General features: G+C 48.7%; 1 protein-coding gene and 2 long non-coding RNA genes across 3 annotated transcripts; 2 read left to right on the top strand and 1 right to left on the bottom strand.

The window, feature by feature from the left end:
• Positions 1 to 25,839: 25,839 nt before the first annotated feature.
• Positions 25,840 to 30,833, top strand: LOC127382848 (uncharacterized). The gene is made up of 2 exons (XR_007889062.1): positions 25,840 to 26,034; positions 30,471 to 30,833. It is a non-coding gene; the product is annotated as an uncharacterized LOC127382848 (long non-coding RNA).
• A 13,453-nt stretch (positions 30,834 to 44,286) lies between these two features.
• On the bottom strand, positions 44,287 to 49,363 carry IRF2BP2 (interferon regulatory factor 2 binding protein 2). Its single transcript, XM_051614974.1, has 2 exons — positions 48,255 to 49,363; positions 44,287 to 47,974 (listed from the first exon to the last, which is right to left on the bottom strand). Exons 1-2 carry the CDS (start codon positions 49,267 to 49,269, stop codon positions 47,259 to 47,261), a joined length of 1,731 nt encoding a protein of 576 aa, XP_051470934.1. The 5' UTR covers positions 49,270 to 49,363; the 3' UTR covers positions 44,287 to 47,258.
• Positions 49,364 to 54,999: 5,636 nt separating this feature from the next.
• Positions 55,000 to 57,997, top strand: LOC127382832 (uncharacterized). Its single transcript, XR_007889059.1, has 3 exons — positions 55,000 to 55,215; positions 56,019 to 56,199; positions 57,804 to 57,997. It is a non-coding gene; the product is annotated as an uncharacterized LOC127382832 (long non-coding RNA).
• Positions 57,998 to 58,261: the final 264 nt, after the last annotated feature.

Here is a 58,261-nt window from a genome sequence, read left to right as displayed (position 1 = left end):
CCAGTCTCTGCCAGAAGAACCTGCTGGAATTAATGAAATAATTTGGAAATGTATTACTGTATTGAAGGAAACCCCAGAATGGAAAGGTAGAATTGCAATAACATGCATGGAAGGAATTATCATCAGGATCCCCTTAAAAACTCTCAGTTCAGGGTGGGGGATAGGGGGCATCTTCTTTTCCATTGACAATTGTAATACCAGGGACCACAAAAAAAGGACAGTTATCAATTATTAGGAACTTCTGAATTTTTCACAAAACCCAAGTAAAAAGGAAATGGAAATATCTATTCAGACAACTCCTGCATTCATTCCCACAGGGCTCTGTGAAGGCAAGTATTGGTAAGTCTGATTCCTAGTGCATTCCCAGTGCCAGAGGTCTGATGTGCAGAAAACAGGGAAGTGGCAGTGGCAGATGCCTGCTGGCACAGGTCTCCACTACAACCTTCCACCTACACCAGGATGGCCGTGTTAACCAGCCTGTCTCCCTGCAGCAGATACCTATTTCAGTCCGTAGCCACCAGTGGCCTGTGAACTCTGCTGAAGTCTAGCCCTGGGTTTAGTTACATCTACCCAAGATTTCTACGGTATTCTTATTTACCTGCTTTGGTTCGTATCAGCAGCCATGTGCTGCTCATATTTGTCCTGAGCAAGTTGGTTGAAAGATTTCATGAGGATCAGCTCACATCATGAAAACGACCCCCAGCACACACTGTGGTTTTCCAGTGAAATCAATTAGAAACATTACCTTGCTTGGGATACATTCATTGCCCACAATACAATTTTCTTGACCTGTCAGGGCATATTCATAGACATCCTTTGTGGATGTCCTTTGTGTTCACAAATCTCCCTGCCTCCTGTTCCCGTCCATGCCCTCAAGAGCACTCATTTAGCGTCAGAGGTGTCCAAAAATACAGTGCACACTTCTCACGAGGCGCGTACTAGCCAGGAATAACTAGTGTTTCCATTCAGCATGACTATCTACCCTTTGGTCTTCCAAGCATTCACTGTACCCATATTCTGTAGCTATGCAAGGGAACATTCATTTGCTCCTTTTCCTGGCCCGGGTCTCCAGCAAAAGATTTCCTAAGTTAGGGCACAGGAGGACAAGCTGGGTTTCTGCAGCTGACAGATGGAGTCATAGTACTGTTGATATCCATTAGTTAGTATAGGCCTACAAAACATCCAGGACAAACATGACTTTTGGTTTACAACAAGCAGAAAAAGATTTTTGTGACATTGATAGAATATTAAAGATTGTTTTATTTTTACAAAGACAATTTGAAACATCTGGAATCTCAAATAAATCTCTGTACGCATTGTTGTAACCCAAGTTCCTTGACATTCATGGAATTTCCCCTGCACTTCACTCTGAGTGGAGCTGATTGGCTGAAGTGAACCAGGCTTCTTTCCTGTGTTAGGAGAAACAGCTGGACACAGATCGTCAGCTTTGAGTGGACAAACACAGTTATTAGCTGACGAGTCATTTTTTAATGGAAACATCTGGCTGAGCAGCCAGGCCCAAAACCAGGCCTGAGTTTCTAAATCCTCTGGCATTACAAAAGGATGTGTGATAACCTTCTTCATGGACCAGGCATAGCTCTCCTACACTATTGTAGCACCTGTCACCCTCTTCCTGCAAGATATGAGTTGACTCACCTGTGATGACTCATTTCAGACTATACTCTAAAAACAAAAGGCAATGAATTCAGTGCTGGATCTCTAGAAATAATAGCTGCTGTCAGTGCTATCACTTTATTTTCCATGAGAAAGGGAGGCAGGTGAAACTGAGGCAATGATGAATCATAGGATCACAGAATGGTTTGGGTTAGAAGGAAACTTAAAGATCACCTAGTTCCAACTCCCCTGCCATGGGCAGAGACACCTTTAGATTGCAACCTGGGGACCTGTGCTAACAATGATCAGAAAGCCACACCATCCTAACCCAGTATTTCTTTGGGCTTCCTCTGACTTTTTCTGCTTACAGCAGCAGGAAGTTGCACCATATGACACTTGCCCAGAGTATTGAGTATTTGGCTTAAAAAGCACAAAGTAATGGGGAAACGATGGCTAATAGTAAGTCACTGTGGAATCCAGTCCCCTGAGGAGCACCTGCAGACAGCCTAGCAAATTGGTATGAATGTATATTAGCTTGCCAGACTTGCCTTCAGTACTAATTTAGTGGAGTATTGCTGGAGCACAAATAGAGGCAGGGATATTGCCTAGCTTCAGTGAGCTGTTTCAGAACATCCTGGTCCTAAACTACTCCAGTTAAGCAGGCATGCTTAGGTCAGGTGAAAGAACATGATGTGACAAATCTGTGCCAACCTCTGAGGATCGCTTGCTTCAGCCATTTAAAAGCTGGACAGCATAGCCTCTGCAGCCTTTCATCATGCATGGAAAGAGGACACTAGAGGTACAATTTATATAGGGCTTTGTAGACTGCTGTCAGTGTTGTGAGGGTACTCCTACACCCTTTGAGGTTGGTGGCAAGGTTCCCATTGCCCCTCTGGGTGCATGGGCAGGGAGTGTTGAACTGCACCCAGAGTTGGGGAGGAAGCACACTTGGAAAGCTGATAGGATGTGCAGAGCTCAAGGGCAAGCTGGCACCTACCTCCTACAGCTGTAGCTACTTGGTGACTGTAAGCAGTACTCTTGTGTGACAGAAGTTCCAGGGGCTCAGATATCACTGAGATTTTCAAAGCCTGGCTCTCAGCAGTACAAAAGATCTCAACTTGCAGCTTTCTGGGACTAGGAGACAGTTCATTCACAGCACCATAAAAATTCAAGCCTATTCAAGAGCTGACCTTCACTTGACTATCTATTTGAATAATGAGACAAGCAGTCAGGATAGAGCAATTGTGCTTTCAAGGCTCTGCTTCTGAAGATTTTGCCATGTATTTAACTTTACCTCAGAAAACGCCCTTTGCAGCAGACAGGAGTCTTGTGTTATATATAGAAGTGCATGATAGCAATAGACAGAGAGGAGCCACAGGGCTGACAACAGGGAAGGGTCAGGACTTTGAAGGAAGATTTGGGGCTCATCTCACTTGGTGGGAAAGCCGGGGTCTATGGCAGGCGAATGGAGGGAAGGAGAAGATCCTGGGAGGGATGAATTACAAGCTGTGTCTCACAGGAGGATCTTTTTCACTCCTCCTTGCTCTTCCCACACCACTGGCCCTGGTGTGGGGGCTGCTTCTCCCTCAGGGAGACCCGGAGCACAGAGGCAATCTCCCTCATGAAGGCAACACCAGCCCTGTGCTAGCCTCTGCAGCAGCCAAGAAGAAACAGCAGCTACAGCTGGAGTCAGTCCTGCCTCTGGCATTTGTGTCCACAGCATCAAGACCAGCTTCTCAGCTGGAGTCTTGCCCCTCTCTTACAGCCAGATGTTTCTTGATTTGGAAGTCGGTACTCTCCTCCCACCTCTAGCATATCACCCAGTCCCAGTTTTGGGTTACTCCCCTGAATCACATTTTTTTCCACCTCCCTCTTCCAGCCTCCGCACCAGGGCAGCAGCATGAGGACAAGGGTAGAACTACCACCCATCATTATCTGGCTCTGACCCCAGTGAGCAGCAGGCTTTTGGGGAAGCTGGGGTGCTGACAGCCGAGCAATCCTTATCTCTCTGTAGGATTCAAGTGTTGTACGGCTCAAGGGAAAGCCAGTTCTCCCACCACTCGGAGACAGTGGAGGACAAGGTTACTGCTCCCTAGGGCTGCCTGCCTCTGGCCTCAGCCTTACGGTGGGTGCCCCACATTCTCCTACTGAACTGAGTCACCGCTTGAGAGTAATGCTGGCCATGCCAGTTGGAAAGCAGCCAGGTGACAACCGTAAGCACCAGCCGGCACAAGGCTTAGGCAGCAGTATCAGTCCCCCATGCAAATGTACCTTCATGGACATAAGAAAAAGCTTAACCTGAAGGGCACAGTGGTTTCTTTGCTGCTAACACAGGTTGCCAAATCAGGGTGCTCAGGAGTCCCTCACCTGCCCCACAGGGCTGGCCTAGCTGTGGGCCAGGAGCTCCTGCCTCCACTTGGACCACCACAAGCAGCTCCCTCCCCAGCACTGCCTGCCTGCCTGTGTCAGGCATAGGGATACCTTCTGCTGCTTGAGGAAACAACTCTCTGCAGGGTGCTACGCGGGAGGCAAATTCCACTGCTGGGTCAAATTCCTCAAGCAAGGAATCTGGATGTCCTTCAGTACTGGATAAAGACTGCAGAATAACAGAGCTCACAGTCCCCTTGGCTGCTTTCTTCTCTGGACATCGTGGTCAGCGGATTCTGTGAAATGTGTACAAAGTGATAAATTATTGTGAACGATAAGTGATGCCCCTTCACCAAAAGTAAGTTACTCACAAAGTGATTTCTTAGAAGGACTTATTTGCTTGCTCTTCCTGAACTATTAAATTGCAAGTCTGTGATTAATTACTACAGCAAATGCACAGCAAACTTAAAACTGTCACCTAAGAACAAAAGGTCTTTTAGATAGGGCATGTTTACTTTCAGCAGAAAGGGCACATGCTCAGATTTGGTCAAGTGTACCTTACTTGCATTTTAATTCAAGTTGAAAATAGCAGCTGGCTGCATGGAGAAGCAGAAAGGTGAAAATGTCATTGGATAAAACCTCCGACTATTTCTCACAACTGGCACTAACAAATGGTTTCCGGAAGCTAGAGGTCACTGCACACACAGTCCTACAGCTTCCAGGCATTAACCTGAAGTTATTGTATGTAACTGGAATACCCAAAGCAAGGTTAGATAGTTTATCCCAAATGTTAGGAAATTCCATCAACTAATCTAACACAGACACTTCCATTCCCTCCAGTGCGATGCTTCAGAGGCAAAGGAGGGGTGCTTTGGAACAGAGCTGTTGCTTCCTCTGTGCACACAAACAGAAATCACACTGCAGAGGGGCTTTTTGCTTCACCCAGATCTGACTGTAACTGCTTTGACCCTCCCTCAAAAGGTATTAAGCCTGGTGTACATAGGTATATAATTTTTTAATGCACAGGGCAGCAGGACACACTAGCTACTCTGTCACCTAAGTGTTTTTGGAAGAGGAAAAAGAGCTATTCAGCATTAAAGATTCAGGAATGTCTGTTGACATATTAAGGAAACAACCTCGGGGGACAGCTGAAACGGCTCCAAGAAGCATCACCAAGGGAACAGTGACGCAAATGTCTTCCATTTTTACAGGCTGGCAGCTCGCCAGGTTCCCTCGCCTGACGGCTGATGTAATGCTAATCCCTATCTGGGTTAGTGCTCAGATATCAACCACAGCAGCTCACTCTGCTGCAATCAATATAGCACACTTTTTATAGAAGAGCCTATGAAAAAAAAAAAATAAATCTGCTCTAATCTACTAGGAATATGTTCAGTAGAGTAATAGCAGGGGAAATCTAATGGCTAGCCTGGAGCTCACCCAGCGTGTGCTTCTGCAAGCGTGCACGTGTGTGCACAGGCTTGTGCACAAACCCATCTACACCTCAGATGGCAAGTCCAGGCGAGGGCTGCACGTTGAGGAAGGGCTGGCTCTTCATCACGTACAAGAAGAGCCTTCCAGTTCTTGTATTAAGTGACGTACCAGCAGGGGAAAGCAAGCACAATGGGACTGGAAAATAGAATGGGCTATCAGCTAGAGCATGGAATAAAATCATTTTTTATGTAATAATAAGAAAATTTTGTGCTTCTATGAGTACCAGAAGGCTCTGTGGGGATAATCAAAGCCTCACAGCAGCTCTACCGGGTAGATAGCACCTGGGCATGTTGATGGACTCGCAGCAAGTCACTAGAAGTCAAAATTGGTCATCCCTACAGTCAGTGTGTCAGTTCCACAGCAGACACCCACACTAGTAGCTTAAGACAAGAGCAGGAAAGGAATCCAGGGATCCTGAATTGTCATGGAATTATCTGAGCAGTAATTTGACTTGCTCATAAGAGAGCAACTTTGAAATCCTGAGTAACCTTCAGTGAATACACCTTTGCTTTACACCTTCTACCATGGAAAGCCCTTCCAGTGCTTAACTGCACCCTAAAACCAGTCCAGAACACTACGTGGATCATCACCCTACTTCCTGAAAGCAATAATCCCACACCAGTTTATTTCAGGATATTGGTATCATAACTGTGAAAATTTCTCTATGTGTTTTTGCACCAGATGAAATTTTGAGATAAACTCTGTAGGTAACAAAGTAGATTAATCCCAGCCTGCATCCAACAGCTAGTGTGATGAAGACCTTTGCAAGCCAATGCATTATTTACTTCTAGTCCTTCTTTATCAGATAAAATTTTAGGGGAATTTTTTGAAAACAGTACTTTAAAATAGAAGCTGATGTTCCAGTAATATTAGTTCTTGGATTAACTCCCAGCAGAAGTGATAAGAATATTAACGACGTCATTCAGGGTTTCCAGGGGGGTCAGCTTCACAGAAAAGCCTGAGAGCTAGGTTGATATTTTGGGAAAATCCAGTTACATGGCCTGTGGAGATTAAAAAGGCAACACTCTCAGCAATGTCTTTTCCCAGGCCACGCTCGAGGCACCCTTTCCACAGCAGCTGGTGTGGATTGAACAGAGTAACTGCCTCTCCCTTTCCCTGGCACTAAAAATGAAGGAAATCGGTGTCTGTCCATGTTAGCCCATACCTACTCTAGCAGTCACATGGCATAGAGCTCCCCTGAGATGCTCAGCAGGACCCAGCTGCAACCTCACACATCCATCAGGCTTTTCCTTGCATTTCTTCCTCCTTTTTGCCAGGAGCTGCTGTGGTACGATGCTGTTTCTGGCCACCCCTCCCTCCTCTACTCTTCATTCCCTGCCAGCTGGGTCCTGGCCAGAGCAGCAGTAGCTGCAGGCAGGGCTGCCTGCGGGAGTCATGGGGGAATGTGGGCTGCAGGGAGGGTTTTCAAGGTCCCTCCAGCAGGCACAAAGGCTCAAGGAACAAAAGAGGGAAGGCAGGAGCAGGGCAGGGAGTACCAAAAAGGGCAGGGCAAGTGTGTGGAGATGACAGCAGGGAGAGGACAGCATTTGGCTTCATAACTTCCTTGTTTTCTACACCTTTGGTCCCCAGGAGCTGTGGCCCCTTTGCATCCACCTGCCCCACTGTTGCCTGGCCTGACATTGGCTCCTCTGCCTTTAGTTTCCAAAAAGAATATATGGATGGTCTTGGGACAACAGCCTCATAAAACAGACCCGTTGACAGCATTAATGTAATTATGTTACTCTCTTTCTGATTTGTGAAGAGATGGAATGTTTGATGACCAGAGAGCCTCCCTTCTCCAACAAAGGATTTAGGTGGGTTTGCTCACTTCAAAATAAGGGAGAAGAGAGTGCATTTCCCTTTCAAAATAAGTAAGGAGGAGGCAAATTTCTTGAGTGAAGATACATTTTAGCACACTATATATGTCAGTGGTCCAGACATGCCCTCCCTTTGCAGCACATACACACGTAACAGGGAGGGAACTGTGAGCCCAGCCCCCTCACCAGCAGTTGGGTATGACTTAATGGAATTACAATGCAATCCCAATGTTGAAGGAAAATCCAGGTCCTTCCTATGTAATCCATAGGATGTTTGCACAGTTTTTAACATCTGTGTTTATATCTCCTTAATATTTAATGAAATGCTTAAAAAACAAAACAAAACATGTTCTAAAAATGTTGATGGAATTATGGTTTGTTGTGCTTGAATTCTGAATGGAGAACAGTCTCCATTATTTTTTCCACATGTTCATACTACATTTATATTCAAAACATATTCTACTCAGTAAGACTTGTTGTGTGCTTTACAAACATTCTGCACAGTTGGAGACATTAATGTTTAGCAAAAATCCCACTGCCATCAAATGCAATGTGGAGAACCTCCTTTGCAGCAAATGGACTACACTTGTCATCATGGGAGGTGAACACCAGTGGTCATGTATAAAGGGCCTGGCCAAAGGGACTTATTATGCATCTGCATGCAGCTCACCTGGGCTTCTCAGGGTCCAGCATTGCTGAGTGGAGGTCTCGCCTCTCCAGAGGACACAAACCTGAGTGAGAAGACTCCAGACAAGCTAATACTCTGGTCTAGGTGGAGTTTGTATTCTTGTATTTTAAAATAGAAGAGACAGATCACTTAGCATCAATGCCTTGCAAAATTCATTGCCTCCCCAGCCTCTCTCACACTTATGGTGTGGTCCAGTAATCTTTGACAATCCAATTAATGTGTCTCAGGGGTTACCGCACACTCTTCCTTACTCTAATCACCCTACTTCATTGAGGTACTCCTAGAATTAGTCAGAGAACTCCAAAAAGATCATTGTAGTTTGGTTTGTTGGGGTTTTTTTAATTGTTTGTGCAAGGCTGGTCTTCATAATCTCTAGAGACCAATTAGTAAAACTAGGTGGTTTTCAGGGCAAAAACCTTAGACAAAATTCACAGGAGTGAGGAATTGTCAGCTTTTCATTCTCAGAGCAAGCATGGTGCAGTGTTTTCAGTGCAAGAATCATCATTACCCACACTACTTCATGCAGCAGCTGGGGATTTCCACATTTTTCCTATGCATAAACAAAACAAACCTGGGGTGTGGATCAGTCCCTGGTTCCAAACCCTCTGATTCCTTTCCAAAATGAAGGCCCAATTGAGTGCAAAATAGACTCCACTTCCCAACTGGAATAATATGTGTGCTTTGTGCAAAGCCAGAGTCAGTGGGTAGGTGGATGGATTTGTGCTGGTACCATGTTAATGGAAGGGTCAGGAAGAAAACGTTAGCCATCAAGAGCATTTTACAGACCTTCCCTTTATAATATGTCATCCTACACCACATAAATATACATCGGCAGCTTGAGAGAGATACAAGCCAGTACTTAACGCTTTAGTGCCTGATGGCATCTTGATGTGACAACAACATGGTTTAACAACATACAGGAAATGCTGCTGATGGAAATAGGCATTTAGCAGAGAAAAACAAGCACTTTTTTTACTTGAAGAACACAGAAATGGGAGCATTATTTCCTGAACTCATGAAAATGCATTTCCTTTTAATCAGGATAACAACTCCATGGCAGTTGGTGATAGTTTTCCTCATAGTTTCCATGTTATACTCTCTCTTTCAGCATGTGGTTCTCTGTCCCAGACACACACTGGTCAGGGGGCAAGGTTGAGACCTGTGAATCCTCCCAGCAGCCCTGCTGAAAGCAGGACCTGTGCTCCCAGTCGAATGACGTGGTCACAGTCTGTGCAGGCTTCCCACTCCCTCAGCCATGTCCTTCAGAGCAGGTCTGTATCCATCCCTGCATGTTCTGCTGGATGGACATCCAAATGTGTGAGGACCACAAAACACAACAGACCTATTCCTAAAACTAGTGAAGAAGCTGCTTTAGCCTAGGGCACTGGGGTCTAGGCTTCTCTTCACACTCCTGCACAACCACGGAGTAGCTAGGGAAGGACTCACCTGTCTGTTTACAACAAGCTTCACACAAAAGCAGAGGAACACTAACCTTGGTCTTAACAGCAACATCTGCCTCTGAAAGTGTATTTCTTACAGTGAAAACACCCATCAAGGCAAGCACTTGGCCTTATGCCTTAAAATTCAGACACAGTTTGCTGGAGAGCTGAGCTGGGACCTGGCAAACATTGCCCAACAGTGTGTTTGAGGAAGCTGAAGAGAACGATACTTCTTTATCCTACCCATTAGGCATTCAGGCTCTGTCCAGCTGCATGTGACTGTGGCACTGAGTCTCTGACCATCAGAGGAGCCATGCTTGGATCTCAGTAGTTGGAATCACTCTGCCCCTGGGTCATGACGATATTCAATTATGGCTCTGTACTTACGTGACACAATAGATACAGGAATTGAAAGCACAAAAATGCTAACCTCTGATCCTGTCTCTACAACAGAATCCCTTGGTGGCTTTAGGCAACATACTTAACATCTCTGCCTTGGTTTTCCCATTTGCAGAAGGGGTCTAATAATACTCAGCCACCTACTCCACAGGGGAGTCCTAGGGATTCATTACTTAACGTAAAGTGGCTAGAAGATGAAAACCTGCATGTAAGTGCCAATCGCTATTACAGTTACCCAGGTTTAGCTTCAATTTTTGAGGCTTGCTTTCTCTTTGAAATGAGAAGTATTCTTTTTAGTTGACCAATATTAGTGTTCTGCACTGCATCTCCTACAGAAGGAGGAAGGAGCCTTGGGAGTATGAAAGAAAAAGAGAAAAATGTGTCCCCTTGGTTCCTAATCTACCTTTCACATCCTCTCAGGAAATTGTTTTGAAAGTGCCCAGCACTTGGTGCAATGTGCTGCAGTCACAAGGCAAAAATCTTACTCTTTCAAAAATGTTTTATGAGCCCCAGGAATAAATCATCTCTAGCAGGCATGGTTAAGCAAAATGTTGAGAGTCTGATTTTCCCCAGAGAGAGACAAATCATTCCAAGCTTTTCTTCAACTTGGTCATGAAACTTTAACAAGAAAATACTGAGGACTGTTCTGGCATGTTGCTGGGTTACATACATTAAGACAAACGAAGGGGAGTGTTCTGATTGACCAACTGGTTTCCTTCAATCTCAAATGAGTTAAATGTTTGATTTTAAGCCACAGTTGTGATATGGCAAACTACTTAAATGGCAATGCAGTCAACATTATGCTTGGTCAGCATCTTTAGGCAGATAGGCATGACTGCGTTTGACAATATGGCAGTGGTGGAGGGCAGGGGAACTGGTCATCCTAACACAAGATGCACTCGACTCCAATCTGCAATAAATGAATGCAACAAACAAAAGGACCAGTTCAGTATTTGCAAATGCTAAGATTATTGGAAACAAAGGAAATAATTCTGTCACCCCAGAAAAAAAAAAAAATCGCCTTTTGATTGTTCTGAAAAAGCCCCCTGCCATGAACTTCTGCCACTCCTAAGAATTCAGAGCATGCAGCTAATGCACATGGCTCTGCTTCCAGCTTCATTAATATGAGATTCTGGCACTGCAGGAGCACCTCCTTGTGTGTACTGGACCTGGATCTGGCCTAAGCACACAATTATGTTTCTGTAGAATTAGTCAGAGCACACAATGCGGTGTTTATGCCAGCTTATGCTGACTGGAGAACAGACGTTACCTGATTTGGCGCAGTGTCTGCCAGAATTTGTCAAACATATCTGAACCAGCATAATAACTTTGTGCTTGTTCAGTGCTTGGCAGCAGACAGCTGTGATGTCCTGGTCCAGCACAGTGCACTTTTTATGCCAGATTTTCTATCCCATGAAACTGTGATTTAAGATGTATAATGCAGTTACATGCTGTGCTTATATTAACTAAGCTGCCCTGCCCCTCTACTGTAAGGTGTTGTTTAATTTCCATAATTCCAGGGAAAAGACTCTCCTTTGATGTTTACTACAGGACTTCAGGTTTCTTAGTGATGTTGGGTCCATCTTCCTCCTGCATGTAAAATGTTTACCTTCAATAAGTAAATACAAGGCACCAAGTCAATATGAGCAAAGAATGGAGAGAAAAGGATTGTCAGATCAGAAGAGAAATCTCATATCCACTCCTGTTTTTCTGACTTCTCATTGAGTGGGGTTTAGAACCAAGCCACCCTGCATTCCAAGTTGCTCCACTTCCAACAAATATGGTCAAATACTGCAGGATCAGAGCCAGCTTTGGGATTTTGAGCTGTGCTGTCAAGAGGATTCTGCTGGGATCCTCCCTTCCTCATCATCCCTCCCAAGCAGAACAGAGTCATTTGCAGCAAAGTGGGTGGGGAGGATTCAGAAATCTTTAAGCCTCACCAACTTGCCCCAGCAACATAGAGGCCAGCCACATGTACACTGGGGATGTCAGCATTTTGGCTATTTTCTAGAAACAATTCCCTCTGAAGGGAGCAGTCCTTCAGACAAAGTCTCTGACACATCCGGGTGATTTTTAGGCTGTTTTCTCTTCCTTTTCTTCTAATTACTTAGTCACAGAACCCAGAATAATCAGCCATAAGTGGTCAAAAGAGCCACAGAAACAAAATGCCTCCTGGGACATTGCAACACAATACTGAACTAGTAAAAAGGAACTTCTATAACCTAAGAACAGTGGGGGTCTCTTTGTTTCACCTGCTTTCTCCCATGTCTCTATCTTATTTTCATCCTTCCACCTCTGATTTTTTCTGTCTTCTCCACATCATTCTCTCCTGTCTTGGTTGCATTCCTTCTTCTAAAAATACTTTCCATCTCTTGCTCACTGTGTCACTCTTTTTCACAGTGGTTTTACCTACTTCTCTCTTTTTTCTCTGGTCATTCCCATTTACTCTCGGACACCATCTTCCTCAGTTTCTTTTCTCCACCCGGTCAGTTGTCCCTGTTCTTCTCTCCACCCCAGTTCTCCCTGTCTGATGTTTTCTCATCTTTAATCTTTGCCTCCCTGGGGAAATTAAGTTCTCTCACCCCAAGTCCTACAACTTCTTATTCCCCATTCATGCAGTCCTTCCTTTCACTCTGGGTTTCTCATTCCCTAGCACCTCACTCTCCTGCAAATTGTCTGTTGTCCTTATGCATTAGCTACCCACACAAGTATCTTTCACAAGGAGCCACAGGAGCCACAGTCATGGGACTGATGTTTACAGAGACAAGACTGGGCTGAAAAGAAGCTCTGCTTGTGTACAAGTTAACTCTTGGGGAGGCTATTAGTTCAGCTTATCAAAGGGTGGGTGAGAAGACAGGAAAATCCCAAGCTTATCTGTTTCTCCTCTGGACAGTTATGCCTGTTTTGTCACTGTTACTAATCCTTTCCAGCTTTCCCAATGAGTGTTGTCAGTGCTGCAAGGATGAAGGGCTCTGCTGGTTGCTCCTTCCCTTGCCCCTCTTGGAGGTGGGGATGGTTGCTGTGGTAGAAGGCGTGCAGTAGCAGAGCCAGATCCCCTCTTCCACTTATGCTGGTATGCATCTGAGAGCCGAGTCAGCTTTTTGGATGAGATGCTCTTTCCTGTGGCTGGAAGTTGCATCAGAAGTTCACTGCAGAGGACAGCTGAGCCACCAGGCAGCAGCCAGCCAGTGCCTGGCAGGGTGCTTTTGGACTCTTTTCATGGGCTTTACCCAGGTAGTTCCCTGCTGTCCTGTGAGCTGATCCACAGAAAGGACAGCCACACACAACCCAAGTGCTGGAGCTGGTCACTGGCCATACAAAAATTGTGCACAGTGTGCTTTTAGGTTGCTGTGATGAATCCCCTCTGCTCATGGCCAGCCTCCATGCTGAATGCTCTCTTCACAGTGAAAGAGTCTAGAAAATACCCAGACTAACTCCTTCCCAAGGGCAACAAAGTTGTGGTATAAATGCGTGTGTCCCATTGTTAGGGGTGGGAGAGCCAAAACTGACGAGGGTTTGTCAGGAACACCCACAAAGATCTCTAGACACAGAACAACTGAGTTTAAAGCTCCAAAGGCCAGCGCCTTGCAACAGCAGGAGCAAAGCACGGTCAGGAAACACATGAACATTTGCTTTTCTGCTTCATATCCCTCCCATCCCTTTCCCTAAGAAACAGAGAATTAACAATTTTGGACGCAGAGCCTGAGTTCACACAAATGCTTATGAAAGCGTCAAACAATACTCCCATTAAATGCATGGAGCAGCTCAAAGGCTGAAACAACTCACCTCCAAGAACTTCACCCAAGTCCCACAGGAAGGCTACAGTGGAGCCAAAAATAGAGCCCAGACCTCCTGACTCCGAGCCCTGGGCCCTAACAAAAACACCGGCTTCCCTCCACCATCCCTCTCTTCATACACTACATTGACCAGGCTGGAAAAGGCATTCAAAATAAATAAAACCCACTTCTCACGCCAAGTTTTAAAAAACATTTTCTTGTCACAGCTGGTTGTTTTTCTCCAGCTAGACATTAGGCAGTCTCCACTGAGGGAGACAGCTCTTCTTTCTTCTCCAGGAAACACAGTTGTCTCCCACATGTTGCGCTCAATGTAGCTCTAACAAATGTTTTAGGAAATTCCCCCTAATTTGGTGAAATTGTTAGCTTGGCAGTGGTGTGCTGGAAAAAGGACTGAAAGATCGCCTTGGAATTTTATTTTATTTTATTTTTTTTCCTTTTTAAAGTGTACAGGAGAGCTCAGGCTTCAGACAGGCTGCTGCGGAAGACAGGAACTCATGTTACATATAAAGGATTTGGCAGGCCCGAACACAGAAATTTCCAGAAGTGTTTGCGTGGCAACAGCTCTGTGCCAATCCACATTTTTTAGCTATTCTGGCCAGCTGCCCAGACGACAATAAAGTCTTGTATCTCCACGCAGTTCACTGGCTTCCCTGAGGAGTTTCCATACTGCATGGCAACATTGGATAATCTCATTTGCGCGCCAGAAAAACTCCTGCTACTTACGCTGTTACTAAATACCAGATGTGCTTAATAAAGAGTAAGTGGAGCCAAACCTAGGGTAATCACATAACCTATCATTAACATTTTCTAAAAACAAAAAAATGCCGTTGGAACAGCAGATTACTGTTTTGCTTTGTTTGCTTTACGCCCTGTTACGGGAACCCCTGGGGTGCTGGGAAGGGAGTGCGGCAGGAGCAGACAGCTCTGGCACGGCCGATGACATTGTTTACAATCACACCCCTGCACATCTGAAACATGTGTGAGAAAGTAAAGGCTAAGCAGATTTCCTCTGTACTGGCGAGGGAGGGGAGGATTGCAGCAGGAAGTCTACGCCACTGAGAAAGTGCTGGAGTCATGTTTCTTCATCCCGGGGAGGTGGCTGGGGAGGGGGAGATGCAGCAGCAGTGGTGTGAGTCTGGTCCTTCACGACATGCACATCCCCAAGTCCCTGGTGCACAGGAATGTGGGAGTGCGCCTCATTGCTCGAGATTTAATGATGGCCCAAATCCTCCAAGCCCATTTAAAACATGTTTTTGTGTGAGCCAGGGGCCCAGTGACTGCACAAAATGTGTGTGCACATTTATTATGGATTTAAATGGATGTTGCACATGTGCATATCTGATGCAGACCAGACCCTTGAGGAAAATAGCTAAGTCACAGTGATGGCAAGTGAATTCCACTGCAACAGGCTGTTAAGAGAAAGAGGGAGAAAAACACATGGTGACATTAGCAGTCCCTGTGCAACCCTCGTAGCAGAGACTTGGTACAGCTCAGCCCAGAGCCTGGGAGAGCTGAGGCATCTGGGTGAGAGCAGGACATCCCTCCCCAAAATGCGATGTGGTTAAAAACCTGGTTTCTCCCACAGCTGTTTCTGTGGTTGACATAGCGTAATCATCATCATAGAATCATAGAATGGTTTGAGTTGGAAGGGACCTTGAAAGTCATCTAGTTCCAACCCTCCTGCAAGGGCAGGGAACCTCCCACTAGGCCAGGTTGCTCCAAGCCCCATCAAACCTAGTGTTGAATGCTTCCAGGGATGTGGCTTCCACAATTTCCCTGGGCAAACTGTTCCAGTGCCTCACCACTCTCACACTAAAGAATTTCATCCTAATGTCTAACCTAAATCTCCCCTCTTCCAGTTTTGATCCGCTAATGGAGAAAAAGAGGGTTTGTTTTTATTTTGGTGTCCACTGCTACCCCAGTGGAAGAGAAGCCTGGCAAACACATGGTGACTGGGTCCTCCTAGGGATGGCCATCCCTCACAGGTGTGCTTTTTCTAGCTTAGTGGAATCCAAAACAAGGGGATGAGAGCAGGGGCAAGTCTGGGCCTTGCTTGCTGTGTACATGAAGGCGGGGAGCAGTGAGTCACCCTCATCACACAACAGCCCAGAGCAGTGCCATGGCTCTAGTCCCCTGGGCAAAACTCTGACCCATGTCAGTGGGAGTTGCTGCTATGCCAAGCCAGGATATCTCATGCCAGGAGCTGTGCCAAGGCCACAGGGTGAGGAGGTCACAGCAGGTGTCAGCCTGCCACAGCTCAGGAGCAGGAAGGTGGCCACCGCCCAGTGCTTGCATGGCTCCTAATGTGGCTGAACCCCAGCATTTTCCAAAGGCTGGCCACATGAAAAAAGCAGCCAGCAGACCAGGCAAATTCAGCAGTCTTGATCATGCAAGCCCTCCCTGCTCAGCCTCATTCACTGCACCAGCTGTGTGAGGTTGGGTCCGGACTCCATTCACCCCACAAATTTAGCAGCATTGGTGTTAAAGGCGCAGTGTCAGTGAGTGTCACTGCTGCCTGTGTCACTCCAGGTCAAACAGATGGTACAGTCCTGCACTTCTGGCACTGGAGCCAGCCACACAGTGGGAGCAATGGAGCAACTGGTCCTGCTTGGGCCAGTCTTTTTGCTTGATTTTATTGCCACGCTGGCCCTTAGCCACAGGCTTAGGGCAGCAGATGACTCAAGGCACCAAAACAGCTGTGTCCCCACTACCGATTCTGCCTGCACCGCAGGCCTGGAGAGCTGGGCTTGCTGCCACCACAGCTTAGAGGTTGAGCTGAGGAGGATGTGGCTAATCTGTTGCAGGGTGAAACCCTAGGTCACTTGGGACTTGCCCCACATCTCCTTCTTCCAGCTCCGCCCTTCCCCTTGTCCCTTGGCTGGAGACAACCTGGCTGGTCAGCCTTCAGCTGGCAAGACTCAGTTTTGCCTGTGCTGCTGAGGAGGCCCAAGGAGTGTCTAAACATCCTCCAGTGTGCCAGTCTTGTTGCCACCATAATGTCCTGGGCACTGCTAGAGGGCGAGGGGTGCTGTGTGTGACCTGGCAGCCAGAGCAGGAGACAAGAAGCCTCCTCCACCCATAGTGCAAGCACAGAGTGACCAGCTTTCCCAAACTAAAAACCTGGGGAGTAGCCAGCAGCCCACTCCCTCTCTGTCCACTCCCTGTCAGCCAGAAGATTCGGTATCAGTGGAGCAGCGGGTTTGGGGAAGCCTCACCCCACCAACTGTGGGCAGTGTGCAGGAGAGCCAGGAGAAAATTACGTAGTGGCTGCCCAACACTGCATCACTGTTTCCACTTCAGGCTTTAAGCATCCTCTTAAAGAGTCAGGAAACAGCAGAGAGGAACAGCTAATTGCTCTATGAAGGCACTCCTTCCCTCACCGCCGCCCACGACACCCAGCCCCTTGCCCACCCAACCCTGCTGGATGCTTTTGGTCAGCTGCCTCCCTCTCAGCCTTCTCCTGGGACACTGAGAGGACATTAGGGCAAGGCCTGTTGACGGCAAGGATCCAGGTGCCTAGATCTGCCCTTTCCTCGTTGCATTGTATAGGCTACTTACTTCTGTTTATAGGTGAACCAACAAAAAGATTTTTTCCAACAGCCAATTCCAGGAGTTCAGCAACTGTACCGCTCTTTGGAGTTTGGTTTCTTTGTTGTGTTGTGACGGGGAATGTTCTGGTTTGTTTTGGTGGGCTTTTTGCTAGCCGGGGAAGGGCCACAGGAGTGGCTCTGGTAAGAAGCTGTCCAAAAACCCAGCCAAAGAGCCATTAGAGGGAAAACAGATGTGCTTTGGAAGCCTTGGAAGACCCCGGCGCCAGGGGAGTTTGTTCCCAAAGCACCCCTGACTCTGTGGGAAGCCCAGGCTGGAGCAGCTCCAGACCTTGTGGGAAGGACTCATGAAGGAGAGGTTCATGGAGGACTCTCTCCCATGGGAGGGACCCCGTGGGGAAGCAGGGAAGGACTGTAAGGAATCCTTCCTCCTGAGAAGGAAGAAGCGGCAGGAACCACCAGCCTGTGAAGTGACTCCAAACCCCATCCCCTGTCCCCCTGTGCCGCTGGGAGGAAGGAGGGAGAGAAACTGGGAACAAAGGGATTTGGGCCCAGGAAGAAGGGAGGGGTGGGGTAACATATGCAAGCCCTGTTCTGTGTGTTGTCTGTGTCCTGTGTGTGTTTGATTACTGAAGTTAAATTATTATTTTTTTCCCAAATTGAGTCTATTTTGCCTGGGACCTTAATCAGTGAAGAACCCTCCTTGTCCTTTGTCTCAACCCATGAGCTTTGTCCTCATCCCAGAGTGGGGGGGGGGGGGGAGGGGGCATGGGGGGAGGCAAAATTGAGTGAGTGGCCATGTGGCCAGTTCTTTGCTGTGTTGTTGGGCCCAAACCACGACGGGGAACCCATGAGATGGTCCTGAAAATGAACACCTAACCCCATCCCCAGTTGGCAGCGGGAAAGAGAGGCTCCTGCCAAGCAGTCATAAGGCACACCACAAACAGCTTGCTCACCTCTCAGCCAAGGAACAAAGTGCATTGCCATTAGGAGATTTTAGCCTGCAAAGCAAAGATATTTGCCCTGGCTCCAGCTCCCATAGGTCAGACTCATAAAAGACCAAGCCCAGCTGCTCAGGATTTTGATGAAGGCCTTATTTCTTGCATTTAGACCCTCTCTCTCCTGAAAGGCAAGCCTTTTTAACTTACTGTTGATGCACTTACTGCCCCTGTGACCTCTTCTTTGCGAGCTTCATGCCCAGTCCTGTCACTCTAGAGATACAGGACTCCATGAGTGAAACAGGACTGGCCCATGAGACAAGACCAGCCCACTTTGTCAAATAAAGTATTGATAGAGGGCTTGCTGCTCTTCAGCTTTATGGTAGATTGGGATGCACGTGGGGTTTCTCTGTTCTGTGTCAGTGTGCAGGGGCTTAGCAGAGCTGGGTCTGCACTTGGCAAGGTATCAAAGGAGGCTGGGGCAGTCCTTGATCTGAAAAGCTATCTCTAGAGACACACAGCTATAGAAGGGATTGAACAAGGAAGCAGAGGTGACATAAATTGAGTTTACAAATAGCACTGTAGTGCCACGATCAATTTGAAAATTGATGGGTTTTGAGGTCTTTATGCAGAGAGAGCTAAGAAAGAGACAAGAAAAGGACAAGGGCATGAAAAAGCAGGGAGAACAGATGACATAAGGCTGGGAGGAAGGGGAAGGGGAAGGGGAAAGGGAAGATGACCCTGACAGGCCCCACTATACTTTCTTCTGTTCCCCAAGAAACAGTGCAAAGGTGACAAAATGGTTCCTTACATGAGCAGTAAAGATGCAGGGGGTGACTTTGGTCCATCACTTCGGTTCTTACACTGATGAGCCTAAGTTGACCCTGTCTTTTCACATGTCATGAGGCTACTGTATTTGTACAAACAACTTCTGCTAGCATCCATCAATCAGAGCCAAAGTTGGGCAAGTGGGCAACACAATGTCAGGGAACAACTACAGCTTAATGCACACAGAAAAGATCTGCTAGAACTCTCCAACACGTTTTATCTTATCTGTTGCCAGGAGGGACAAAGAGCTAGAGGGACAGTGAAGGTCAGTCAGGCACTTAGGAGAGCTCAGAACAAGGGAATAACTGATTGCACTGAAGGGCATCACATTTGCAATTAAGACTGAACTCCAAAAGTATGGGGGAAGTAAGCTATTTCTGTTCACCAGCCCAGCACAAGAAAGGTTCCCAACCAGTCATACCAACAACTGTGTGGAAGTGCCTTTTCCTCTGTGAGTCCCCACCATGTCCTGAATGAGGAAGGACGAGCAATAAGCCTGTAAGTATTTACAAGAAAAAGGCTTAGCACAAAGTGCTTCTGGGCACAGCTCTGTTGCCAGTAAAAAGCATGATGAAAAGCATACTTTCTTTGATGAAGCCTCATTCAAGTGGTTTATGGGTAAAGGTGAATCTAGTATATATCATATTTGTCTGATGGCAAACAGAAACCACTTGTGAAATCCATCTGACTACATGTTCTGAGAAAAATCTTCACGAAACATCTGCAAGCTTTGAATCACTCCATTGTTGTCAGGGTTTCAGCTGGAAATTGTTCTGAATGTGAGAGAATGGTAGGTCACTTTATGGCTTATTTCTTTTTAAATGCTTTGGGTTTAGGGACTTTGAGCATACACAGATATTTTTCTCATTTACAGATTCACATGAACCAAAATACTGGGTCAAGATTAATAATCAGAGCAACTTGCCTTTTGCTTGAGTAGTAAAGACCCAGGTTATTGCTGTGTTAAGTAAATACATGAAAATACGTGAAAACGGCATTTTTGCCCTCTAGGATGGAACAGCTCTGCCACAGACCCAGGTTAACAGGCTTAGAGAGGTAGCTACCCTGGGCCAGAGGAAGGTATGTGCTGTGATGTTGCTGTTGTTGGAGAGAGACTTGGTGTAACCTCCTGGGTCTGTCATTGACATCCTATTGTCTTACCTATCTCTCTTGCTTTAGTACAGCAATTTGAGAACACCAGAACTAATTTTTTGTTTGTGTTTTCAGAGTTAGATACTCTGCTGGATGGCCTTTAAATGCTCTAGTAAAAAATGGCAAGTGTAAGATGCCCCTCCTGCCAGCTTCAGCCCAGAGAGAGCAGTTTCATGGTCCAGAAGACTGCTCAGAAGATTCATCTGCTGGACACTGTCTCCATCACCTCTGCTCGCAAGCAAAGCTCTGCAGGTTATCTCTTAGGTTTCACTGGAGGATAAAAAAAAAAAAAAGTAATCACAGCTTTCCTTATTCAGTTCTCCCTTGGTGGACTTCCCACTGCTTAGGGCCACCCACTGGTGTCCTTGCTAGCCCAGCCCACTGTCAATTCAGCCTTCTCTCACTTCATTTCCTCAGCTGTTAAATGATGCTGAAGACACAGTCAGGACTTTATAGCTGCAGTGAAACGGGGGGCTGCTGCACTAAAATGAGAACCTCCATGGAAACATCTCTGAAAATAATGAAAAGTGTGAAATAAAACTGGCTTAGGTGTTTGAGCACACATCTGTGTGTCACAGAGTCTTGATGCTGGCCTACAGCCGGCAGTAGGAAATTAGCCAGTGTAATCTTGGCTAGGTCAGGTCCAGACCTCTTCATGACAACTCCCATCACTCCAGGTGCCTGTTAAAGCACTGCACCCCTGCCTGCACGCCAGGCACTGACTTGTCTTTTCCCTTGCATGCACAACCTTTTAGATGACCAGGAGCAAGCTGGGAGAGCCCACAGCCATTGCCCTCACCCCCTGACCCCACGGCTCAGCCACACACACCACCCTACACTCACAGTGGCTGAGGGCTGATCACGGTGGGGATTTTGGGTGTTACACATTAAAAAGCCTCTTATCAGGCTCATCTGGGGTTTGCTGTGGCTGTTTGTTTTTTTTTTTTCCCCTGCCATCTGCCCTGCCTGCAGCTAGGACTGCACTGGCTGGGGCTCCCTGGGATGGCTGCTAGTGCTTGGGGGGGCACAACAGGCACAGGTCCTCACCTGGCCACATCCTTTCGACACCCAGCTGGGAGGGCTCAAGAACCTCATCCTTCTTTCCCACCAGTGAGGCTTGCCTTTCCCACATCCGTGCCACAGTCTCTCAGTTATAAAACTGCTGCAAAACAATGGTGCCCAGGCACCAGCGAGACAAGCTCCTTGCAGCTCACCAGAATAGTAACAGTGAGGGATGATTCTGCAGGATTTGGCCCGGGTGTGGACAGTCATTCTTGGTGGCCACATAGCTATGGCTGAAGCCCAGGCAGAGGGCAGGGCACCTGCCACTGAGCAGGCTGGTGTAGGCATGGTGAGAGATCACCCCAGCCCTCAGTGTTTAACATGCAAAGATCATGACCTTGGGGTAAAGGAAGAAGTGATTTTCCGGTATAACTCAAAGAAAAGAAGGCAGATGGTTATGGGGATCTCCCAGTTTCACAGAGAAATTACATGTACAGGAACAAACCCAGGTTTTCTAATTCCCAGTCCCACGGCAGCCATTGTACTGATTCCTGCTAGTACAGGCCATCAGGATCCATTCAGCATTTTGAAATGGCAGCTAGCTATTTATGGCTGCTGCCTATATGCTGCTCCAAGGAGCAGCATCTTTCTTTATTTTACAAACTCACTCCAAGTTTCCTTGGGTACCCCACTGACACAGGGTGAATTTCTGAGAGTAAGCTTTCCTCCTTTTTCCCAGAACAGCAAACATCTGGGACTACTGAGATATCATCTTGTGGCATCGGCTGACTTTTTTCTTTAACGAGTTTCTGTGTAACAACTTCATGATGTTTTTCCTGGGAGGACAACAGTCTCTCATCTAAAATCTCATCTTGCATATTCCTTTATAGCAGGATGTTTTATGCTAAAGCTCTTGAAAGAATTTCCTTTCGTGCTCCATCCCCACCTTTCTTTGCTTAATTCCTCCCAAATGTCTCTCTGATGCTTAACCTGCAGGTCGCCCTGTTCACTAAAAACAAAGCAAAATGCTGGTTTGAATAAGCTCAGGATACATGGATGTCATTTCTGAACATTAGCAGGCCACATGATACTACCAACTTTATTTGATCCCATTTGCTAGAGCAGGCTGAATTTCTCAGGGGCAGTTTTTTTTTAATCCTAGTTCATTATTGTTCAAACCCATCAAGCAAATGGCTGTGGAGCGGAAGCTTGAATGGGCTTGTTTAATAAACAGGCAAAGTCATTCATCTGCAGCATAGCAGCTCTGCAGCAAGGCTGTATTTTCCCCCTCCTGTTTCTTGCTGGGTCTGCAGCGGCAGCAGTTATGTTAAACCCTGGTAGGAAAATGCTAGGGAAATCTTTGGCTTCACACTAACTGCTTTTGCCCACTGCAAGAAATCCTAGATGAAACAAATGGTCTGATTGTTTCTGTGGGTCAATCACATACTTTAAATTTATTCCTCACATCTCACTTGGCACTGCTAAGGACACTGACCCCATGGCAGGTTGTGTTCTTTATCTGGGTGAGTGATGGCCAAAGCAGCAACCCACTCAGGTCCCAAACTGTAGCCTTGGGATCTGTTGATGGAACATTTGCAGCTCTCTACAGGTCTTATCATCACTGCCATGGAGATCTGAGATAGCCTGCAAAACCATGGCACCTGCCAGCTCCAGAAAACTATCCCTAAGCTGTTGGGATGAGCACGCCCCTGTGAGCTAGGAGCTGCACTGAGCTTCTTGACCCTCCTGACTACCCCATGTTTGCATTAAGGATGAGATCCTCAGCTGGTGTGAACTGGTGCACATAAATTGGGTGGAGCCTTGCCAGGTAACAGCAGCTGAAGATCTGGCACACAAATCTATTTTTTATACATACAACTTGCTATTTTTGCATGGCTTTTGGTTTTGCAGCAATGCCAAAAAAGCCCCCCTATGAAGCATGAATGTAAGATTTTGTCACTGGACACTTGCACCAAAAACACATTCAAGACAGATAGCTGCTAATATCCATCATGGTGCCATTTCTGTGCCAAGCAAAGCGCGTGGGAGCCCTCCATGTCCCCCCTGCTCCCTGCCTGCCAAAACCCAACTGAAACTCATTACATACCAGGAATACCAGCGTCCCCACAAAGCCTGTGCTCCCTCACTCTCCTTTTTCCCTTCCGCCCTGCTTGGCTAGGTCTTTGGCAGAGCCCCAGGACTTGGGAGGGGGGGAATGAAGGGGGGCTTGGGAGGGCAGCCACTTCCCGAGCACACCCATGGCCTCATTTTGATCCTGCAGTACTGCCTGCTCATTTCCACTTCACAGATGCTGCTGAGCTCTGCCACCGAGAGACAAATCCCAGAAGAGGAAGGGAGCATGGTGGGGAAGGAAGAGATGAAAGCAGAAGAGAGCCGCATTTGTTAAGCTGTTTTTCTTTCAGTGAAAAGAAGCATTTATCAGTGATTTCATATATCATGTGAGATGTGGCTCCCTGCCAATTTCTAAGGATGCAAACAAGCCACTGACATCATACACTGAATATAGAGCAGCTCCTGCTTTAGGTGAATAAATAATGCAGATACAAAAACCCTGGTTTTCAGTTACACATTCATTACCATGTGCCTGTCAGGTTCTCATCATGAGGAGAATAACGTCTGACTCCAGCAAGGAGTGACAGGTGAAGAATGCAAAACAACTGCAGACAATAGGTGATTAAGCAGAATTTCCTTGTTCTCTGCTTTTTTCTTACAGCTACATTTCATTTTGGCAGTAATCCACAGAGCAGCTTTCTGAGCACAGCTCTGCCACCTCCCTGCCTTTCCCTTCAAGCCAAGCTGGAGCAACAAGCCTGGGTGTGGAGAGCCTGAACAATGAACATGGCCAAAATGTGGAAAGTTCCCTAGGCACTTAGTGGGGGGGGGGGGAGGCGGGAAAGAAGCAAGAAACAGGAAAAAAAAAAAAAAAGGCTCTGATTGGACTGTGCAAGCAATAAAGCATCGGCATCCCCCTATGCAACAGAAGTTTTCCATGTGCTGTCAGAGACAGGTTTTAATTAGGGTCTTCTAATGCTGATCACTCTTGATACCTCTTGTGGTTTTATTTAAGGCACCCATGTTAACAACCACACAAGCAAGACTGTAGCTGGCTCCATGACATATTATTTTAGCTCTCAGAAAGCACCCCAAGAAGGATTAGGATTGACAATAAAACCCAATCGATACTTTCCCTCTTCTCCTTCAGATCAAAGGCACTGAATAGGAGGCAGCAACCCAGCCCATCCTTACTGGGGGAGAACAGAGACAGGAGAGCACGAAACAAGAAGACAATGCGCCATCAGAGCTGCTGCAAGGTGTTGGATCAATGACAACATCTGCATGAGGGTCTGGGCTACAATAGTAGCTGTTGCCATGGCAACAGGCGCAAAAGCATCAGGCTGGAGGGAGCAGGCAATGATGAAAGGTGGGAAAGCAGGAGAGAGTATTTTTAGATCACTTAGGAGGAACGCTACACAATGACATCATCCTATCTCATTATTTGCACCAGTGCTGTATAATGCATTGTGGCATCTGCCCCAGGCTGTTAAATGGGAAAATGTTATTATGGATGTGAATTATAAATACTGCGGTGAAACGTGAGCTCAGGAATTATTAGACATCACTATTCTGTAATAGAGGAGAGCATTTAATACACTGCTCTATACAGATTGGCTGTACAGTGCAAGAAGCATTGTGTCTAGGATTTTAATATTCTCAGAAAGCAATTATGAGTCATCCTTTTATCGTTATTAAGAAGCATAGTGCAAATAATTTTACACATTGGATATCCCACACATCAACAAGCCTTTTGCACTGGAGAAACATGGCCTAATTTTCCAGAGTGCTGTGTGCCAATGTGCTCCGAGTGAATGTGGTAGTAGTCATAGGTGCTTAGCACTGCCAAAAATCCAGCCAACCATGTCACATGTGAAAGAAGCCACATTAATCTCAAAAATACAAAGTATACCTTTCACTGCCTGTGTCCAGATCCTTAGGCAGGGCCAGACTCCTTTAACGGCTAAGGGCCCAGTAGATACCATGAATATAACCCTCAGCTGGAGGAAAAAACATTCTGCTCCTCAGACACCACTCCCAACTGACAAGCAGAGGGCAAAGCCTCCAGCCTGGAGAGGTGAAATCAGCCAGGACTTGTCTGCCTTGCACCAGGACGCAGGTGCTTGGAGCCTGCTGCGCTGGAGAGGCTGGAATCACTATTCTCATCATGCTGCCAGCGGCAAAGTTAGAAGGAGAAACCCAGAGGAATGTGTTTCTTGTGACTGCAAAACTCTGAGCTTGCTCTCTGCCCTGTAATAACCATCAGTAAATGACACACTCAGCCAGAGTGTGTCTGAGGCCGCTGGAGCCTGTCACTGGAAATGGGCAGGGACTGAAATTCCCAACTTATGCTGATACCCACTGACGCTGCCAAAATACCACCGGGTGAGTGACAGGGCTTGCTCTAGCTTTTGTCCTGTGCAAAGTGAAGCACGTGGGTCCTCAGCCATTTGTTTTTGCACTTTGGACTAACCCCTGTGCCAGTGGGCGAGCACAGGAGGGGGGTAACCAGTGCCAGGGCAGCGGGCATGGGGCTGGCAGCAGAGCATGGCCTGGCCAGCAGCAAGGAATGAGCTTGGCTGATGTCACAGCACAGCACTCCTCCAGGTGAGCTAAATATATCCTCCCTCACCCACCCCCTTTCCCGCTCCCCACCACAGTGCCCCCTGTCCCAAAGGCACCAGCAGGCACGGGTGGGCCAGGGGTGAGCGGCTGCAGCCCTGGCCTGCCCTGCCGTAAAAGGCACTGGTGCACAGCCCAGCCAACTGGGGAAACAGAGCAAGAAATAGCACAGGGACGATGGCGGATGAGCAGAAATAGAAGGAAGGCAGGGACTTACCAGCTGGCTGTAGGCAGAAGTTGCTTACAGCAAGGACAACAGGTAACAAAACCTGGTTTTCTTTTTTTTTTTTCACCACGCAATCATGATGCGTAACTCTTCTCTGTGTTTAAGCTCTTCTTCATCACAGAACATCTAACTCTTTAAAGATATAGTAAATAGTGAGATGTTCTGATGCATGTGAGCTACTTTAGGGGGAAAAGATGAGCATTACCCAACACTGCACAGATCAGACTGCCAAGGGCACGTCTATGAAGATGTGAGTGAAAAGGTGAGTGAATTTAGCTGAGCCTGAAATAACACCTGAAGACATTTTCTTTCCTAGTCTAAATGCAGCCTTCTAGCTCCAATATCCCTGAGTCTGTTTTACTTAAATCTCCTGACTTAACCAGAGCATACCTGAAACAGCAGCATTTTTTATAGTATCATTAGCTAATGTGACCTATTCTGCACATCAGCTTCATTCAGCTCAACCTCACCCCCCTTTCTTGGTTAAGATAACGCCCAGTACAATGCTGAATAGCTTTTGTTTTCTTCCTAGCAGGTCATTCTTGGCACTTTTCATTTTATTTTATTTTTGAGGAAGGAGATTAAGGGTTCTGCATCTTACAATATTAGTGCTGTATATAGGTTAAACAATATTTCATACAACTTATCATTTAATTTGTATGATATGTTAGCTTTGGCAGTGCAGGCATTGTAGTCATGCCAGTAGAGGAACTTTGATCTGAATAAATGTAAGACTCAGACAGGCTTTAAGTATGGTTGCAGAAAATAATTTCAAATACTAAAAACCTGGCCTATGCTTTTGGGGACACAGGTACTGTTGATGCCCTAAGTATCCCATTTTATAAGAGGCATGACCTCTCTGCAAAAATCAAGGACCATTTTAGGACAACACACAACCTGGGACAAGGAATCACTCTGGACATGTGTGGAATTCACCAGACATATTTTGGGCACTGCCCCAACCTGAATCACACCAGTTGTGGACATGTATGGCTCGAGGGACCTCCAGAGATCATCCAGCCCCTCTTGCCTCCTCCCCTTCCCTCTCTTCCTCTCTGATATCCCCGACTGATACTTGTTTAACCTTTTAAAAATATCTTCAGTGATGGGGTAAGCCCTCTACCATGGCTCACCTCTCCTGCTGTTTGCAGCATGGTTTTCCTTTAGCTCTAACCCAGCTCAGTCTCACTGAGAAACAGCTCGCCTTCTCCTGTGCCTACTTGAAGACTAGTTGGTCTAATGGCAGTTCTTATATATTTGACACATTGCCACATTTGCTGTCGCCCTCCACTCTTCTAGCCTGGACAAACCAGTTCTTTCAGCCTTTCCCTGTAAGCCACATCCTCCAGGCTACCACAATGCCCCTCTCCCTTCCTTGTTCACCTGCATCTCCATCCCCGGAGCAACAGGATGCCATCCTCCACCCCACTCTGCTCCAAAGAGGGAGGAATGGTGATTTCCTCAGCCCCACATCTGGTGTGACCACTGGTACCTCCCAGTTGTCCCCTTCCCCATCCTAGACCACCAGCTGCTGCCTTGCCTCCTGCCTGGACTTTCCTTGCTTTGCTGCTGCCAGCCCAGCCCTTCCCTATGGCATCGTTATCCACTTAAGTCCTCGTTCTGTGTGCTGTGCACTCCCTGTATTGAATTTTGTTTTATTGATCTCAGACCATTTCTCCCATTTGTCAAGACTGCTTTGATTTCTAGCCCTCCAAAGTGCTTGCAAAGTGTGCTTCCCCACATGAAGGTACCCACAGATTAAAAAGTATTATTTCCATCCCATTACCCTTCTCACTCATGATATAAATAATAGCAGCATGATCCACTGCTGCCTGCTTGCTTCCCTTCCCCCCAACCTCTCCCAGTATCTGGGAAGTGAGCACCCTTCCCTGGGAGATGCAGGAGTGACATCAGCTTGCCACAAGTGATTGCAACCCCCTGAATACAGGGGGTAAAGCACATTGTCCCATGCTCAGCAGCATGCTGCTGCCAGCCTAAGGCAGTACAGCCTCATGTCTGACATAGGCATGCCTCCATCCAAAGTTAAAAAGCTGCTCCTGTGCATGTGTGGGTGCATGGGGATGTTAAACCTCTAGCTTGTAGCCAGAAGATAAGCTGGGCTCAGTTTGACTTGACAGGGACCACTGAAGCTCGAGCTACCAGGAACGTTTACTGAGGGAGTTTGTACAGCTTCAGCCCAGGCTTGCCAGGGACCCAGCTGAACAATTAAAGGAAATAGCAGTTCAGTCGCAGGTTGCAGCACACTCATAGCCCTGCCTTCAATGAATAAAATTAATCATTCTCACTGAGTCTCTAATCAACCCAATCCTCAGAGGTGTAAATTATGCTGGCAGATGTATAATCAAGGAAGTTTTCCAAATTAACCTAAAAAAACCCCAAGAACCCACTGAGTCTCTCAGCACTGGTTGAGATGAGCAAAGGCTGTCTAAAGTGCAACACAGAACTGGGCAGCAGCAACCATGCCTTGCAAAAGCTGATGGAAAAACAAGCATCCTGGAAGGAAGGTCTTGTATTCAAGATGGAGATGGCTCACGCCTGGGCCGTCCTCTTCCCGCTGACACTGTCCAGATTTTTGGGACATGTCTCCAAGCACTTGTTTGAGTAGCATTCCCATCAGGATCCTACACTACAACAGGTGCAGGAGCACCTCAGGAAAGGTCCCAGTTGCTTGGCTTGGCATGGGTAGGCATGGCTGGGAATAAAACACAGAGTATGGGGGTATGGCCATCAACTGATGTTAGCCTCTGCTAAATGCACACCTGCCAGAAGGCTCGAGAGATGGAGGGACACATCAGCTTGACAGCTTCAGGGTGGTCTCGTCATCTTCTCACTGCTTCTGTGGTGGGAAATACTAGTGGTCCTTGGAGAAGTGGAGGTGGCTGCTGCGTGACAGTTCCCAGCAGACAGCCTGTGTGAAACAGTTGTACATACACTCGCCTGGGTCTGCAAAGGATGTTGGGCCACTTTATTTATTCTCTGTAGAGATGTGGATTGAAATAATCATGCTGGTGTGTACTGAGTAACAAAAAAGAGGAGATGTCAGAATTTTAAATGCAGCCTTGGAGCCTTTAGAGGAAAACAGTGAAACAAAGCAGCAAAACCTGAGTCACAAGTGTATTGCCTGTGCGACCTGGGGCACAAAAAGAGTTTGGATGGGGCCTATCCTGCTGCTTTATGTACCCACTGTTTTATTATGTAAAATAAAAATAAAATCGATTCCAGCAAATAAGGGTAAATATTTGATGACATAATTATGCCTTATTAATGCAATGTTCTTTCTTTTGCAAATTAAGTTTTCACAGGAATTCATCACCCATTTCATTTTTATTGTTTAGGCCATGAGTATGTCACAGTTGTTTGCTATGTACTTTCATAACCATTTGATTAATATTAAATGTTTAAAATAAAAAACTCCATTTATATTTTAGTTATAATGGCTCCACAAAAATATTATGAATAAGAGTCAGTATTTATGGCCCACATTAGTTTTTAGTACTACTTTTGATATTTTTATTACTCTACAGAACATGCGCAGCTCATTACATATGAAAAATAGTTTAATTTTCAGGAGCTTGGTAACAATGCGTAAACCAGAGAGTTTTATTTGCCATGCCACACAAACCCTCTCTGTCCTCCCATTCCCACCTTTTTTATGCTGAAGAAGGCAGGTCTGAGGGAGGGTCAAACCTTATTTGTGCCTAGAAGAGCAGATTTCTTAAAAGGAATGAATGCAGCAGTACAAGCTTTGAAAATCCTGACAACACAGCTCCTGTCCACCCAAGTGTACAGATCTGGACCATGGCTGGGCAGGAGCTGGGGAGACTGTTAAGTAGCAGGAATTATCTCACAGGTCTCTAAGGCATGTTTCATGCTTCTTGAAAGTGGAAACAAACTGAACCGTGTAAGTCTGACTATTACCCCATACAGAAAATCTCCTTGTGGCCACTGCAGGGATTGGCTACAGCCAGCACCCTACTGCCATGGGTTTCAGGCTTGGAAGATGCCTGGGAAGGACAGGCTCCCTTGCAGCACCAGCAGCAGCATTAGGTTTTCTGCTGCAGGAGCTCAGTCAGTTTCAAGTGCTTCAGGTTTTTTGGAGGGGTTTTTTTTGCAGTACTACAGGGAAGTGCTGTGGCTTCTATTAAAAAAAAAAAAAAAGCCAACAAAAAAAACCCCAAAAACAAACGAACAAAAGAACAACAACAAAAAAAAACATCCTGAGCACTCTCCGGGCTCTCTGTCAACCCACTGTGAATCAACCAATGCCATTAAATGTTTTTAGGTGGATCAAACCCACAAAAGTCATTACAGTGCATGTGTAGGATACTAGTCCTAAGCCAGATACCCACAAAGGCCTTACTTTTCTTTTGCTACCCCAGCTTGATGCTGTCAGCTTTGACAACATCCTTACAGACTGTAAACATCACTATGTCTCCTACTACCTGCAGGCTGAGCACACAGAGCATCTTCTTCCCAGCTCCAGTTATGTTGGATTTCATCAGCATGCTCACGCATCTACTGCAGGAGGAAAATTGGATCCCAGGATTTTTGCTAAACAACCTAATGGACAGCAGGAGACACGGGGCTGCAGATGACAGCAGTCACCACAACCACCACTTCAACTGCTGGAAAATTACACGTCCCAGCTCCCTCAGAGTGCCAGGGCACAGCTAGGCTTTCCTTGCCCAGCTTCCTCTTAGCACCTTGGAAGAAGCATGACTCCTTCCAGTTTTGATGGGCTTTTATGAGATATGGTGGACTTCTGCCACACACTTCATGCTCAATTAAACTAGTGCAAAGCAAATACAAAACCTCTCCTTTCTGTCCTGATGATGTCCTATCCACCTTGCTCTACTATGCCTGACTTGCTGAGGAGAACAGCTGCAAGGGTGGGTCTGTAAAGCAGCAGTAAAGAACAGGCCTCACCTGTGTGAGGCCAACTAATGGTGCTGGACTTTAGCAAGCTGAACATTGCGTATAAATATGCTCCACTCCAAGCCTGGTCCTCTGTTTCTGAAGCCCTTCCACCTTTTCTGGTGGCTAATATTCCCCACAATTCAGAGTTTGCTAGGCAGAGCGAGCAGGCACAGCCAGCAACAAAAGGCTTGTATTCTCTTCCACAGCTGCTGAAGTGACAGTTCAAACAAGCAAAGAAGATGTTCCTGAAGGTATAGAGATTTAAACACCAGAGGTAAAAGCAGCTGCCTTCCCCTGCACCACCAGTGCTTCCTCTCAAGAGTTCATCCTGATTTTCATTTTGGTTCCCCAGGCTCCAGAGGTGTGTCAGTCATGGCTTTCCACTGAAATGAAACCTCTTGTTTCAGGTGATACTTAGCAAAAGATTTTCTTTCTGAGGGTGATTTAGGAACTTTAGGGCCATGAGAGGACAAGCAGAGTGTATACAGGCCTGCACATGCTTTTTTTATGCCTTCCCTCTCTCAAACACTTGCACACACATGCTGCCTCCACCCATGAAGGCCACTGAGGAAGCACAGACTGTGCACGGCCACGAACTTTTCACTGCAGCCTGCTGTGGACTGCTAGGTCTGAAGAAATGAATATATACCTCAGGTTGCAGAGGCAGGGGAGCCAGGATCCCATTTCTAAGTGCTGTTGAAGCCCCTATCAAGCAAGTGGGCCCTTCGTACTGTCAGAACAGGCTGTGCTTTATTTCCTTCCAGCGCTACCATCTTGGAAAGCAGCAAGGACCCAATGCCTGGCCCCTCTGTGGGCGGCTGGTGGCTGTGTCTGGGCTGACATGGCAGGGCAGCAGCACCTGGAAGGGGTTTTGTGCCCCCTGGCCCCCTATGCTGCCCTCCACTCACTAGGCTGCCACTTTCCATTAAGGGCAGAGCACTCCGTGTTTCTCAGCCACCTTCATAAAAGGGGGAGACTTGATTAATTTGGTTTGAAGGTAACAGTTGCCATGCAAAAAAGATGGCTGGCCTCTGGCTCCCACCTTGCGTGTCTGCTAACTTGAAGAGGAGGCAGCCTTCCTCTGTTCAGAAACTCTCCTTCCCTTTGGCTGTCTATGGAAAAAAATAGAGCTCTGATATGGAAACAAGCAGCAAGAGCCTGGCACAACAATTATGCAGTCCCTGGAATGAACTGGAAAAATTGTTTCTTACAGACTATGAGAAAAGATGCAGCTGCATTATCAGCTAGGGCTAGACAGTGCATGGGAGCCACTGTACTTTGGCAAGGGACAAGAGGGTGAAGCCCATCAAGTCCCTTTGCCCCATGTCATTCCCAAAGTGCAGAGCTCAGCTGTTTTGGGAGCTGCTGCCATGCGGGGCTTTGCAGCAGCCAGGGCTGTTGGGCCACCTCCTGTGAGCTCCGTTTGTTTCTGGAAATTGAAATACCTCAGCTTCCAAATCATTACATGAGAAGGTGCTTTACTTAGGGCTGAAATTGGAGCCAAAATCTATTCCTGGCAATGACTTGAAGGTCACACACCAACAAAGAGTTCCTGCCCCATTGGTATGTGCTCTTAGACAGATGCTGCTGTTGCTCTTTCTCTGACAGTGACAGATTTTAGGCTTAGCATGCCACCCTTTCATGGGTGTGTTTGTTTCTCCTCCAGTCTGCATTGCTTTACTAATTCTTGCCCCCAACTCAAGTTTCAACCACTTGTGCCCTCCCCAGAGGGATTCAGTTAGGCAGAGATAAAGTGCAGATCCTTACAGTAACAGCTAGCTTCTTCCTGCCTGGAGACTTCACCAGCAATGAGATGGCAATGCGACCTTGCAAGTGTGCCCTGCATAGCCTCTGGTCTAGGTATCTCCAGAGGTGAGCGGAGAACTTCTCACACAGCCCTTGCACTCATCACAGGAGGCTGGGGTCAGCCTACAAGACTCAAAAGTGGAATCCAGTCAGCAACCTCCTGAGATGTATCTGTGGAGACATGTGTCCTCTCTCTCTCCGTTTTCATCTGATGGGACACAGCACTGTGCACTAACCTGCGAGGTGACTGTGGAGAGCACAGCTGCAGTTTTCAGTGCTAAGGGTCTAGCTCCCTTCCTTAGATACACAGCAGGGGTCCTTTTCAGGGCAAATGTCTTGGTCTTCACACTCTGTGGAAGGGTTCAGGCTCCCACCATACAGACCTAGTTTATTACCAAATCTGGGCATTCCCTCTTCATCTTTTCTGGAGTAAGACACGCTTCAAGCAGAACAGAATGGAACAAAACTCCCAAAAGGGATGCTCTGCTACCCCACGATAACAATTCTGGTTCCTTTCCATCTCAAGAGGTGGATTTTTTTAAGGTGGCTTTCCATGGGTATTTGACATAAAAGGAGACATCAGTAAGAAATGCAACAAGCTTAGAGTTATGAATGGTGGCCATGGGATGGGCAAGTCAATCAGGGATAAATTGGGAGTGAGGAAAGAGGAGCCTGATGCACTACTGATCCCCATGGACAGAGATGGATTAGAGCAAACGGTTGCCTGTATTTATAACCTTCCCAACACCCTGCTGCGCCCAAAGGAGAGGAGAGAGGAAGAATCACAAGACCTGCACTGGCTGGGGCTTGGGAAAGGAAGTCTCAGAAATGTGAACGCTGGACATCCCCCCAGGGTCAAAATTTTCCATGGTGTCACTCCTGCTGTCAGTCACAGGGGGAATGCTCTGGTGAGCCAATCCTCACTCCCTAGCCCTTAGGACAGCTTCTTGGGAGCCCAAACAGCCAACCTGAAGGGAGGCAGGGAGAAGTCTTCTCTTTTGGTCCTTGTCCCTCACCCCCTGCTGCCTCCAAGGGCTGGTGGAGCTAATTGATTTGAGTACAGTCCTTTCCAGTGTGGGTCTGTGTTTATGTTTACTTTTAGGAGGTAGAGATGATACAGATGGCTAATTTGTTTGTGTGGCATTGTTCTTTCTAGCTGCCTAGAGCTGTTTTTGTACTTCTGTATTTGTCATGGTTACTGCATACTCAAAATCTCAAGTGCCTCTTTTCCTGCATGGCAGAAAGCTTACTGAGTATCAGCTGAAAAATCACGACTCTTTAGGAAGATTCTTTCTTTTGCCCTTTTGTCCAGTGCTACCCCACATTGCCTTTGTTTAGGTGGGGAACTCTGGGAGGCAAAAAGCCAGCTTCAGCACTGAGGTTTCCCAGAATCCCCAGAAAGCACAAACAACAGGCTTTCCCCTGGCTCTGAAAGCCCCCGAAGTGGGTCACCTCCCCTGCAGGTTAGGGAGGAACACAGGCAGGAACAACTAGTGCTGCTGGCTAGAGAAATGGTGGTAGTGGGGAGGGAAGCAGCTGCATTTGATCACACAGCATTGCTGCCCCGTTGCTGCTGGTGGGAAGAGCAAGCCTGCTGATTAGCATTCCCAAGAATACAATTAGGAGACAAGGCTATTTTCAGCGGTGTCCCCTGTCATGGCTTGTAAAGACACAAGCGCAAAGAAGTCCAGAGTAGGCGCTTCCTCCACCACAGGCACTAGATGGCCTATATTAGCACAATGCTCCAAATCCCCTGTAAGTCCTCCCAGAAAGGGAGAGTAAATATAGTTTGTCAAACAGTTATCTTTAGCACACTGTCTCGTCTGCCAGCATCGCTCTTTCTGCGTGACCTCTTGCTAAGTCAGGGCAATTTCTTCTCGTTTGCTTACTCCTGCTGCAATGCCAGGCCTGGAGGGGAACCAGGGCTCCCTGGGGCCGGGGGGAGAGACCATTTCCCCCCTACCCTTGCTGACCAGCCTCTGTATAGACACAGCTGGGTTATTAACCCTTAGGCCCAGTTTTCCCCATCTGTTTTAAAAGGCAAAAAATACAAGATGGAAGTTCCCAGAGAAGGTGAAGGGAAAGCAAGCGACCTTTATTGGCTCCAGCAAACAAGGAACATCCTGAGTGCACATCTCAGCACTAGGTTCTCCATAGTGATGAGACCGTGGTGGGAGGAGAAACACAGGGAGGTTTTGCAGTGAGCTGAAGCCAGCCCTACATCACACTGCCACTTAGACCAGCAGTCTTTTCCTCCCTAGGTCTCATTTTGCCACCACTTCTCTCGTACCACCACTCATGCATACATGCACACACGCTGGGTTGCCTCTGCCCTGCTGGCTGCACAAGCAGCGGCAGAAGCACAACCAGGAGGGCACAAACCTCCCCACCTTGGGGGGTTTGCTCAGCTTGGGATAGCTGTGGCTGGCTCATGGGCCATGCGTGGGGGTGCTGGCAGGGCTGGCACACTGCAAAGCTGTAACTAAACCCTTTTGACCTGAGAAGGGGAGGTGGGGGAGAAGAGGCCTCACACACCAGCAGGGACCTCGCTTGCTAGATGAGCATCCTTACTTTTAACAAAAAGAAGAGGGGAATAACTGCAGCTCTGGTTGCCCACCAGTTGGGCACCACAGCAGGTCAAACCCCCACAGGAGGGAAAGATCTCCATGGGGGAGGCTGCCCCACTGCATGGCAGACCCCTCACAGCAAGCAGCTACCTGCACATCTTGAGAGCACCCAGCAGCTGAAAAAGGCCCAACCCATGTCAGATCATGGCAGGGAGACCTTACAGCAGCCTTCCAGTACCCACAGAAAAGCTGGAGAGAGACCTTTTAAAAGGGCAGGTAGTGATAAGACAAGGGAGACTGGTTTTAAGCCAAAATAAGGTAGATTTATATTGGATACTAGGAGGAAATTATTTACTGTGAGGGTGGCAAGACATTGGAACAGGTTGTCCAGAGGAGTTCAAGGAAATGTTGAAGGCCTGGTAAGATGGGGTTTGGAGCAACCTGGTCTAGTGGGAGGTGTCTCTGCCCATGGCAGGGAGATTAGAACTAGATGGTCTTCAAGGTCCTTTCCAGCCCAAACCATTCTATGATTCTATACCAGAAAATCAGAGGCAGAGCTTGCTTTCCTCTGGGTAAGGTGGAGGGAGCTATACGAGGCCAGTGAGAGGGCGGGCAGCTCCAGCGCATCAAGTCTGTGAGAGTGCTGGGTTTCACAGCAGCTCTGCCATGCCCATCAAAGCAGGCAGTGACATGGCCTTCACACAAACACCCACAAGTCAGAACCACTAATTTTCCAACAAAGGATTTTCTTTTTTTAAAATCTAATCAGAGTCTCATCCCTTCAGGAAACTGCCTCAGGTGACTGGTGTAACACAAAGCTGAGACTCCAACTTAATGAAAAGGAGGAGATGAGGGAGTTAATGGCCCCAGCTGCTGCTATAAGCTTTACTCTCCCTGGCTGCTCTTGTTTTTAGAGGCATCATGTTGCAGCTCTTTCCCCTGTGCCACTCTCTAGCATGACTGGGAACTCTCCAGAACAAGAACAACACAGTTTCGGTGTCTGCCAGATGGAGAAACCCAACCATGCTCTTTCGTCAGGAGGCCCCCTGCTTCCTCTTGCGCTGCTGCATGGAGCTCTTCCAAAATCCCGAAAGTCAAATCCTCATCTCTGCTGTGCTGCCATAAATCTACAGCAACTGCAGTGCAGCCAGGGTTTACCTGGGAGAGTGAAGGCCAGGTTTGAGCCTGCTGAGCTGCTGCTCATCCTGCAGGAGCTGAAGAGGGACCAGCCATCCCACTGGAAGACTCGGCCCAGTTGTGGTCCAGGGATGGGGAGTGAATCTGGCCCTGGCTGAGCATCAAGAAGAGGAAAGAAGCTCTTTCCAGCACCCAACAGCCTTCTGCAAAGGATCACATCCAACAAACCTCCCTCTGTTGGCAATAACAGAGGGTAGCTCTATTAAATATGTATCTATAAGAAACATACCTACTGTCAGGTGACTGCAGCCGAAGGAAAGCCAGAGAGCTGCATGCCGGATAGGCAGCATACAACTGCACATATTCTGTGGCCAAACTAATGCAGAGGCACCGTGACCATTTCCTGTGTTGCATGGGTTGCAGGAGGGCCTTCAATCCATGTACTCTTTTCGCTGTTAGCACCACCTCCATTAGAGGTGCCTCCATAATGCCTCCATTAGTCTCCAAAAGACTTCCTCCACTGACTTTGAGGGAATGAGGGGGAAAGTACAGGCAGGAGGAGCCTGTGCTTCCCAGGATGCAGGGGTGCTGCTCGTCTCCCTGCAGGCAGGACATTGTTCAGCCCTTCTCTCTCCCGTGAGGCCTTTTCTGGGGACAACAAGGTGCCTCCTACTGCTCTCCTGATGGAAGTGGCACCAGCCCCTTCCAGTTCTCCCCTGCCCAGTACATGCTGAAATGTTCTGCCTCGGCCCTGCACAGCTATTGGTTGCTTCCTCCCCTCTCCCAGTGGGGAAATTAGGTGAAGAGGACCAGACACAAGATTCCTTCATTCAGCACAGCTCAACTCCAGCCAGCCACGTCTTGGTGGCCAGCCTTATTCCTGGGTGATTGCCCCATGGCCATGCTATGCTAACTTTTCCTGAGGTACAAATGCACATGAACAGCACAGACACGCCAGCAGCGAGAAAATCACTTTGGGTGCATGTCCAGTGATTCAGAGGAAGCTCCCTGCTTCAGATCAGTTATTGGGTTTATTCTTTTCATTTGCTCAACTTTGAAGCAATTCCTGACTCTGTCCAGCTTCCATGTGCCTGACCCAATTACACTCACTCTGATTCTTGCCTCTGTCAGCTCCCTGGTGGGCTTGGGGGTGACAGAGCACACGTCACTGTTGGAGTCCAGCCGCCCCCCACCATCCCAACACCATTTACAACCCAGGACTCAAAAAGCTCTCTCCTATTAGGATACTGCTAAGGAGACAGCAATAGTAATAAAAAGCTGCAAGAACTCCCAGCCCTTCTTATTTGTTATGAACCAGTGAGATGCCAGTACCAACGAGCAAAGTCAAATACATGTGAGATTATGCCTGGAAACATGATGTTTTGCTCTTGATACTCATGAACAAGGATTGTATTTCCCAGGTAAATTAACTTGAAACTTTTAAAGTTTGTTTAAATGTGAATTTTCCAAGAACATTTCTTGTTCATTTTCCAGCAGGCCAGTCAATCTTGCAGAGACAATAAAGCCCCCCTTCCCTTTACTTCAAAGGAAGCAAATGTTGTGGAAGAAAGGTAGACCAGTGGATCAGTAACAGCTTCAAGTCCTTCACCCCTACAGCACTGCACTTCCTTCTGGTTGTTCTGAAAAGCAGCCAGGAGATGCCTGCATGGAGCCAGGAGCCCTGCAATGCTGACGACAGGAACCAGCACTTTATTTCACTCATTGGCCACCCCCTGCCCTTTTCCTTCCCTTCCCAGTTGTTGTAGACATACTTGTGAAAAAGTTGAGGAGAGACCAACTTTTGCTCTGGTCAGGCACAGATTGCTCCTTTGCCTTATCTGCACCTACAAAGCATCCTGAAAAACATGATATTTCTTCTGAATTATTTATAATATATTGAAATTATAATAACACAGAAATCTGCTGTGATTTAATTAATTATGAATAAGAAATAAGGTAATGCTAGCAATACACTTAACTGAAAAACTTATAATGATATTATTTCTTACAAATAATTAGAGCAAAACTGTTTCTGTTGTAACTCATCGTTTAGGGCCTGATTCTTCCTGTGCTTTATCCACAGCAACACTCCCATGGAGCTGATGAAGTCAGTGACAGAGCTGTTGGCAGGATGGGATCCGGTTTAGGATTAGAAGGTGAATGGATTGCAAAGGAAAAAGGTAGTTTTTTCTGGTTTGTTTTTATTATTATTATTTGTTTGTTTTTTAAACTAACTAAGGGTCAGCAACTCAGTCCCTAAAAGATGAGCTTTGCTTTCTGTTTGATGAGTAAATTCACCTTATTTTCCTTTGCTTAGCCCCATCTTAAAAGCAGATGAAGGCCAGATAACACTAATTCTGTTTCACAAATATGGTTACCATTTCTCTAAACTACTCTTGCCTGACTCTGCACAACAGCTCTTGGCAACGTGAACCCTAACTGGTACACCTGTGGCTACCATGATACAACCCAAAGTTTTGCTACTGAGATGTGGTGGGAAGAGAGGCACCTGAAGGAGTTGTGCCATGTACCATCTGAGCAAGAGGGCTTAAATTGAGACTGCTGCCACCAGCACATCACTGCGCTGTGATGAGCATGTAACAAGCTTAAATGCACCCAAGTATCCCTCTTTGCCTTTTGCCTTTCTCATCTAAAAGAAGCCTGTGCTGAAGCAGCACTGATACCTCCTCCTAGGCATTAAGCACTGCTTCAGCTTTTGGAGGAGCTTGTCTGAAGTTCTCATGCAGGAGCTGAAAGCCTGTAATAAAATTAGGCTCAGTAAAGGAAGAGAAAGCCCTCTGCTCTCAAGGGTAGCCACATGCATAGCCTTTGATAGGCCAAACTATGCCCATGAACCACTAGCTGAATTCCTTTGGTCACCATCAGGATGAAACAGGCAGTGCCTGTTTGGAGCTGCTCTGAAAGAGCTTTAAACAAGCCCCAAGGTCGCACCCAATAAGAAGAGTGATTTGACTGAAACAGAGCCCTCTTGGGCAGCCCCTTCCTCTGCAGGCGCTTCTCCAAGGACAGTGCTGCTGGCAGCAGGGGCATGGGAGGAAGGACGAGACAAGGCCGGCTAGGCAGGTAACCCCATCCCTCTGCAGCCAGACTAAAAAGGGAGCCCAGAATCTTGTTTACGCAAACCAGATTTCTTGGTGTTGCTCCAGTGCTTCATGAACTGTTATCCATCAAAAGCAGCATCGAAATTGGCACTCTTCGCAGAAAAGGAAGGGATCCACCCCAAACACTAAATGTCAGGAAACTTTTGTGACACAGGATGAAGAAACACATGCTGCCACTGCAGTTCAAAATGTTCCTGCTCGGAAGATAACCGGGAGACAGCATGGCCAGACTGGGCTGCTGGTCCACACCTTCCACCAGTGCCAGGACCACACAAAACCTGCAGAACCCTTGCTGTGAGTCCTCCCCAAGGGGTGGCCGGAGGCCAAATGGCTAAACATTCTGCACACGCTGCCATTCCCAGAAAGTCTCCCTATCTGGAAATCCTTGCTGTTAAGAGGTGGATTTGAGGAAATAACTGAATTGTAGAAGAGAGGAGCAAAAGTCAGTTATCCACCTCACAAATTAATTTTAACATGGTCAGAGAGGTCCGGGCAAAGAGCCACAGTAACCCTAAGAAGCTGAACTGGTGAGCTGAAATCATAGGATCATAGGATCATAGAATCATAGAATGTCTTGGGTTGGACGGGACCTATAAAGGTCACCTAGTCCAATCCTTCTACAATAAGCAGGGACACCTCCATCTAGAACAGTTTGCTCAGAGCCCCATCAAGCCTGACCTTGTATGTCTCCAGGGATGGGGCCTCGACCGCCTCTCTAGGCAACCTGTTCCAGTGATTCACCACCCTCATATTAAAGAACTTTTTCCTAACGTGTATCCTAAATTTACCCTTTTCTAGCTTCAAACCTTTACCTCTTGTCTTATCATTACATGCTCTTGTGAATAGGTCTTCCCCCACCTTTTATAGGCTCCTTTCAGATATTGGAAGGTCACTATAAGGTCCCCCTGGAGTCTTCTCTTCTCCAGGCTTAACAGCCCCAACTCCCTCAGCCTTTCTTTATAAGAGAGGTGCTCCAGCCCTCTGATAATTTTCATAGCCCTCCTCTGGACACGCTCCAACAGGTCCACATCCTTCTTGTGTTCTGGGCTCCAGAGCTGGATGCAGTACTCCAGGTGAGGTCTCTGGATTACAAAAATATTATTAGGGGGGTACAAAGTAGCTGGTTCAGTTATGGGCACAGGATATTTGTCTCTCCAAAGAAAAGCAAAGGGCTTACACAAATGGAAGGGCTATCAAAATATGAAAATAATAATCAAAATAGCCATTTAAAAGCACAGCTAGAAATCATGGCTTCGTTATGTTTACCATTGTTTCCTCCAGGAAATCCAGAAGTCACAGCTTAGATGTCTAAGGAGAAATTTTGAACTAAGCAGAGTCCCTGGAATGACAAGTTAAAGTCCCAGCAAGGCCCATCCAGTCCCCTTCTTTCTAGGTACAGGAAAGCTGATACCCAGTGCTGCTACTGCATGAAATGTTTTGTTGCACAGAGTTAATAAAGATAGTATGGTACCTTCTGCAAGAAAAAAATGCCTTCCTTCTGTAATTTCTGAAGGAGAGGTTGCCATAACTGTACTCTAAGACAGAAAAATGCATTGAGTCCTACTCAACCACCACCACCACCAATCACATGGAATTTAGTGTTTGGGCTTTTTAAAATTACTGTGGTTCAAACAGGTCTGAAAGCAAGATGGAAAAAGTTGTGTTTATGCTGGTTTGGCTTGGCTTCATTGCAATGCATGAAGTAGGACATGCAAAGGCATGAGTCAGTGTGCAGGAACTGATTTATTTCCTGATTTTTGTTAAGTGAAAGAAAGGTGATTTTCAGCATCACCTTCTTCTGCTCCCATTGAGATCTTTCATATAATACCCTAATATGTAAATAGTCTGGACAAAATTAAATGCCTCATTCCATTACGCAGATGTTGCCTAATATCTGTTAAGACCTCTTACTGCTGGACAGTTGGAGAATATGACAATCCTATAAAAAAGTTGGAGAAAACTTGGATTTCAGTTATTCAAAAAATTAAGAGAATCCATTTGGGGGAAAAAAAAAAAGAAAAAAAAAAAAAGTTGTGCCTCCTTCATTGCATAAAGATGCAAAAAGAAGGGAAAAAACCCAAAACAACGGGAGGGAGAAGGGGAAAGTCCAGCTTTCCTTCTTGTGCCCCTGGCCAAGCATGTGACAGGGTGAAGCCCCCATCTACAGCCACCACCTGTCCACTGCCCTTCACCAGCCCCCTGCCCTGGCCCTGCAGTGCAGGAATGGGAGGAGGTGTCTCCAGCTGTGAGGAAACGATCTAGTGAACCAATAATCCCTTTCATCTCTGTTTACTCGTCTTCTGTTTGTTTTTAAATGGCTGCCAAAAAAAACCCAAACTTGCAGGATCTCTGGGGCAGGGAGGAGGAGGAGGGGAATAAATGTTTTGTAGTGAAAAGGGGTAAAAATGCATACTTGGCATTTTTGCAGTGAAGAGTGAATGTTCTCCTTCCCAGAGGCAACAGCTGAGGTCTCTCTGAAAAACGGAGGCTCCCCAGGTTTTCCCAAGGAAGCCACAGCCCTCCTCATGGCCAGACCCCAGGCTGGGAGCCCCAGGGCGGGATGGGGGTACCCTGGGGCTGGGGACTACTGAGACAAGCAGCAGCAGGTGGGGAGGCAGAGAAGGGGACCCCGAGGTGGGAGCACAGCCCGAGGTGGTGCAGGGCAGGGTGGGCTCTCACTCTTGCCCCAGCACCCCGTGGAGGTGGGAACTAATGAGCAGGGGTGCTTCTTGTGGTGTTTGCCGAGTCAAAGGTGATGGGAAGAAGAAACATTTACTACAGGGAGAAGCCTTCGTGAACTTTTCCTGGTTTCTTTGTGAAGTAATTTTACAGGAGGCTTCCATCTGATTGCAACACTTTGGATTTTAGCATGTACTCTGCTATACCAATCTCTACAAAATTGGCTCGAGTGGCAGAGAAAAGTAAAGTTCAGTAAAGTGTGTATAAAAATAACTGCAGAGTTGTCACCCTATCTTCAGTGCACCTATGCCAACCAAGCAAGACAGCCATATGGACATTAATGTGGACTTAGGAGATTTCTGTGGGAGACATCAGTGCTTCTTCTTTCCCAGAAGGGAGGCTTCAGGAGGATTCAGCCTTTTCGGGGACCTCAGTGACTGAAATCCGAACCCTGCAGTTAGTGTTGAAAGCCCCGGGCTCACTTCAGAGGCTGCCTGGAGGCAGTGAAAGAGTTACCTCCGAGCGGCAGCCCCGGGTGATGAAGGGGAGAAGCAGGCAGTCCATTCATCTGCTTAGAGCGCTGCCTGACCTTGGGCCCTGGCAGAGGAAAGGCGTCCCTGCTCCTGGGAACAAAGGGCAAGAGAAGGAGGGTGACTCAGGAGTTCTGCTGGTTTACATGGCATCCCAGGCCTGTAGGGTGGCCAAGCTCTGCTTGGGAAGAAACGAGGGCTGCCCACTGACATGCACCCACTGCAGAACGTGAATCCATATGCTGCCCATGACCACCTTCAGTTTTAACAGTGGGAAATACTTTTCTTGTGTTTGTTTAGTTTGTTTTTTTTTATCGGGTTGGGTTTTTTTTGTGTGTGTTTCACTTGTCTGTTTATCTCTGGAAGCACAGATTTGAACATGTAATTTATACTGGGCTGGACTGTGGCGTATGAACAAACAAGTACACTTGGGGAAGGGTGTCTGGGGGTTTTTTAAATTATTTTTCAAAAGCTGCAACTGGAGCTACCTAAATGCACATGCTCGAGGAGGAGAAACATGAAAAGCTGAGGGCTGAGCCTTTTCAAGCCTAACTATTGGGTGCTTCCCACCTGTAGCCCTGTTGTGGTGAAGCATGTGGTGAAGAGGTAGGAGTCAGGGCTACAAACATCTCGATGTACAATGAGCTCAGCTACTCCCAGTGCCATTAATTTCTGTGCGGTCCAATGTATTTTCCTTGAACCCAAGAAGAGGCTGTGTTTGTGCAGGGACTGCAGCTCTACCACAACACCCTGCTCACCGCGCAGAGTGTCCCACGGCACTTTGAGGGTAAATGAGACATGGGGAGCAGGTGCAACCAGCAAGGCAGGTGACCAGTCACCTCGGGAGGGTGAGCGGATGGCTGGGTGGCCCTGCCAGCAGGACAGACAAGCAGGTCTTGCCTGGGCACAGAAGGAAAGGATCCAGGGGCTCTGTTGACATAACAAGCCACTAGAGAGCACTCAAATGTATTTAAACTCCTTGCTTAAGTGCTAGTTCATAAAAACACGCGGTTGCCATGGCCTGGTTTACAGCACATCTAAAAAGAGAGCTCCCAAGCATACCAGGTTTTCTGAGGCCATCACAAAGACCGTCTAAAGCCTGCCTTGTGCAGAGCCTTCCCCATCCCTTGGGACCCGGGTGCACAACAGCACGCACCAGCTCCATGCACTCCCTCTTGTCCCACATTGCTGCCCTTTACAAAAAGATATCAGAAACAGTATGAAAAAATAAATTTTAAAAATTGCACTTGGGCAACAATAAGTTTTTTGGGTTTTCTTTTCTATATACAAATAGTGCAGTAAGTATTTAAAGCTTCTGGTTTTCTTATACATAGTGCCAGAAGCAAAAAAAAAAAAAAAAAAAAAAAATAGCAACAAGTTGCAGTTCAGCAGCTATCAACTAAAGCACTGTGCAGGTGATCTGCCAGGAAAAAGTATTTTTGGAAAAAAAAGTGAATGGAATAGAGTTGTAAAAAAAAAAAAAAGAAAAAAAAAAGAAATCACACATTCTTCATTAAAACACTTTTAATGCTACACAAAATACAGAATCACCCTTTAAAAATGTTTTTAAAGGAATATTAACAGCAGCAGTGTTGCAGCTAAACCACTTCAAAATCATTTAAAAAAAAGCTTGTAGCCCAGAAGTAGTAAACTGGTATAAAAGGAAAATCCACCAGAGGATTACTTCGACTCAGTAAAGCTACAAAAAGGAAAACAGCAACATTGAATGTGAGAAAAATGAGAAAAATGAGTCATGTTTATGAACACACTCACATTTAAACTTTTTCTTTTTTTTTTTTTCCTTTTGCAGTTCTGAACTTTTACAGTGAAGATTAGATTTGGCTGGGGGCTGAATGTTAGCTGAGTGAACGCAGCCACCATGAGCCACTTCTTTTCCAGCTATGTTGTTCCCGGGCCACCGCCTGACATCACCAGCCAGGGAGTTTCCATCCTCTCCAGGAGTTCCCAGTGCTGGGGCAGTGGGGCGGCCAGCAGGGAGGAGGAGGAAGGTGCATTTCCTTATGGGCCTCTCCACGCAGTCACACCAACATCCCTTGGCCCCAAAACAAGGGCATGCTTTATCAGGAGCAGGTCTCGCCCTCAGCAGGGTCTGAGCTGGGCCACCTGATTCACACAAAAGGGGCCTTTTTAGGGAAGCTTTGGGGGTTTAGTTTTGCTTCTTTTTTTTAAGAGTAGGGATACCACTTTAAACAAAAACATGAGCTTCATCCCATGTGAGGTGTTATGCCAAGCAACTTTGAAGAACTTGTTACCATCTATCAGCTCAAAATCCATTTTTTTTTAATAAAGTGCCTAAATACACATTTACACAGATCATAGTGGTTCCAAAGAATCCTTTACAGTTGTTGTTTTTATATATAAGTATATATATAGATATATATATATAATGTGCGTCTCTTCAAATTGGCTAAATGTGTTTACATAAGACACCAATCTTGACTATAGGTATAAGTTTTAAAGCGTAATATTGACTCAAGGAATTTGTTTCTCATGCAAGTCTTATCTAATATTACATTGACCTGTAATATGGAACACAATGTAGGGGGTGTGCTCATTAAACACTTAATAAAAAATTACTGTGCATGTGCAGTTCTGATCTTCAAATACTAATAATGACCATTTCTTTAAAAAAAAAAAAAAAAAAGAAAAAGAAAAAAGTAAGTCTTCCAAGAAAGACCTACTCGGCATCAAATTGCAGTCTGAACATTATCACAATAAGAACAGTTGACTAAAAAGCACCCAAAATTCTTCAAATTATAGTCAGCTGAACAGATTTTTCTTCCTCCTCTTCAAATACTGAAGGTGTTTATTAGCCCATCCCCATGAAGGGACCACCTCATCAACCTTTTGCTCAGAAACAACCAGTTATAACCGAGTTATAAACACCTCAACAGAAGGGCCCATACAGCTGCAGCATTGCCAACGAACTATAAACAGCACAAAAAACATCACTATAAGACTCGAACTATTTCTAGTAACCAATGATTTATTGATTTTAGAAGTCTGCTTGGTGATGCAGAAGCGTGATCAAAAGAAGATGCTTTACAAAAGAGTTCTCCAAAGTAGCTTAAAAGACAGGGCCAGGGCCATTATGTGCGGCCCTAATTGCTTTCATTTCAACCAGTTTATATTTTCATTTTCAAAGAATAGCAGTAGGTTTGTTTCAAGCACACGTAATAAGGAAATTACAGGTTTCCTCCACCCACATTTGGGCTGTCACTGATATGCCTGCGGGCAATCTGGCAGAGCCTCAGTCACCGCTGTCACTGTACCACACCGTACCTGCCACTACTTGGAAATACCAGGTCAGCCATAGTAACAACAGCAACAGCACTAGAGGTGACCAATAAGCAAACTCAAAGTCCACCTGCACTGTCTGAAAATTAAAGTAAAATTCATTAAAGAAAACCAAGTCTCTCCCCCACCTCCCCAGCTTTGTCCAAAGACACAAAAGCCCCAGAAGTGACAAGGAAGACCTTCAGAGATGGCAGTGCTACGCTGGCACCTTTGCCAATCGTATCATTAAGTTCGTTATCAAAATTCCACGTTATGGCAGGCAATTGGTGAATAAATGCAATTTTGTAGTCTTACAACTGATCACGTGAACTGCGGTCAACTTTGCCTTAAAAAAAACAACAAAACAACACAAACAACAACCCCAAACCAAAACCAAACAAACCCAGAAATCCTTAACTCAACAGCGCCTCTCGGACACCTCTCCACATGCTACTCTGGAGGCAACTTCCCTTGAGAAACATGGTGGAATCTGGGACTGGATCTGGTGCATCTGCCATTGCAAGTCAAGTTGCACGTTTCTGGGAGAAAGCCCTCCTGCTCCCTAAGCCTGCCTGGCCAGTGGGATTGGCAACAGGCATCCCCACCTTGGCTAGCCACTCTTCTCCCCAACCACCTCAGACCAAGCCTGCATGCGACCAGCTCTACAGGACAGGGGCCAGGAATAAGGAATCACAGACAGTAAGGCAATCTTTACAATGTCAGAAAGTGTATTTGGCATTTAAAAAAAAAGAAAAAGAAAAAAGAAAAAGGAAAAAAAAAAGTAACAAGTGCATACAAATACAGCTAGAAGCATTTCTGGTTTGCCAAGTGCTCTCTAAAAAAAGCAGCGCAAGTCACAGCCTACATTGAACAGTAACTGTCACCAAGGAAGCACAACAAATAGTTGCTATAACAAAAGGGGAAAAAAAAAACAACAAAAAAAAACCCCAAAAAAAAGAAACAAAAAAAATTAGAAGAAATGCCTTTATAATAAGTACATACCTTTTGTCTTCAAAAAATATAGAAACACAATGTATTCAAAAAAATCAAAATTATACAGCCATGTTTATGAAGTCTACATTTCCCTTGTCTTGGAGATATATATATATTTATATATATATATTTATAGATATATACAGAATTCGAGTTCAAGGTGACGTCGGGCGGCAAGAGCGGGCGAGTCACGAGTCCCTCTCTTTTTTCACTTTCACATCTCCGGCCAGGATGGTGGCGATCTCCCCCTGCATGAAGGCCCAGGGGACGTTGGAGCCGACCAGGGGACACTTCTCCCCGCTGGGACAATACACCTCCCCGCTGGCTCCCTGCTGCTTGATGCTCTGCCGGGAGCAGGGGAAGCAGAACTTGTGGGAGGGGACGGAAGGGCACTGCACGAAGTGGGTGTCTTCCAGGCGCTCGTGGCAGAGGGTACAACACAACGGGACGCTGGCGGCGAGGGACGAGTCCGGCAGGCTGGCGGGGTGGACGGGCTCCAGCCCGCCCGCCGCGTTGGCCCCCTGGCCTGGCACCTCCCTGCCGGGGCCCAGCCTTCTTTGGTTCATGGCGGAGGGCGACGGGGGGCTGCTGCTGTTCCTCCGCGTGGTGGAGTGGACCTGGTTGGCGTCTTTGGAGGCGTGGTTGCCCCCGGCATTGTCCGCCACCAAAATGAGGGCGGCCATGGGGGACTGGCCGTTCTGGGCCGCCTCGGGCGGCGTGGTCCGGTTGGAGTGGGGAGAGGCGGTCGGTGGCGGGGGCGACATGAAGGGGGTGGCCGTCAGCGGCAGCTTCATCCCTTCCGACGAGGTGGGCAGCCAGGGCTGCGCCTCCCCGTTGATCTTCGGGGGTCCCGCCTCGCCCTCCGGCTCGGGGGAAGGCTTCCTCTTCCGGGCGGCCCGAGCCCCTGCAGAAGCGGAGGGGAGGCAGAGAAAGAGGAGGGTGAGAAGGCAGCGATGTCGCAACGCCCCGCCGAGCACTGGGGTCACCACCGTGCAACCGCCGCAAAAAACGTGTGACCGCGGCTACCCCCCCGGGGCACCCGGCCACCCGGGCCGTCGAGCCGCCTCCCCGGGCGCCCGAAGCCGCCCATGTGCCCCAGCCCCGTACCCAGGGAGAGTGCCCCCGGTACTGCCCTGCCCTCCCACGCCTGCCGTCCCCCGCCCCGCCAGTCCCCGCCACCTCACCTGGCTTGGCCACGGCGCCGTTGGTCTCGTAGCCCAGCAGCCTGCCGCCCGCCATGCCCGGCTCCTTCTTGAACTTGCTGTCGAACGGGGGCACGGCGTGGCTGCCGTGCTGGTGCAGGGCCAGCAGCGTGTCCCGCACCGTCTTGGGCTTGACCAGCCACTCCTGCTCGCCGCCCGGCCGGCCCTTGCCCTCGGCGCCCAGCTCTGCCGCCGCCGCCGCCGGCAAGCTCTCGGCCGAGCCCCGCTTCTCCTTGGCGCCGCCGTCGTGCTCCCCCGCCGCGCCGCTGCCGCCGCCGCCCGAGGAGGAGGAGGAGACGGAGCTGGGGCGCTTGTGCCCCATCTCGCCGGGCTGCCCCGCAGCCTGCGCCGCCGCCGCCGGCTGCTGCGGGACAGGCACCGCCATCGGGGCGGGCGCGGCGGAGATGGCGGCCAGCGAGGCGGCGGCAGCGGCGCGGCTGCCTAGGCCGCCGATGGCGGCAGGGAGCCCGGCGCCGTTCACCAGCGGCACCAGGGTGGGGGGCACGGCGTGCGTCCGCCGCGGGTTGGGGCTCTGCCGGTTCAGCTCGGGCGGCTCCTCCGGCTTGGGGAAGCCGTTGGGCACCAGAATGCCGTTGACCTGCCGCCCGCCGCCGTACTCGGCGCCCAGACGAGGCGGCGGCCGCTCGGCCGCCACCGAGTAGCGCTCCAGGGGCTGTGGCGGGGGCCGCGCTGCCGCCTCCGCCGCCGCGGGGTGGCCGAGCTGCTGCTGCTGCGCCAGGAGCTCTTTGGCGGAGAGGGGCGGCTGCTTGGCGTGGGGCGGCGGCGGGGCCCGGCCCTCGGGGAAGCAGCCGTGCGCCCGCTTCAGCTGCCGCGCCGTGTCGATGACGAACTCCACGCGGTCGGCGCCCTCGTAGTTGACGCAGCCCCGGCAGACGGGCTCGGTGAAGTCCCAGATCATGGCCCAGGGCATGCGGGGCAGGTCGCACAGGTAGCACGACTGCCTGCGGGAAGCAGCCGCCACCGCCGCCGACGACATGTCCCGGCCCCGGGGCAGCGGCGAGCGCCCCCCGCTCCGGCTCCGGCCGCCGCCTCCTCCGCCCCTCGCCACCGGAGTCCCGACGGGGAAGCTCGGCCGCCGCGGCCGCAGGGGGACCGTCTGTCGGGCCCCCTCCCCCTCGCCTTCCTCTTCCGTGCGCTGAAGCGGGGCGCGGCGGGCGCCCCGGTAGATAGAGCCGCTGCGGGGGACGCCGCTCCCCTCGCCGTCTCCGCCGGCGGCGCTCACAGGGTGGCGGGGACGCGCATCTCCGCGGCGCGGCTGGCGCAGGGCTGCGGCCGCTGCCGCCCGCACGGCTCCCCCGCTCGCTGGCTACTACGGGGCGGCGGGGGCCGGCGCGGCGCGGCGGGGCGGGCGGGGCGGAGACTGCCGCGGGGGCCGGGGCCGGGGCTGGCGGCGGCGCCGTGCCGGGCTCCAGCCGCCACCGCTACCTCTGCGCGCCGCCGCCTCGATTCTTCGACAGTGCCGGCCGCGCCTGCGCGATGGGCGCCCCCGCCCCGCCGCCGCCGCGATCCCTGCCCCGGCCCTTGCCCGCGTCCCCGCCAGCAGCACCGGGGGTTCCTCCTGCCGCCGGGGGGGCGCCGTGTCCCCGCCCCCCTCCTGCTCCGGTGGAGGGCTGAGGGAGCCGGGAGGAACAAGGCGAGGGGCGGGAGTGCGCTGCAGCTCCGTCCTTCCTTCATGTTATTATTATTATTATTACTCTTTCCTACGCTGCCGAGGGGCTTTGCCGAAACCTGCTGCCCCTGGACGCAGGGATGCGCGGGGCGCCTCCCGCAGTGCGGGGCTCGCTGTCCCTCCCCTCTCGGCCGGTGACCTTGGGCACGGCGCTGCGCCCGGGGCTCGCCCCGCAGCTGTGGGTGTCCCGTCCTCACCCCCCGGCCCCCCCGGGACTGTCAGTGCCACCCCCGGGCAGGGGCCGCCGCCCTCCCGCGCTGCTGCCCGGCTTTGTTCTCCCCTTCGGAGCGAGACGCACCATTCTAAACAAATACAACGATTTTATTTATTTTTTTTTTTAACTGTTGTCATTGTGCACAGGAAATAGGACGTTCTAGATTTCCTGTCATTTTCAACCACAAAATGCAGATTAGCAGAATTCACACAGACTAAGCAAATGCCGTCTCCTCCCCTAAAAAAAGAAAAACCTGCAGACATATTTCCCCGTCCCCCTTCCACGCTGCAAATCGCTCATCCGCCGCCTGTATCCACACCAAAACACAAGGCGGGGGCGAGGCAGAGAGGAAAAGAGGGTGATCGCTCTTCCCGTTTGCCACGAGAGGTGAAGCAACCTCCCACCGGGCGCATCCCGGCACGTACGGCCGGCTGCTCGCGCCTGCCCGGGCAGGGAAAACACGGCGGAGGCTGCTCCCCGCACCGCCCGTGCTGGGGCCGCCCTTCCCACGGCATTATGTAGGTTACGGGGGAGGGAGAGCGAGAGGGAGAAAAGGAGGGCGGGCTGCGGGGCCGGCCGGGGCCGGGGAAGGTCTGACGTCCGCAGCCGCCGGCGGGAGGTGAGCCCCCACCCCCCCCTCGCCCTCGCGGCTGCCAGTCACCCGACGGCGCGGCCGGGGCGCTGCGGGGCCGGGACCCTGCGCATGGGCCGGCCCCGCACGAAGCGCCGCCTTCCCCCTGCTCTTCCTCGACACAGCGCAAGGCTTCGGTGGGTAGCGGGGGCAGCGGCCGCTCCCTGCTCCCCCCGGCTCCCTCCAGCACCGCCCGCCGGGGCTGGGTGGCGCGGCCACCTCTGCGCCCCCCGAGGCTGGGGGGACACTTGCCTCGCCCTTGCCCCGCCCTCCTCGCCGCAGCGCTGGCCCCAGTGCCCGGTTGGGTGACATTGCAACTGCGCGTCCGGCTGGGCGTCCCGGAGGCGCCGGGCTGCTAAAAGGGAAAACAAAATCCCACCCAGGCCCGCGACCATCTTAGCACGTCGGGGCAGCGGTCACGGCTGCTGCTCGGGGCCCTACCCCCGGAGCCCTCACAACTCGTACCCGCTCTGAAACAGCCGTCCGGGGCAGAGGGGCCGTGGGGCAGGGGTCAGGAGCAAGGGGCCAGCCCGCAGCGCGGCCCCGACTTCCCCCCGGAGAGCCAAGGGTTAACCTCGGCTCGCTTTCCCCGAGCAGCCCTCCTTTCACATTGCATCAAAGTCCTTTAAAGCTGTTTCTCTTCCCTCTTCCCCTCCCCGGCTGGAAAGACGCTTTATCCATGCATGCTAAGTAAACAGATCTTTGTTTTCGTCTTCCACCCACTGCCCTCTTTCTCCAGCCCGGAGCTGGAGCCTCGCCAAGCCGGCTGCAGCGGTTGCTGCCTCCACACAGACACACACACACACGGGGGAAGGGGGGGGGGAAGAAGCCGGGTTTCTCGGGTGAGGCAATGCGCCTGCAATTGGCAGGGACAAGGCAGGAATTGTAATTGCACTTCATCATGTGATGGCTTATGAAAGAGGAAGTTTGGATGTTTTAGTCACGTACTCCTTTGCCCTCTTGCTTTAGCCTCCAGGTTCTCCGAAGGAAAAAAATTACATATATTTATGTATACTGGTGGAAAGCCAAGAAACAGTGTGTGTTTGCACATTTCAGATCGTGAGCAGAGCTCGAGTGCTAGCTGAGTGAGGCTGCAGGGGAAGAAGAAAGCAAAGCTTTCAGCTGTGGCAGGCTTTTAACTGCAGGACAGAAAATGTGACCTGTATTTTCCCTTTTTTTTTTTTTTTCCCTAATGAAAACTAGCTGCTTGGAAAAGTTGAGATGTGCAGTATTCAGTTTTTTTGCTGCATTTACTGCTTTTGAATTCATTCTGGTGGAAAAGGCAAAAAAACCCCCACGTTACCGAGCTCAGTGTCAAAAAGCTGATAAAAAAATAATGGCGGTGCTAAATAGGAAATGTGGTTTATGTATCAAATTACCAAAAAAAAAAAAATCCTCAAAGCTGCTGACTGTTACAGCAGTAACTGAACAGGAATTGAACAGATAATGCGTTTGTTTCGTGTTCCTTTTTTTTTTTTTTTTTTCTGAAACAGAAACGAGCCTTTTGTGCCTGATCTGCTCGAAACGCCCCTTGCTATGACATGCCGGTGCTGCAGATAGGAGCAGGAAGTGCTGGAGGACACCTGATGGGGCATGGGGGCTGTGCAGGTCTGGGGCCATGCCTGGCAAGGAGCACCATGGTGCCCTGGATGGGGATGCAGCACGGTGCAGGAAGCCTTTGCCTTGTCCTAGTTGGGCCCACTTGTCAGGGCTGAGGGAAGGAAGGGAGAGGAGAGGTTGGAGCAGGGCAGGTCTTTAAGATTAATTCTGTTCACCACCCCCAAATCAATGCTATGGTAAGCCCCTTCTTCCCCCATGTTTTTGGCTTTTTTCAGTGAAGCAGATTGAGATCTTGCTGTGTTTCTCCACTCCTCCCTCCCTGCAGGTCCTATGCCCTTCCTGTCTTTATTACACACTGGTGGCAGTGATTGCACGCAGCCCCTTGTCCCAGAGCTGTGCACCATCCTGCACTTCACCCACGTACCCATCTTTTGTGGAGCATGCCCTTCCTTCTGTGTCCAAATCAGTGCTCCTCACTAGCTCCCTGTGCCCTCGGCATTCCTCTTTCCCTCTTGATTGAGGGCTGCCCCACATCAATCTCCTCCAGATACACAGTTTCCTCCACAGGTCTTTTTTGCATCCTTCTATTGGGGCAGAAGTCCTTCAAGGTACAAGCAAAATAGCCAGAGCTAAGATGGAAAGAGTGATTACACTGGAGGGTGCTACCAACTCTCCTTCTTTATATGTAATTAATTATGGAGACTGCTTTCCTGGAACTGAGAAAGGAGAGGCTGGGAATAGTCCTTGAAGTTTTGGATTTGGTCAAACATAGCTGATTTTGGGCCAAGGAGCCCACCAAAGCAATGCCATCATGGCTGAAAGCAAGACCTGCCAGCTCAACCTGCAGAAACCTGACAGGAGATTACAGCCTCTGCTAGAGCATGGCCAGGAGTTTGGTCATTAAATATTTGTTGTGTTTGTAGAGTCTCTGTGAAGAGGAGAGTTCAGGGGCAGCTTGCATCCACTGAGGCAACTCCTAATTTTATGGCATCTCTGCCATTTTCATTCCTACTGGAGATGGCAGGTTGCTCCAGAGGATTTTCCAGAAAGCTGAATGAACCTGGGTTTCAATGGGCTTCTTGCCTAGGTGAGGACTTCCATGATTTTTGCCAGTAGTTCAAAAGTTCCTAAAACAACTGCCGGATCTTGCTTGTAGACAGCTGCTCTTATTTGCCTGCAGGAGTGAGCTACTGGCAGCCATTTTAGAAACACTGAAACTTTTGATTTGCACTTAAAATGATCTATCCTTTTAAAAGTCAGTTCCTCCTGCCCACATTTTAGGTATTGGTTTTGAGATGCACAATTCACCAGTCCAGGTGAAGTTCTCTTTTGACGTGGATGCTGGTCCCAAAGCCAGCCTCACAGCACAATAAAAAGAGATAAATCTTAGAGAAAAAGAAAAGTACCCATCCAACAGTGTTTTGTTTAGTGCCACAGGCGAAAAATACAACAAAAAAATATATTGATATGAACAAGAGTATCATCAGGCACAGCCTGTTGGCATAAATAGGCTTTGGGCAGGCTCATGGTAAGCCACTGATCCTGCAGGTGTTTATAACCATTTATAACTTTATTCACAGGAGCATCACTGTGAATGTAAAGCTATGTGCACTTAGGTGTTCACAGGATGAGGGCATGCTTCCCTGCTTTTCAGCAGAGTGGTGAGGGCAGGAGCAGACAGAGGCACTGGCAGAAAAATTCTCCATGGAAGCCAGAAGGAGGTCAGGACACTTAGCTTCCTGCAAGGCAGGATGTGCCAGAGGTTTGAGAAGGATTGAAGTAGCTACTCTGCATCTGCCTTTTGCCATACACGGGGACCTTTTCTTAACGCCTTCTTAACACCTAAGCAGAGCCAGCCTAGAAAAGGAGGCAGCAGCAGGACACTGCTCTGCCATTAGCTTACAGATATCTCCCAAAATATGGAGGTGATATGTGTGCTGCTATTCTGCTACGAGTTTTTTCTCTAGAAAGTTTGAGCAAGGGTAGTTACCAGGGAGTGGCAGTGGGGGCAAAAGCCTGGGTGCTGCAGCTTCTGCTCCATTGGTGGGCTCTACCCTAGGCTGTTTGGAGCAAAAATTGCATGCTTTCTTTAAAAAAGGAAACAATTCTGTTTTTAACTGAGCACTTGACTTTATGCCCTTTTTTCAAGTAGCAGTAGGGAAAAAAAAAAAAAAAAAAGCAGCGAGGAAAATATCATGGAAATACTTGAGAAATTCAGAGGTTACTACCCTCCAAAGAGAGCTAAAAACTTCAGAGAGATACTTCCAGATGCCAGAAGAAAGGGCAATTGATGTGGAAAAGCTTCCGCCCCTTATCCCCAGGCTGGGTAAATAGGCATGTCGGGTTATCCCATTTACACCCCGCCTTGGTGCTCTGCATTGCAAGGCACAGTCGGCAATTGTCTGCGGCCACAGGCAGGGGGGGCAGGAATGCGGCGGCCGGGGGCTTCCCGGGGCGTGGACAGAGCGGCCAGCAGGCCGGGTGACCCCTTCCCAAAATAAACAGGAAGCCTGGGAAGCCGTGACCCCTCCACGACACCGTGCCAGCTCTGCTCCCAGCCTTCTGCGCGGGAGTCCACAGGCTTCCCAGTGCCCTCTGAAAACTGGACAGGGGCTGCGGCTTCACAGGAAACGTTACAAAATAAGAGCAGAAACAGATCATCTGTTGAAAAAAAATATGGAGGGCTTTAAAACGCCTTCTATTTAAGCCCCCGGATAATCGTATTCCTTGTCTGCGCTTCAGCCTCCGGAGCCCATGGCCATGCAGCGTCCTAAGCACTGACTAGCTGCAAAGAAGGGGCAGAGCTTTCCTTTCTGCATGCGTTGAAGGGCTGGCGTGCCTGAGCAAGGTGAGCCCTGGGGAGTATGCACCAGGGGGATTCTCAGGCTAGGGAGTTTGGGCTGGGAAATGCTTTTTCCCTGTTTGGGGGAGTTGGTGACAAGGTTCTCACATGAAATAAAAGTCAAAACCAAGGCCCAGACCTTGTGGAAGCTAGAGCTATTAAAGCTGTTTCCAGCGTGGGAGTTCCTGTATTACCAAAATGTCCCCCTGAAGCAGCAAACTAGCTCTCTCTGCCAGGTCTAGCTGGCAAGTCACCCCCCGGCCCACCAGAAGAGCTAGCCGTCCCTAAAGGCCTCCCTGTCTTGGAGGCTGCCAGCCCCATGGTTTGAGGCAGGACCACTGTTAGTGGGGGGAGGCAGACCACCTGAAGGGCTTTGATGCTTGTTGCTGACCTCAAGGTTTCCTGCCAGCACCACTAGTTTTGCAATCCTGCTTTTCTTTTTGCTTGGTGGTTGCCTTGTCCTTCCCATGGGGTGTGGGTGCTTGGAGGGGCTGGGGGCTCTGGGGGTCAAGTGCTGATGGGTTTGGCCTCTGTGCAGACTGGCTAGTTCAAAGAGCCTTGAAGGGAGAGAAGAAAGGGGAGATGGATTTCCTCTTCAATTGCCTAGCAATTGCTAGAGTTTTATAGTTGCCAGCTGCTGGCACTTACCTTGCAGGGTAGCAAGCTGCACTGTGCTGGTGCCCCTTCTGCCCATGGCTCCTTGTCCCACCAGCTTAAGCGGGACTGCTCTTAAGGGGAAACACCACAACATATGGAGTGACATGCAGCTGTTGCAGGAGAGTCTCTTGAACAGACCACTCTCCTTTCAGGAGGAATTTTGGACATCTGCGTGCAAAGTCTGAGAGCCAGTGTGTTAGGCTGCAGCCTTCGTTTGTTCCAGGCACGCTGAGATACGGTTGGTGTGCCCACACTTCTGTGAGTCATTGCAGCTATGGTGTTCCAGTTTTGCAATGTAACAGAAGTGTGTCCAAATCTGAGAAAACAAAAAAGGTAAATTAAATTTATTTCTGGTCCCTCTTCCCCACCGCTGCCTCTCATTCGTCTTCTTTTCTCTCCTTCTGATGCCCAGGCAGTGCCATCCTCTGTGAAGAGTCCCTCGGGGAGCACCCTGGGAAGTCAGAGGAGGGGACAAATGCTCTTCCCTGCACTTCAGCCCCTACTCTTACCTTTTTCTCACTGCTGTCTAATACGCTAAGTAAAATCTAGTAACTGTATTTTTATCTTCTTGTATGTTATGTCATATGTGTAGTACACTACTGTGTAGCAGTGCTGAGGAGCAATACTTACAAGTTTAGGCATTACTGATGCATTTGTAATCTTAAGCAGCAGAGCTGTATTCCATTACCTCATCCCATCCACTCATACTTTTCATGCAAAAAAAATCATACACATCCCATTTCCAGGCGTTTACATCCCTCCTGCCCAAACACTCATGCTGAGCTTCAGAAAGGGGTGCCTGCTGGGAAGTACACTGGAGTTCATATTTGAGAAAAAGAACACCAGCAGCATTAGTAACCAGTAGACATGTGTTGGAACTGGCAATTAAACTCAGCCTCCTCTTCCGGATTTCAGTCATTAAAGGAACTTCCCAAAGGCTGGGCCTTGCCTATCACTTAGTCTCCCAGATGGGACTGAATGAGGGACTGAGGACTAGTCATCTTTGTAATGGGACCTGCTGAGGTCCTTGCATCATGCCTGAGGAATGGCTGTGCTGGAGAGCTCGCTGGGGCAGCTGCAGAGGCTGCTTGCACAGCCGCCACTTGCTGCTGATTCAGGGGTCTCACATGTGTGCTTAGAAGGTGCCAGATGGGTGTTCCTCAAAAACCCTCTCCCTCACGTGTTTCACCACTCTGGTTCAGCATGCAGTCCATCATGACCAGGAACACCAAGCAGCTGCTTTTTTGCTTGCTGGTTTGTTTGGAGAGTCCTCTAGAGGCTATGCCAATGGCTGCCGTCACGAAGGACATCACTGTTTTTCTGTGTTGCATCTCACAGCACCTGGCTGAGGCATAAGCAGATGTGTTCACAACTGCTTCACTCCCCTGGGGAGAGCAGCAACAGTGGCAAACTACACCAGCACAGACTTCAGCAAGGACTAGTTACCCACTGTTGACCAGGGCTCCTTCAGTTGTCTCCCCAGCTGAGGTGAAGACATGGCCCGAGAGCCAGATTAGACTCCTCTGCTTCACTTCCCATATGCCCTGTTCATCCACAGAGGCGACTAATTTATGGGTATCACATATCTGGGATGGGTTTCAATTGCTGATCCAGAGGGAAGAGGACAATCACCTTCCTCATCCATTTTCCCTCTGCCAGTTACTATTATTGCTAACTGCCATTCTACACACATTATAATTAAGTGGAAAAAAATACAGACAAAATGAAAAAGGGTACAAGCCTCTCAAATACATCTCTGTGCTAGCTGCAGCCTGACTCAGCCTTCAATTAACATTCTTACTTAAAATAGTTTTGTTATATAGCTTTTGTTCAATTTTACATAATAGCAGGCCAATTTACCACCCCAGAGCACCACGCTGAAGAGAGGAGCTTGGCCAAGGTCTCATGGGCACCATCTCATTCTGTCTTTGATCCAGATGGCCTTGGACGTGGGAGGAGCTACTGGAAGACACTGTGCCATGGGCTTGCAGCTCTGCCCTGGTGGGCATGTTGAAGTGGTGCTGCCACCAAAAGGCATGGTCCCATTCTCCCCTACCCCAGCTGACCAGTTCTGCCCTGCACTGCTCTCTGGAGCAAACCTGCCAGTGCCTACAGCTGCAGTGCAGCTAAACCTGCCCCAATGCCCCCATCCTGCTGCCCTGGGGATGCTCCTGGGGCAAAAGGGTGCAGGTCCGGATGGGCAGCCAGGGATGGACCTCAGCAGAGGCATTGGTTTGCAGCTGCCACAAGAGACCCTTATGCTGCCCCCACACCCATTCCAACACTGTGCCATGCCTCCCAGAGGTGCTGGAGGGAATACTGGCAAGGAAGGAAGGACATATGGGCCTGCAAGGCTTCCTAGGGATATGGGGCTGCTCTTGAGATGGGTCTGATT

This window comes from Apus apus, chromosome 3 (assembly GCF_020740795.1).
Source record: "Apus apus isolate bApuApu2 chromosome 3, bApuApu2.pri.cur, whole genome shotgun sequence".
NCBI classification, from domain to species: Eukaryota; Metazoa; Chordata; class Aves; order Apodiformes; family Apodidae; genus Apus; species Apus apus.
Note: the sequence above shows the minus strand (reverse complement) of the source record. Positions and strands in the feature narration are given on the sequence as shown.

Excerpts from the sequence above, each read along its gene's own strand:
- IRF2BP2 (XM_051614974.1), bottom strand. The coding sequence starts at position 49,269 with ATGTCGTCGGCGGCGGTGGCGGCTGCTTCCCGCAGGCAGTCGTGCTAC. Across the intron at positions 47,975-48,254 it reads CGGCGCCGTGGCCAAGCCAG|GGGCTCGGGCCGCCCGGAAG; the intron begins GTGAGGTGGCGG and ends CCGCTTCTGCAG.